Consider the following 72,089-nt stretch of genomic DNA (forward strand, 5'->3'; position numbering starts at 1 on the left):
ACTTCTCCCTCATTTCCTCCCTTGACCTACTGATACTTCTCCACCCATCACCTGCTAATCCTTAGATCATCTGTCAGGATTTACACATTCCTGTTCCAAGCTGCCCACCTACCAGCGCAGCACTGCTTCCTCTCCCGGTCAGACGCACGAGTATATTAATGTAACACTCACACTCTTGACCTTCACAAATAGCTGAAGAAACGGTCTGTAATTACAGATTATAACACAGCTGCTGACCTGCTTTATTTCATTATTGACTGTGACCTGCCTTCTAGTACTACGGGAGAGTGGTCAGCTAGACACTTCCTCTGCGGGCGTTCTCCAGGCCCCAGGGCTCAGCCCTTGGATGGCTTCTCTCCTGTATTCCAACTCTCATGTCAAACTCATTTAGTGGCAAGACTTTAAAACCATCCATAGGTTGATAACTCTCAAATTTCTGTCTCCAACCCAGACCTTTTCCCTAAACTGCAGACTCTTACATGCAACACCTCTACTTGGGTGGCAGGTAGACATTGCAGACCCCCACAACGTCCACAACTGAACTCTGATCTTCCCCTCCCAGACCCTGCTCCTCCCACAGCCTTCCACACCACAGGACACGGCTCCTGGGCAGCTTTGTCCTTCCAGCTGCTCCAGACTTGAAGTCACCCTAAATGCCTCTCTTTTCCTCACACCTGCCAGCCAGTCCACCACTAAATCCTGCTGGTTCTACCCTCCAATACACCCTTCTCAGCGCATTTCACCCCTTCCACGGCTCCTGCCCTGGTGGGACCCAGCATCCTCTCCTGACCAAAACATGCAATAGCCTCACTACAGATGTCTGTGTGTCTGCACTGCCTCCCCCCAGTCTAATCCAGGAGCATGCCGGGGGCACCTCCTCTTCACACCTTCCAGTGCCCCTCATTTCACAAGTGTGTACCTTAGCCCACATTCGCTGCAGGATTCCCCCCCCCCCAACCCTTACCTCTGGCACTTTGTCTGCTAGCCCTCCCACGCCCTCCCACACCCTCCACGCCTCACTGAGGTAAGCAGTCCTCTCCCTGTTCTTTGAACAACCTGAGCACACCCATCTCAGACTTCTGCACTACAGCTCTTCTCTCTGCCTGGAGCACTGCTCTTTCCCCAGATCCACTTGGCAATTGCCTCCTCATGCCTCTGCTGAGATCTCACTTTGTCCCTGAGGCTCACTTTGACCACGCTATTTAATCCTGCAACCCCTCCTTACCTGCAGCCCTCTTCTCTTGCAATCCACTTACCCCACTCCACTTTTCTCCTCTTCTCTGTAGCATCTATCTGCTTCTAGTATGACGCACAATGCGTTTATTTGCTACGTGTGTTGTTTATTGTCAGTCTCTGATGTTTGAATGTAAGTTCTAAGAAGACAAAGATCTCTGTTTTGTTTACCAATTGATCTCAGCTCTTAACAACGTGCTCGGCATAGAGCAAATGCTTAGTCACTATTGCCAAAAGAGTGAATTCATTCATTCATTCATTAATATCTCCTACTCTGTCTTCTTATTTGTTTACCTATACTTACATATTAGTGGTATCACTCCCAAATTGTGGGCACCAAAAGGGTAAAAAATGTTTCTGTCGCCCTTTTCCCTGCATGGATTATTGGTGTGGACAGACAGCTAGAGATGCCCAGCGAATTGGCAGATTGCTGTATATGAGGTGAAATTTAAAACCACGAACTCTGTTGTAGAGATTTTCCCTGCTGGGCCATGCTGGCCTGCAGGCCCCTCCCTCACGGAGGACAGCAGCATGCAATTCCTGGCAAGACCCAATTGACGAAAATTTATTCCTGAGCCGAGTTTGGCGACCCGAAAGGGGTCCCGCTCAAGGGGCTAAGCATCCTGGTGGAAAATTGAAGGGAAGGGATTCCACCTGGGAAACAGACATTTTGAATTGTCCGAAATGGCAGACACCTTTCCCCATAACAACAGGAGTGATTAAATAGACCAGATCATTCCTGGCAGGGAATATTGGTGTGGGCTGGCAGTTCAGGCTGTGCAGTGAACTGGCGGGTGGCTGGACTCAAAAGTCCAGATTCAAAAGTGAGACTCTGAGCCACAAAATCTGAGGAAAAGGTCTCCATGAGCTGCAGCCGGGGGAGCCAGCAGCAGCTAGAGCAGGCACAGCCAGCCCCTCCCCCACAGTGGATTGCAGTTGCCAGTTTGTGGGAGAACACTAGAGCAGAGTGGGAAGATTTGTGAAGTGGGGACTCCTGCACTGAGTTGGGAGGTCAGATAGGAGTGCTGTCTGGAACAGAGCAGCCGAGGTTGGACAACAATTAGGTAATACACTTTTACAGAAACTCCAAAATGGCATTCGGCCAGGTAGGGTGGTTACCGTGGTAACAGTGTAAACTGTGAATCAGGTATAAGCCTGGGAACCACTCACAGCGCCACCTGGTGTCCAGAAAGTATATTGCATTATAAATGTATTCCTACGGAAGTTGATCCCTCCGTCATACATATAGATTTATATTTCTACATAATACAAGAATAATATTTTTGTGGTTGGTTCTTTTTTTTCTCATCATTTTCTTGAAGGAGCTATTGTTAATTTTTTATTTTTTTATTTTTATTTTTTCTATTTTTAATTTTTTCTTTCATCTTTTTCAACTTTTTTATGAACACCACTTTTTTCCCCTTCTCTCTTCCTCTTCTTCCATTCTTATGGTTTCTGAGAGTGCTTACATCAGATTTTTAGAGTTTTTTTGTTTGTTTTCTTTGTTTTTTACCTTTTTTCAATTATTTTATGATTATCATTATTTTTACTGTAGTTTTTTTTGTAGTCTGTATATCTATGTGTTTCTGATTGTTCATGCATCTGTGGGCTTGTGTCTGGCAGCCTTTTTATCTGTTTGTTTGCTCATTTGGTCTCAATGTGTTTGGTGTTTTGCTAAATCCTCGGGTTGGCTATTTTCCCTAACTCCAATTTTCACATTCAACAAGAACAAGGGGGAACAGGGTATGACAGCTGATTGGAGCCAGCTCTCAATAGAAGCTCCAGTCTGAAGGGAGAGATAACTACCACAAAGAACCCAACAAAGCTGAAGGAGGGGAGCCAAGCTGAGAGATGAGATAGATAATTGCTCGTCTTCCCTGCTGGGGCAAGCTTTGACTCCAAAGAAACTATTTTCAGGTACAGATTTCATCCCAAAGAGGTTGTGGGCCATCCCCTCCCCTAAAAGAGTTGCTTGCTTACTGTGGGATCTCTACTGGTGAGTGATAAACTGAGGCTCTCCTTCCTCACCCCACCAAAGGGAATTGCTAGAAGTTGGGACTCCTTCTCAAGAGAGCCCCTGCGGTACGTCTAGGAATTCCCTTGTCTGGCAGGAAATTTGAACAAATATTTTCCTTGCCACCTTTATCCTTCAGTCTAACCACCACCACCACCACCCCCCACCACCACCCCCAGCCTGCCAGTCTAGAAGTCTAACTCCTCCAGAATCCAGAATGTCTGCATTTCTTGGCTAGGATCTGGCATTGCATAGACAGTGTCAGTACAGCTGTGCTGTACCTGTGAATCCAGTAACTGCACAGAAAGACATAGAGGGAAAGGTGACTGACTTGGCCCCAAAAAAGAGTATCTCAGCAGCAGACAGAGGCTTGGGTTCCTGCACTGCAGGTGGAGGCTCGGAAACTGCTGAGGTGCATGAATCCAAGAGGAGGCACCTCCCACCCAACTTCAGCATTAGTAGAGTGTTCCTGCTGGGGTATAACTGTGGAGAGTCATCTCTCCAACTCTGTGGCCTGCCAGAGGGAACCAGACCATGCCATATAGGGATTCCAGAGCTCCAGAACAGCAGCAACAAAGGTTCAGTGGCTGAGGGAGAAATTCTTTTGCTGTCTGGACATCCTAAGGTTTGGACTGAGCTCAGGTGGAACTTCCTTCATCTGCCACTGAGCTCCTGAGGCAGGCAGACCTTAGCTTCCCCTGCTGGATGGTGGTAGACTGTGGTAACCACGAGGAGGAGGCAACGACCTCACTTTGACTCTGTCAGGCACATAGCCCTGGAACATTTGCTTATTGGACAGAACAGGGCTGCAGAGACAGGGTTAACAGAGACTGCCGGTGGGAATACTAGAGGCTGGGGTGACCAAAGTCCGGTGGTGAAGGAAGACCAAGGTGGGGTAAGAGGCATCAACCCCATGGCTTTAAACCTCCCACTGGACGGGCCTCTCTAACCCATCAGAGCACCAGAGGTGCTCAAATCACACTAGACCTGCCAATAGATCCCTAACGTCTAGTTGCTGGAGTCCTCTTGAACTCTCCAGCTAGAGAATGGGGGCTGTCTGGGACAATTGGTCTGGAACTCTTGAACTGGAAAAATGAACCGAGGACCCTCCAAGGTGGACCCTGGTTTTACTGTAGTGGGAAGGTTTGATTGTCCACTTCCAGATATTACCAGTGGGGAAGGGATGTCTTAGTTGCTTGTATTACACCAAAGTTGAGACCACAACCTAGAGTTGCTGATTCACTAGGATTGGTCAGAGATCAGCTGAACAAAAGGCAGAGCCACCTATCCCCACTACACCAAGCAGGTCTCTAGAGTCACAGACTGTAGTACTGTACTGGTCCTTTGCAAAATTGTGCAGGAAAAGATGCTGTCACCAATCCCAGTTCCTAGGTGAAGGGCTGGTCAACCACAACCGTAGAACTTTCCAGTCCAATTTCACCTTACCTGCTCATCTAGCTAAACACTGAAAAACAATCATGGGGTGGAATCAGCGGAAAAATGCTGGCAACATGAATAAACAGAACAGTCCTACTCCACCAAGGAATGACAAACCAGCCAATCCCGAGGATCCCATTTACAAACAGATAGCTGAGATGTCTGAAATTGAATTTAGAATTTGGATTGCAAACAAGAGCAACAGAATGGAAGTAAAGATGGAAGTAGAAATTGTCTCAAGAATTCAATGAATTCAAGACAAAATCACCAAATATTTAGACACATTGAGAAAAGAAGTTGCAGCCTTACATGATATGAGAAATACAGTAGAATCCCTCAGTAACAGAATGGAACAAGCAGAAGAAAGGATTTCTGACATTGAAAACAAAGCTTTTGAACGATGCCAAACGTTCAAAGAGGAAGAGAAATGGAGAGCAAAAACAGATCATTCTCTCAGAGAGCTCTGGAATAACTCAAAGAAAATCAATATTCGCCTTATAGGGATTCCTGAAGGTGATGAAGTAGCTTCACAAGGCACAGAGTCTCTTCTTCATGAGATTATGAAAGAGAACTTCCCAGACATGCCAGAGATCCTGAAATCCAGATAGCAGATAGTTTCAGAACCCCAGCACGACTCAACCCTAATAAGACATCCCCCAGGCACATCATAATTAACTTTACTAAAGTTAATATGAAGGAGAAAATCCTGAAAGCAGTCTAACATAAAAAAACCATAACCTATAAGGGGAAGAATATTAGAATGACTGCTGATCTCTCTGCTGAAACCTTTCAAGCCAGAAGAGGGTGGTCATTGACTTTTAATCTCCTAAAACAAAATAACTTTCAACCCAGGATCCTTCACCCAGCTAAAGTGAGTTTCATTTATGATGGAGAAATTAAATACTTTAATGACATCAATATGTTCAAGAAATTTGCCATAACTAAACCAGCTCTCCAGCATATCCTCAGACCTATTCTCCATAATGGACAGTGCAACACTCCACCACAAAAGTAAACTCACTCTGAAACTTTTAATCAAATTCCAAATTCCACAGTGGTGAAAGGATTAAAAATGTCCACTGGTCTTTCGAAAAACTTGATACCCAAAATTATACCAGGCCTCTCAATATTCTCAATTAATGTGAATGGATTAACAAAAACTCAGACCAGATATCTGCTGCATACAAGAATCTCATCTTACCTTAAAAGATAAATATAGACTCAGGGTGAAGGGATGGTCATCTATATTCCAGGCAAATGGAAAACAGAAAAAGGCAGGTGTTGCCATTTTATTTGCAGATACAATAGACGTTAAACCAACAAAAGTAAGGAAAGATAAGGAGGGTCACTACATATTTGTGAAGGGCAAGACTCAATATGATGCGATTTCAATTATTAATATTTATGCACGCAAACAAAATGCACCTCAATTTATAGGAGACACTCTAATGGACATGAGCAACTTGATTTCCTCCAGGTCCATAGTAGTTGGAGGTTTCATACCGCTTTAGTGATGTCGGATAGATCCTCCAAAAAGAAGCTAAGCAAAGAAATTTTAGATTTAAACATAACCATCCAACAATTGGATTTAACAGATATTTACAGAACATTTTATCCTAACAAAACTGAATACACATTCTTCTCATCAGCTCATGGAACACACTCCAAAACTGATCACATCTTAGGCCGCAAATCTAACCTCAGCAATTTTAAAAGAATAGAATTATTCCTTGCATCTTCTGAGACCATCATGGAATAAAAGTGGAACTCAGTAACAACAAGAACCTGCGTACTCATACAAAAACATGGAAACTGAATAACCTGATGCTGAACGATAAGTGGGTCATAGATGAGATTAAGAAAGAAATAAACAAATTTTTGGAACAAAATGACAATGAAGACACGAATTGTCAGAACCTCTGGGATACCGCAAAGGCAGTCCTAAGAGGGAAATTTATAGCACGGTATGCCTTCCTCAAGAGAACAGAAAGAGACTAAGTTAACAACTTAATGGGACATCTCAAGCAATTGGAAAAGGAAGAACATTCCAATCCAAAACCCAGCAGAAGAAAAGAAATAACCAAAATTAGAGCAGAATTAAATAAAATTGAAAACAAAAGAATTATACAACAGATCAATAAATCAAAATGTTGGTTTTTTTTTTTTAAAAGGTCAATAAAATAGATAAACCTTTAGCTAACCTAACCAGGAAAAAAAGAGTAAAATCTCTAATTTCATCAATGAAATGGTAAAGACAAAATAACAACAGACTCCCCAGAAATTAAAAAAATCCTTAATGAATACTACAAGAACCTTTATTCTCAGAAATACATAAACCTGAAGGAAATCAACGAATACTTGGAAGCACACCACCTCCCAAGACTTAGCCAGAATGAGGTGGAAATGTTGAACTGGCCTATATCAAGTTCTGAAATAGCATCAACTATACAAAATCTCCCTAAAAAGAAGAGCCCAGGTACAGATGGTTTCACATCAGAATTCTACCAAACTTTTGAAGAGGAACTAGTACCTATATTACTCAAACTTTTCCAAAATACAGAAAAAGAAGGAATACTACCTAACACATTCTTTGAAGCAAAGATCACCTTGATCCCCAAACCAGGAAAAGACCCAACAAGAAAAGAAAACTGTAGACCAATATCACTAATGAATATTGACGCAAAAATATTCAACAAGATCCTAGCAAACAGAATCCATCAAAACGTCAAACAAATTATACACCACGACCAAGTGGGTTTTATCCCAGGGTCTCAAGGCTAGTTCAATATACATAAATCTATAAATATAATTCAGCACATAAATACATTAAAAAACAAAGACTAGATGATTCTCTCAATTGATGCAGAAAAAACTTTTGATAATATCCAGCATACCTTCATGATCAGAACACTTAAGAAAATGGATATAGAAGGGACATTTCTTAAACTAATAGAGACCATCTACAACAAACCTGCAGCCAATATCGTATTGAATGGGGTTAAATCAAAACGATTTCCACTCAGATCAGGAACCAGGCAAGGTTGCCCATTGTCTCCATTGCTCTTTAACCCTGTAATGGAAGTTTTAGCCATCACAATTAGGGAAGAAAAGGCGATCAAGGGCATCTCATAGAGGGTCAGAAGAGATCCAACTTTCACTCTTTGAAGATGATATGATTGTATATTTGGAAAACACCAGGGATTCTACTACAAAACTCTTAGAAGTGATCGAGGAATACAGCAATGTTTCAGGATACAAAATCAACACCCATAAATCTGTAGCCTTTATATATACCAACAATAGCCAAAATGAAAAAACAATCAAGGATGCTATTCCATTTACAGTAGCACCAAAGAAGATGAAATATTTGGGAGTTTATCTGACAAAGAACATGAAAGATCTCTATAAAGAGAACTATGAAACTCTAAGAAAAGAAATAGCTGAAGATGTTAACAAATGGAAAAACATACCATGCTCATGGCTGGGAAAAATCAATATTGTCAAAATGTCTATACTACCCAAAGTAATATACGATTTTAATGCAATCCCTATTAAAGCTCCATTGTCATACTTTAAAGATCTTGAAAAAATAATACTTTGTTTTATATGGAATCAGAAAAAACCTTGAATAGCCAAGACATTATTCACAAATAAAAACAACGCAGGAGGAATCATGCTACCAGACCTCAGACTATACTATAAATCGATAGTGATCAAAACAGCATAGTACTGGCACAAAAACAGATAGGTAGATTTATGGAACAGAATAGAGAACCAAGAAATGAACCCAGCTACTTACCGTTATTTGATATTTGACAAGCCAATTAAGAACATTCAGTGGGGAAAAGATTCCCTATTTAACAAATGGTGCTGGGTGAACTGGCTGGCAACCTGTAGAAGACTGAAACTAGACCCACACCTTTCACCTTTAACTAAGATAGACTCTCACTGGATTAAATATGTAAACTTAAGACATGAAACTATAATAATACTAGAGGAAAGCGCAGGGGAAACTCTTGAAGGAATTGGCCTGGGCGAATATTTTTTGAGGAAGACCCCCCAGGCAATTGAAGCTGCATCAAAAATACACTACTGGGACCTGATCAAACTAAAAAGCTTCTGCACAGCCAAGAACACAGTAAGTAGAGCAAGCAGACAGCCCTCAGAATGGAAGAAGATATTTGCAGGATATGTCTCCGGCAAAGGTTTAATAACCAGAATCCACAGTGAACTCAAACGTATTAGCAAGAAAAGAACAAGTGATCCCTATCTGGCTGGGCAAGGGACTTGAAGAGAAACTTCTCTGAAGAAGACAGGCGCACGGCCTACAGACACATGAAAAATGCTCATCATCCTTAACCATCAGAGAAATGCATATCAAAACTATTTTGAGATATCATCTAACTCCAGTAAGATTAGCCCACATCACAAAATCCCCAAACCAGAGATGTTGGCACAGATGTCGAGAAAAGGGAACACTTCTGCACTGCTGGTGGGGATGCAAACTAATACGGTCCTTTTGGAAAGATGTTTGGAGAATACTTAGAGATCTAAAAATAGATCTGCCATTCAATCCTATAATTCCTCTACTAGGTACATATCTAGAAGACCAAAAATCGCACTATAACAAAGATATTTGTACCAGAATGTTTATTGCAGCCCAATTCATAATTGCTAAGTCATGGAAAAAACCTAAGTGCCCATTGACTCATGAATGGATTAATAAATTGTGGTATTTGTACACCATGGAATATTATACAGCCATAAGGAAAGATAAAGACTATACCTCCTTCATGTTTACATGGATGGAGCTGGAAAATATTCTTCTTAGCAAGGTATCCAAAGAATGGAAGAAAAAGTACCCAAAGTACTCAGCACTAATATGAAACTAATTTATAGCTTTCATACGAAGGCTACAACCCAATCTCACTACAAGAATACGGAGAAGGGGGCAAGGGAGGGGAGGGGCGGGGGAGGTAGGGTGGAGGGAAGGTGATTGGTGGGTCCACACCTAGGATGCATCTTGGAAGGGTGCAGGTGAAGTTTACTTAGTGAAGAGTATAAGGATTTAAACACAATAATTAAGAAAATGCCATGAAGGCTATGTTAACCAGTTCAGTGAAAATATTTCAGACTGTATATGAAACCAGCACATTGTACCTCATGATTGCATTATTGTACACAGCTATGATTTAATGAAAAAAATATATGGAAAAAAATGTTTCTGTCGTTTCTTAGCACAGCAGGATATTGGCCTAAATTTCTGCAAACCATATTCTCATGACTATGATTCTTCTCATAAGTCGATCACTCATTCACAAGGATGTAATTTGAATTTAATTAGTCACAAGACTGATGTGGGCTGACAACATCAAGAAAAGGACTGTTTCATCTATCTCAGAGGGAAAGGGAAACACTTTATGGCTTTGTAAAAAAAAAAAAAAAAGAAATTCAGAAGAAGTTCACATACAGAAAAATTTTAGTATATTAAAATGTAACAAAGAACTTGTCAATGTAAGAATGGGTTCAATATTCTGTAGCAGATATACACAATATTTTCATGTCTTTAAAACTCCATTTGTGGTCTCACATGTCACGTGTTATTCCAGGAGCCAGGAGGCCTTACACAATGCTCTTTTGTGAGTCACCATGCTTATCCCTGTAATATCAGATTTTTCAGTGATTTCTTAATAGATTTCTCCCAATGAAGAAATTATCAGCTGTTCTTTGATTATAAAATGGTACTTTATTTATGAATGGGCACTTAGGTGCACATAAATATTTTATTTCCAGACAAAAATTCCTTAAATAAATGGGAAAATAATATAAATGGCACTTAAAGGATCTTATAAAAATTGTGAACTTTAACTTTGGAACATCTGTGTCACGTAGCTACTCCTAAGTCACCCGGATTTATCTCTTTGACTCAACCTGTTGCAAAGAGCCAAACTTATTCTCTTTTCCAACTCTTCCCCTATTACCTCTGTCAGTATTTTCTTCTTTGCTCTCTTTCTGTTTTGCTGCTAATCACATCCATAGGTCAATTCATGCCAATCTGAAAATCAGGGAGGCAGCAGAGTGGACGGAACATAAGCTTGATGGCAGATAAGATCGATTAGCGATCTGGCTCTACCATTTACTGTCTGCGTGATGTTGAGGACAGTGCACAACCTCTCTATCAATACCTATGTTTGTAAAATGGGTTTAATAATATTTAACTCACAGGTGAGAATTAAAACAGATAATATATGTAAAGTATTTGTTTCCGTCCTGTGTTAAAATAGGACTCATAATATATGTCAGCCTCTCAGTTGGATTTGTTAATGTCTAGGGGGCTTATTTTTTGTGTGCCTATTAATACTTAGAGTTTTACTTGTATATTAATTAATATTCAATTTATTAAACAGTTCAAGCTTAAGTTTTCTTTTTGTTGTTGCTGAAAAACAGTCTCACTCTGTCACCCCAGGGAGAGTACAATGGTGTCATCCTAGCTCACTGCAACCTCAAACACCTGGGCTGGATGGGATCCTCCTGCCTCACCCTCCCAAGTAGCTGGGACTACAGGTGCCACAACACACAACTAATTTTTTTCTACTTTTAGTAGAGATGGGATCTTGCTCTGGTTCAGTCTGGTCTCCTGAGCTCAAGCCTCTCAGAGTGCTAGAATTAAAGGCATGAGCCACTGTACCTGGCTGAATCTTAAGTTTTCTTAAGACTTCAAAGTCAACTTTCTAGTTGTGTATTAATCTAGTATATTTGTATGAAAATAAGTATAACCATTTTCAATAGCTCTTTGATTAACATTTTATTGATTCATATAGTTAAAATAGTGAATTATCCTTAATAATAGTATTTGCATTCATAAATAATACTTTCACCAATACTTCAACTTATAATTATGATTTTAATGTAGATAATTCTTTCAAATAATGAAGATCTCTTGTGCAGGCTTAAAATCAAACAGGGTATTTCTAAGCACTTAAGCCTATTAATCTAACAAATCAAAGAACTGGAGGCCTTAAATCAAATTCTCACACACTTTTCAAATGTCTTAAAAACAGAGAAAATGTTCAAAACAGCAGAGTGACTACAAAGGCAACATAATAATTGTACTTAAACAACTAAGTCTGAATATTACATTCATTAATATCATTAACCTTCCCACTCCCTCTCTGTATAAACTTATTCCTTCCAGAAGTGGCTAATTTTCTCCCTAACCAAAGGGGAGATACTACTATTTCAGGTCCACTGTAGTCACTAAAGTGATACATGTGGATCTGTGATTGTAAATCAAAACAAAGAACATTTGTGCTATTTCAGGGATGGTTCTACCCAAATCCCAGTTTGGCAAGCTGGACACTTTCTCATAATCAGTCCCTGCCAACTGCTCTAATTTTACAGAAAGCTATGCACTTTCACAGATTCTTCAGGCCAGACTTGGGCAGATTCAGTCTGCTCTTCCAACCATGTTCCTTCCCGAGAGGATTGTAACTAATGTCTGTGTTGCTTGATTGTCAATGCCTGGTTTCTCATATGCTTCCAGGATTATATGACCTGTATGTTCACTGACTGATGATTCTGTACTTTCCTTATCTTTTATTTTCTCATCTGTGTCAAATCTATCATTCTGCTGGTTTATTGCCAAGTCTCAACCTAATTCCCAGCTTTTGCTTTCCTTCCCTTCCCCCCCCAATCTGGTGTCACAGGATCACTTCCTGTAAATGCAAACGTACTCCACATTTCCAGGGCCAAACTTGCCCAAAGCAAGAGGAATTGAGCCAGTTATTGAGTGTCATCCTGGGATTCAGCACCACGTCACCGTTAGGTCTGGTCTCGTCCTGACATGGGCCGCAAGTCTGTTCTCTGGTGCTTTGCCTTTGGGTGGTGTCAACCCTGGGTGAATGGCTGGTACACAAACATGCACCAGGCCTTCTGGAACAAGATTGCTTGGGAAAGTTACGAACAGTAACAGTAACACATGTGAGGGTCCCTTTTGTCCATTATAATTTGAGCTAGCACATGGCTAGCAAGGCAAAATGTCAGACACAGGCAGGAGAACTCTAGCCCTTGGGCTGTGGGGATTTTAAACTGTAAGACCGAGGAAGAACCAGCCCCATTGTGGTTAACAGCAGAACCTCTAGTTCAGAACAAAGTCAAAACTACCTAAGATAAAGTCACCCAGGCTGATTTATTGTCTGTTATCCTAGACAAAATAAGAACATCATCTTTGAAACCAGGATGATGGGAAATTAGATCTGGGCAATGGTATTTTCTAAGTGACCTTGGTGAAGCTACTGAATCAGTCTAAACTTAATTTGATATTTCAGCATGAGTGAGACAAACTACCCATTTAACTGTTATTATAAGGACTAAATGAACAGTGTACATCAGGTCCCTTGTCCAGTGCCTGGCAAAAAACAGGTGCTTGGGTGTGGCACCTATGGCTCAAAGGAGTAGGGCGCTGGCCCCATATGCCAAAGGTGGCGGGTTCAAACCCAGCCCCGGCCAAAAACTGCAAAAAACAAAAACAAAAAAACAGGTGCTCGGTAAGTAAAAAGTTGTTTAGTTCCCAACCAAACAAAACATGCATAAGAACTAAAAATCAGGTCTGACAGTACAAAGAAAATAATAATCTCGCCCCATTCCTTCTTGGCCCAACATCTCCTAAAAATGATCTGTACCTATTATTTCCATGTTCTCATCTCCCAGTTTCTCTTTGTGGTGAGTGAACAGAAATCGTTGCCTCAGAATATTTCCTCCACCTCACAGTGTAACACCAACATGGCTGGGGTGAAACTGACCCATCCTCGTTGTGGGGGGGAGATCTAAGACCCCCACAACTTAGCAGTGGTCCAAGCAGCGGGGAGGCTCAGAACTGTCCTTTGGATTCAGGGTGGTGCTTTATGTAAGTGCCATGCCTGGATGCTATATGTTCCCACCACCAGCAAAGCCAGCTTGAAGGTTGCCGCGGACCGCCCTGCCGGTGGGTTTCAGTCCGAGGGAAAGCAGGGAGAAGGAACGAGGAAAGTTGAAAGGTCGACGCAGGAATGACAGTCTGGCATACAGCACTTAGTGAAGCATGCAGCTGCAAATTTTATTGAGTTTAGAGGTTGGTATTTATACATTTTCTTTCCAAGGTTTAAACAATGTAATCTTTACTTTTCTTATGCTTGTTAATTATCTTTGTGTCCACATATGCGGTTTATCATGCATTACATGTTTTCAAGGTTTTTGCTTTGGGGGATGGTTTATCAGTAACACCTGGTTACTCTTTTCATCTTAGGAATGTCAAGGCTTATAACTCCTCTCAGTTCTGTAACTCTTTTTAGTTTCTTATAATCTTGTTTAAAATAATTGGACATATTCTTTTATGTATAATGCTTGACTACTTCTATATATATATATATTTTTTTACTCCTATTAGTAACTATACTTTAATTCATAATTAATTGTTTGTTAAACATTAAACTACTCTATTGATTTGTATTACTTATGAAAATTAGTGAAGTAAGATGTTTTTCTAAGTAAAGTTTTATTGCAGGTGGTGATAGTGCATGTTGTGATGGAACATCTTGTTTGCTGTGCCTGCATTGTCTCATTTCACTGACATTTATGGTGGGAAAGTTCTGTTGTGCAGGCTTTCTTGGAGCCATTGAGTCTGGCACAGTCATACTTTTTGTGCTATATCTGGATCAGTAAACCATTGTGTTCATTCTTTAAAACCTTATTGATCACTTTATCAGGACAAACAGACATTCAACATAACAAGTAAGTATTCTTTCACAAAAAGCCATACCCTTTGAGTTTTTGCGACAAAAACAGCATGCTAGGCAACATTTCTGTTGCTGTGCACACTGGGGGTGCTGGGGGCTTCGCTCCGGGGAGCACAGACCTCCTTTCCGTCGTTTTACAACGCGGACAGCGCCACCTCGCTGCGGCATGGTGCCGAGGGTGCGGCAGAAGGTAAAACTGACTCCAGGGCAGAATCAACAATAGAGTGATGGAGCCAGAGCCCTGATCATGCTGAAACTGAAACCTGATTAGTGCTGTACTGTTCATAAATGTGAACCAGTAAACGCCTTTATTTTTAAACCAGCCGAAATTTTCTGCTACCTATAACCAAACGCATCCCGACTTACCAACTGGTCTATCAACCTCAATCAGAACGCAATTCCATCACTTCACCAACACGACTATAGCAGCGAGCATCCAGCGGCCCTTGTGCCTGCGAATTCCACGGTCGGTTTTCCCAGTTCTCCATCTCTGCTCAACCCTTGAAAAATAGACTTCATCAGACACGCAGGCGTGCTCAGGAACAGTCATTGTGGTGTTGGCTGTTGTAGCAAAATATTGACACACTGAAGTCTGTAAATAATCTATTGAGCCATATAGTTTGATTTGATTTGTGTTTTTTTATTTTTATTTTAACTATAGTATATACTATATTAAAATATAGAACATGTATAAGATATAAAGTTATGTTCTTAATATAGTCTTTACCGCAAATCTATTTATTTATTTTTATTTGATTATGCCTTTTGTGTTATTTTAACGTTTTATTTGACTTATGCATTTATTTACTCTATCACCATGGGGAACGTTATAAATAAGCGAGGTATTTGTTCCATTGGACACTGCACGCGGCCAGGGGCTGCAGGGCCTCGCTGTGGCCGGTGGCCGCCTAGGGGCGCCGGACTCTGGGAGGGGCGGGGCGAGAGTGGGACGGGGCGGGGCGAGGGCGGGGTGAGGGCGGGGCCTCCCCGTCCTCCGCCTACTCCCGTGTTGCCCGCGCTCAAGGGCATCTTTTCTCTCAGGAGGCGCGGTCAGTGCTGGGCGAGTGGCCGTGGCCACGTCTGGGAGGCGACCCTTCAGATTCAAGATCACCAACCTAAAGAACCTATTCCCAAAAGGATTCGACTAAGCAAAAGAGATTTCAAAATTATGGCAAGACATGGGTTAATTTCAAAATGGAAGCAATAGGAAGCTCAGCTCAAGCTCTGGCTGCAAATTTTAACGCTGGAAAGGAAACCACAGCAACCGCAGAGGGTCGCAGGGTTGCTGACTCCGCTCCGTGACCATCATTCCCAACTTAGCCTCCACTCCTCTCCAAACCTCCTTCAGTCCATGCCCTCCTAGTTCTGAAACCTCCCAGTTCAGGTCAGGTCCTCCTGTGATTCTGGAAAAGAAGTCTCTTTTTTCCTTTGTAACTCCTGCCAGATTTACTTTTGTGTTCATATTTGTGGTCTGCATATATATTATTTTTGGCCGTATTATGATCTCCATGAGGGAAGGAATTGTGTCCTTTCTTAAAAAAAAAAAAAAAAAAGATTTCTATACCTATAAGCTAGCATAATGCCTGGCACATGGAATCTGATTAATAAATCATTCTCAAGTGAGTGGATAAATTAAAGAGGGAATAAACTCACACTGTGTACCAGGCACCGTGTGGAGATGTTACTCAAGGATGATAAACCTGTTTAGGAATTGTCATCTGCCAGTGGGCGTTTACCTGGGGACACAGACAGCTACAAAATGAATAGAAGAGAATCTTTGTGTGTGTGGATAAGGTAGATTGGAGGACTTCTGCTTGTGAGGCTAGGGGAAGGGGCTCCACGGAGGGAATATGTAAGTAAAAAGAGAAGCTGAAGAACCAAGTTGATTTCCCCTCATGTAAAATAGTTGTGTGATTACAGGATTCACTTCACAGTTTTCCTAGAGCCTTCCGGACAATGTGACCGGGATTTTCTCCTTAGGTACACCAGAACCCAGGCCTGCAATGTCTAGGTGGTAAAATAAGCACCCTGTTGGTAGGGCTCGTGAAGAGGGCAAGGGGTAGATTCTCTTCAGTCCTAAATGAGCCTGCTGTGAAGCCCTGGCCAAGGTGACCCTTGTGTACTGGCCACGTATCTCAGTCTGTCCACTGCTCAGTGCACAATGCCTGCAAGATTGTGAGAATGACTTGCTCTTGAAACAAACAAAACAATAAAATAAAATAACTGACAAATCTTTATTAAATAACAAGCAAATAATCTACATAGATATAGTCATTTGTCACACGAGTGAAAAATCACTCTGTGTGACCAGGTGTGCGCTAGGCAGCGGCCCATTTGAATGCCCTGTAGTGACGCGAAGATGACTGGCAGGGAGCACAATGCACACTTGAGTTCTCTGTCACAGCACGTGCAGAAGAAAACAAACTCTTCATGCACAAAGACTTGGGCGAACAGTTATTAGCTTCATTTAAAATGCTCATAGTGTGTGTTCTACACGCCTCTCCTAACAATTAAACCAGCTGTTACTCTTCAAAACATGTGTCACTTTCTTTGCATTTGGGTCAAACTCCAACTGTGTAGATCCACTGAAGAAGTAGAAAAACCCTGAAAATACAGGCAAGGGAAACAGTAAGAGTTTTTCAAATAAAGTCATTTGGCAACGTTCAAAGCTCATAATCATACAGAACTAAAAAGAGGAAGTGTTTGTGGAGTTTTACTTTGTGCCAGGGCCTGTGTTAAGCAGGTTGCATGATTTATTTTCATTTATTTCTGCAATGGCCCTATCTAACTCCATTTTATAGATAAGCAAGTTGAAGTTTAGACAGATTGAGAGGCTTGCCCAAGGTTACTGCACTTCACGTGAGCTCTGTCTGACAGCAAAGCTGTGTTTTGGGTTTTGAGGTTATTCTGCTTCCAATCAGGTAAAATTCTCTGCTTGTCTGGAAACTATGATCACTTATTTCTTTCTTCCCAACACTCCTCTTCCCCTGTCCCCACATTGTAACCTGAGAAGTGCACTTTCAAGACACCAGGGTGCTCTGCAAACATGCCCCGTTACTTTTCAGTAAAGCTCATGAGCCTCCATTCACCTATCCTTGAGTAGGAGAAAACATAATTTTTTTTTTGAAACTTTAGGTACACAACAAAGTAAGTTTTTGCAACTGACCACCAATATGGGTAATGACTGTCACTCAGGAAAGACAGAGAAAATCTCCCTGGGAATTCATAGTAGCAATAAGAGGGCATGGGAGAAGAGACCAGCAAGCCAGTATCACCCCTGCCCAGGCCACGGGATGGGATTTTTATGCTGATAGTGTCATCTGTAAGGTAACAGCTCAAGAAGTGAGGAAGTGACACTTGGACAATTTGGTTTTATGTGCACATATAAAATAAAGTGGAAAGATTTGTGTTAATTATCTTTATGATTCAAAATGACTTACTGTGTGAAGTAGTTACATAATTGATACAAAAAAGTAGGTGAATAAAAATTGGGGGGAAGGAAATGGTTTGAAAAATTAAAAAAACAAACCTGTTATTAAAACTTATTTTAATTCTCCTTTCCCCTCTGATGCCATAGAATGTTTTAAGTGTTTCACGGCCAACAAAGTAAGTATCCTCTTACCAAATTCTTCAAAAACAGCATCAACCTGTGAGTCGACCCCTGGGAAGTCTTCAGCTATTTGCTTGGGAAACCCTGGCTCCATAGACCGTCTCTGCTCGTCGTATCTATTCGAGTAAAAGAGACACAGCTCAGTAACGCACAGAGGCTGTGTAACCAGATTCATAATCACGTTGGGCTTAACGTGGAATTCTGCAAATGAGTGTCTAGCACATTTAGGACTATAAAAGTATGTGACTTTAATGGTCTTGAAGCTTAGCTCCACATCTCCACTGGGAACAGGGCCGGCATCCTGCCACATGAGTGTGAGTGGCACGAGGTGCTTGTCAGCGTATTTCTTAAGCCTGGACAAAAAGAACCTTAATCATCTTTCTGTCACAGGGATGTATGTAAATGTATATATGTGGTTGTGTATGTGTATATGTGTGTGCATATTTATGTGTGTATATGTGTGTGTATATTTGTATGTGTATATGTGTGTATACGTGTATATGTGTGTGTATATTTTTGTGTGTATATGTATAAAGTGAATAAGTGAATCGAATCATTCAACTGAAAAACAAATACAATTTCAAGTTCTCTACCACATCCGGCCCATATATACCTTCTCTCTCTGCCCTGCACAACTAAGTCTTCTCTAGTATTGGAATGAGAAGCAAAGCACAGTAAATGTGTTTTGGATCTATTGGCTGGAGGTCAGATGGTCAGCCTGGAGGTCTCACCGTTTGGACAGCTGGCCCAGCCTGCCTGCAAGTCCTGGGTTGGATCCCTAACCTGTATTGCTGTTGCTGTCATCTCTCACACAGATTGAGTAGTGAATGGGAGAGGTTAGAGGAAGCCCCTGAAAATCATGTGGTCATGTTAGGAAGACAAGGCAAACACGGGAGACCGGGAGCAGGGCTGTAAGGGGGCTAGCTTGTGGCCTGGATTCTCACGGCGTCGTCCTGGCTGGGGGTAGAGTCCAGGAGGGAAGGCTGCATGGAGGCCCTGGACCCCAAGGCAGGACTTGAGAAACAGGCAGGATTTGAGTAGGTGGAGAAGGAAGGGTGGGGCTCCAGGAAGGTGGGGAGACAGCAAGAGGGAAGCACCAGACGACTGCACGTGGGCCTCAAAGTAGGCGAGCTTAAGAAATGCTTATTACAACCCCCTGCTACATTTCAAGGTCCTGTCCAGAAGTTGTCCAAAACCCATTCTTCCTACCGAGAGGTAAGCCGGCCTAAGGGATGGTGATGGTGGTAGTGGTGGATTTTTTCAGAAAAAGAAAATAATTTTCCTAGTTAGTCTCCTACAAAGTCACTCCCATTGCATCTCACCTCCAATATTTGTCCTCTACAAAGAAGTATGTTTTCTTCTTGTCCTTATCAGACATGGCTGCATCGATTTTCTTTACAGTTGGAGGAAAACCCAGGGTATGGATGCCTCTTGGGTAGCCTGCTTGTAGCTCATTTCCTCGGATGGCCCAGAACTGATTTCCTGTTAAAATCATATCAAATAATGGTTAAGCCTTTTAGCTTTAAAAATACATTTGGGCACGTTTGATTTTCATAGTAAAGTAGCAGCCTGAATTTTAGATTTAGTCACCAGCTCATAGTCGGCTTTTAGCAAAAAATTTACAGATTGAATGAATTAACAAACATCAAATGAGAGAATTTACAACTGTGGGCAATTTGCCTTCCTGTCTTTATTTTTATCATCTGTAAAATATGAATTAAATAATACCAGCTCTGGTTATTTCTTCATTACCTTTGGCTGTTTGAGCAGCCACATTTTGACATAGTAGAGAAAATGAAAATCCTGTTCAAATGTCTTGCCAAAGGGTTTATTTCAGTGAGTTAAAGAAATGATTATGTAATAGCTACCTTTAAAAAGGAAAACAGAATCCTTGCTGGTAACTTCATACGCAGCATCCAGGCCCGAAGGCAGAGACGGCCAGAATGAAGAGATCAGGTGAAATTCTGGCTCTAGTGTCCTGAAGGATTTGCGCCAAAAGTGCCTAAAATATATGTAGAAAGATGTATAAATTGAAAAACAGTCTTTCACTTTTGTTTTCCGCACTGTCCAGCCTCACCCAACTTCTCCCATTCCCTCCTCTTCTAAGCTGAGTAAAAGACAGAAATGAAGTATATTCCCATTAGGAAAATCCTTTTCTTTTTCTTCAGAAGACTGCAGTGGACCTTGTGTTGTAGGTTTTCAGAGCAAAGGCAACTATTATAGAAAAGTTCTCCTCCCATGCAAACTAGCCCAGGGTGAGCTTTAACGACCGGCAATATGTGCACGACAGTGTATGTGCTCTACCATCCTTTGTCCTTTTCAAAAAGCTGGGCAGTGCCTGTGAGTGTACGCATGTTCTGTGTCTGAATATATACGTGCACAGAACCCTTCTGAAAGGACATGCAGGAGGTCCTGACTGTGAATGAATACAGGGAGAACTAGGAAACCAAAATGTTTTCACTTTCCTCCCATTTGTGCAGTTTGAATGTTTTGCACACCTATACAGCAGGAAGTAAGTTAATTGATTAAATGTGATGCTGATCCTGGTGTCATTGTTAAAGGAGGTAAAGATAAAATTCTTGTCCTGAAAATACTCCTGGACCCTTTGAAAAGTCACCGTCTTTGGACGTTTGGAAACAATAGTTAGAGGTTAAGAATCAACTCAGTCTTCAAAATTGAACCTAAGGATTTTAGGAAAATGTGGAAAGGGCAGCCCCAGGTGTGATAAGTAAACTTAGAGGAAATGTTTTTGTTTTAAATGTTTAAACATCTCTATCAAGTTTCCGCGTGTTTTCCTTTTATGAATTGTAAAGCCCAATGGTACATAGGAAAGTGAATTTTCTGTTCTGACCTGTCTTTAAAGAACAAGACTTCTCCCCGCAGGGTGCTGACTGCATCGAAGGACAAAGCGGGATCACACATGGCTGGTGTCTCAGGTGGTGGAGGTGGTGGAGGGACAGATTCCGTGGGCAGGGGGGTGTCATCAGAGGAGGCCGGGGGAGGTCCTAAAGGAAACAGATTCGGGGATGCAAATGTGAGGGAGGGGAGTGTCTGGGAATTTCTGAACGCTCTCAAGGTCCTTTGTGTTAAATTATGAATGTTCTACGTAGCATGGTAAGGCTTTCCTGCAGACTGTCCTTGCAAAGGCTACACAACGCCTAATTTTTCCAGTGTCACTCACCATAGAGGGACTGAATGCCGTCCACATCATCTTGAGCAAGGCGGAACCGGGCCAGGTCTGTGAGTGGGTTGTAGACTGGGTACATCAGAGCTTCAGTGTTGGCCGAGTGAAAGAGACCCAGGGAGTGGCCAAGTTCATGAGCAGCAACCAGGAATAAATTTGTTCCTATTTACGAAATCACAAATCATAGAGGCTTATTTCTAAAATGCAAGTGCATCACACAGGTCAGCTGCACCTTCTGTTTACTTCCTGGAACCACATAGGGCTTTTTTTGCCCTGTTTGGTGGTTAATTAAGCAATTGACTGATTAATTCCACATTTAATGGAAAGCTAAGTGTATTTCAATACATACTTGAAATCAGTCTTTGAGATAAAGTACTGAGTCACATCCACCTGCCCGCCCACCCCGGCCTCTGGGGCCTCTTAACTACAGGAGAGAGAAGTGGGCCCCTTTTCTTGTCCTCAGAAATGGAAGAAGCTGTTTATTTAGCATATCAATAAAAACTTACCTTCATTTATCAATACAAAACTAAACGCTGTTTCAATATATTAACATTTGTCATCTGCAGTCTCAGTAGAATGAAACCGTATTCATCCTGATTCTGAAATCCTTAAACAACCCCATTCCCATTATTTTTATTGGAATATTGCCTTCATAATCGTTCAGCTTCACCAAGTATTTTGAGTCTTAAAAAATAAATTATTATTCATAGGATTTTAAAAACTGGTTTAAAACATCACATGGCAAATCATGTCTAGCATTTGTCACAGAAGATTTTAGCACACAAACACTAGCTATTTTAGATGTTTTTCTCTTCATATATTATTTTTTGTAAAACCTATAATACTAACAGGGGAAGCCAATGGGTAATTAATTACAAGCAACTTAAGTAAATCTACTTTACTTTTGCAAATGTCACCTGCATAACTTGTGATTCTAGGAGGGCGCCTTTGTGAAAAGAAGTTGTTAATTCAACCAAATTGAGCATTTTATCTAGCACTAGACTTACATTTGTACTTTCTACAGATACTTACATTTTTGTTATAAATCCCAATTAAATCTCAGAAGTAGTATTATTTGTTTCAGCTATTTTTTTGAAAACTCTGGAAGTCATTCCCCAAAATACAAGGTTATGAACACAGAAATATTCTTCTACCTGAACAATTTGGACATTATATTTGGGGGTCAATCCTTTCCTTTAAAACAAGTCCATAAAAATTCCTTTTAGCCTAGAGGTACTAAGATCCTGCATTAGGAAAAAAACCCAAAAACTTCAGTTTTTGAAATTTAATTCTGATTTCTGTTTTGAAAAGTTTGGAAGTCAACGGAGAAAATTACGTAAGAAATATCCAAGACGCTTTTCAGTGTAGATTCAATGTAATACACTATTTTTTGGATATCTGCATTTTGTATAATGAGAAATTGTTCTTAATAATGGTGGTCCTTAGATCACGGCAAATCCACGGTCATTAAGACACACTTGATGGTATTTTCTATATTGCGCTTACCAAGACAGGAAATAAAATTTTAATGCACCTGAAAATGTCTTCGATAATGATTGAAACAAAAATATATCCTGCTTACCCCCGATCCACTTGGAAATCCACACTATTCCATTTTCTTGAGCATTTTTGGTTATTGAGAGTTTTCTAAATATAAAAGAAGTTAATACCAAAGCCATTCTGAGAGTTGTCACCAACCTCGGGTGTCCTTGGTCCATTGTTCGTCATCATCAAAGTGAGCATCTCCATAAATCCCTGGCCCCGGTGGATAGGCATGAGCCAAAGCTTTTCCAGGTCCATCAAAAGGGGAAAAGTCTCCATGTTCTAAGAGGAAAAAATATTTTTTATTGGAAAGATAGGCAATTAGGATTTCTCCTTGCTTTTTCCAATAAAACAATACCAGATAAGTGGATGTATTCCATGTTCTTTTTTTTTTTTTTACCTCCAACTGCAAAAGAAATCATTATGTCCGCCTCTCCTTCATACACCCTGGAGAATGTGAGTGGAGTCACCTCCTCCCAGACTTTCAGAGCTCTTTCAATGGCAGAATCAACTGCCTCTCTTGGCAAATCTGATGTATAATTCACAATCCTTAAGAGAAAAATTAAAGAAGATATTATTTCCACCTATGACACAGCTTATACAATTTCAATCTCAGGTGGAAACTCTCTGGACTCATTACCTGTAAGTAAGTTGGGTTTTCCTCCACTTCGGCATTCCGGGAAAGGTACGGAAGTGACCAACATCAGGGACGCCACACCTGGGCTTGAGCATCACCTCCAGAGTGCTGGAGTCCAGCTTCCCCGTCACCTCCAACCCCAGGAACTTCTGCATTTCTTGGATTTTTTTAACCACAGGGCCACTGTCCCTTCTTCTGACAAATTGCTTCACATCTTTTGGGAGGTTGTAGTAGTTTTCTAGGTATTTCTAATAGCATAAGTAGTTTTTAGGTCAATCTTATGATTTTTAGCCATAATTACTTAAGTAAACTTGAGCAATTATTCTCTTTTCTTAATCTATGCAAAGCATTTCTCTAGTTTCCTGAAATAATAAATGTCGAATATCATTTAATTCTTTCAGTAGAGCCTTCCCCTCACCACCGCTTTCATTTTGTAACTATCTCTGCAGCTTAGTTGGGTACCAAAGGAATAAAAGGCGAATGAAAAATTCAGATACAGAAAGAAGTAAAAGAAGATGAACAAATAAGCCTCTCTGGGCATATGTGCCTATTTCAGGTAAATTTATTCAATGTCATCAATTTTTTACTTTATATTTCTCACGAGGGCCCAGCTTAAGAAAAAAGTTGGACAAATTCCTTTGTCTAAATATGTCACCAGCAATATAAATCCTTAGGTAAAATTACGTTGGATAAAATACCTAAAGAAATGCTAACGCATGACGTGGTTCCTACACACTTTCCACTTGATATTCATGTGCCTCAAGCCCCAGAGCTGCTACCTGCTGTGTAGGCTGTAGTCTTCAGAAAACATTTCGTATTTCTGGCCTTTGTTTCTTCCTCCATAAAAAAGAGGGGCTCACTTGGTGTGGTGCTGAGACCTTTTCCACGTCCAACACTACATCCCTGAACTGTTCCTGACGAGTAAGCTCAGCTCATTTCCATGTGGGTTTTGAGACACATGGAAGGGTTTGAGTTTCCTGTGAAGGCAGAGATGGTCTCTCCGTGGGCCCTGTCGCTGACTGTGAAGGTTACTGCCATTAATTACCTGAACATGGTCCATGCTGGTATCCGCGCCTCGTGCAGCTTCATCTAGTGGGTAGGCTGAGCACACTGCTGCACACAGAGACAGCAGGACTGGAAGGCTCTCCATCTCAGCGGGTGTCTTTACAGAACTCTGTGTCCTTGTGCCTTGGTCTTTGCCTACCGCCTTGCAGGAACACCCTCTGAGCACAACTTTTATAGGGCGATAATGTTTGTTTAGATCACCGCAGCTTGACTCATCACTGCTTTCATCCAAATGGCAGCAGGACCACTTCCAAAAATTCCAAATTCGAAGTAGGATTATACAACCTGCTTTACTAACTTCACTGAACCTTCCCAATTTTGCAAGTCCAAATGGGTGATTAATCACCAGGAAATGCTTCCTGTCTTGGTAGAAGAAAAAACTGGGGCATGGTTTTTTCACTCTGGAAAAGTTGACCAGAATTCACTAGACAATTTATGTTTGTGTGTGTGGGAGAAGTGGGCTGACTTGGTAAAAATCGGAATTGTGCAGAACTTTTCAAAGAGGTCTTATTTTCATAAAAAACATATTTTATAATCAAATATAAGAATTATATAAATGAAAAGCATACATATACAGCTATAATCTATAGTAGGACACATAGAAAACATATCTAAAAGAAAATTGGGAGGAAGAATTTATTTTTTGAGTCTATGATGTAAAATACCTGCTATTGATTTCTGGCTGGATTTGCTGGTCCTTGACTAGAAAGAGCAGTGGGCCTGGGAAAAAGAAGAAAGTGTATCCTCTTTGTGTTGGTTTTAATTCTTTGCCCAATTAATAATTAGTGATAAACCGGTGGTATATCCAGTATTTATGTTCCATAAATACTTATAGAATTGAAATGAATTACACTGCTTACTGAATTGAAGTTCTGTCTTTATCTTCTATACTTTCCTTATTCTCTTTCAATCTCATTTCAAATTAGCAAGTGCTTTGCAGTTGAAAAAAGAAAGCCAGCCTAAATCCTCTCCTCCCCGTGTTCTCTTCTTTCCTCTCTCCTTTCTTTTCTTTTCTTTGTCAGATAGAGGGTTGCTCACATCATTCGTGTATAATAAACGCTTGTAAGGAAGACCTTAAACATTTTCAGAAGAAGAAATTCAGTAAATGTTTATCTAATCCCCTCATCACCTGCCGCCACCCACCTTGGGACACCCTTCCCTAATTACCACATTTTGTTTATTCTTTTTTCTTTGATTGTTTACTTGGTTATTTGTTTGATAAAGGGCAGAACACTTGGAAATGAGAACTAGGTGCCGTGATGAATAAAAGTGCTGTGTACTTAGTAGACGTTTAATAAGTGCATGTTTTCTCCCTCCCATTTTTGTTCCATTTGCATTTTCTTCTTTGTTTTTTTTTGTGTGTGTGTCTGTCTGTGTGTGTTTCTTAATAAACACTGGAGAGATTTTACCCAGTGTGTATGAAGGCTATACTAGGACGCCTCTTAGTAGGATCCCTGTTACTGGGGTGCCCCTATATGTATCAAATGTAAGCTTCTATTTTTAGACTAAACTACATGTTAAAACTAGAGTCCTATGATTCTCCATTTCTTTGAGGAGAAAAGAAAAATCTGCATCTTGTCCTGATTGAAACAAGGGGAAAATATTTGGCCACATGGAGTGAGGGTAAAGAGGCTGGAGGCCAGAGTGGCGACAGGGTTACGGATTCTGGGAAGGAGCCGTGGAGCCCGACGGATAAAACAATGAGAGATGATTAAGAGCAGAACAGCGGTGGCAGCCACAGTCATCATGTCCTTCTAGATTAAGGTTTCCCTTTGTAAGTTTTCTTGAGAATTATAACTTATAAAACATGCTTAACGTTTAGAGGGAAGCCCGACAGAGACCATGTTTCTTAACTGTTGAGATGGGACTGGCAAAAAATTTCAGCTATGTTATTCCCGAAATAAATACAAAATTCTGTTTACGTAGAACTTTGTCATCTTTTGTAACAGCATCAGTGGCTTCCCTGAGCTCCAGGGAGAGTCGTTCCTTGTTCCTTGGTGGTGCCTCACACCTGTCTCCGTTCCCACATTTCCACACCGACCTGCAGTGGAGTGTGTGTTTATGTCCCCCGGGTCTGCCAGGCTTGTTCGGGGCATGTGCCATGGCTCATTGAAATCTACATTTCTAGGATGTAGCAGGGTACTTGGCATATAGAAAGTACCCTAAAATTGCTTAGAGAGCTAATTAATATGTCAATAATGAGTATAAAGCTTCCAGAAAACATCAAACAGGGGAAAGAAAAGTCAAAGAATTCACCAGTCATGTGGATGTTTCTAAATTTCCAGATACTACATGTAATGTTTACTAAATTCTCTAACAGCTGGATTTTTTACATTTTTTTTTCCACAAAGAAAGGTTCAGTCTATTACTTTACATCTCTCTAAAAAAGCCTTGGAATACTCAAACTGACATTGTAGGGCCAGGAGTTTTCTGACCGTGCATTCATCTAATTGCATTTTGCAGCTTACATTTTAAAAAGCATTAATGAGAAGAAACAGAGAAACTGAGGAGCAACTGAGTGAAAGATGAAGGAAGGGGAAGAGGAAGAAAGAGTATAAATACATCACAGGTAAAGAGGGGCTCTGAGCAACAGGAAAAACACGCATGCTCAGTCCAGAAATGGAAATAACTGAGCCACAGAGCAATGATTTGTTACCTGATCAAATATACATGAGGGTCAGATACTAGCTGGTTTTATATTTTAACCTCCCAGGGATCAGAGGCCTGGATTTAAATTTATAGTCCATCTAATTCATTTCGGACTCAAAAGCTGGCAGTTAATGCCACATAACATTCGATTTGATCATTTTTACATTTGTCTTCTCTTTACCACGCTTCTCCATCACTAAGCGGATGTGATAACATAAGACCCTTGCTGCCTCCAGCTGATATAATCATTCTTTGAGCTATACATTCATTTATTAAGTGTCTAAGCTGTAAGCACTTTAGACAAACCAAACTAAAAGTGTAGATATGGAGATAAAATTTAAAAGATAAATTCAGAAAAACAAGGTAGCCAAATTAGTTATTTAAAAACAAGAAAGAATAGCCGGACATTGTGGCGGGCGCCTGTAGTCCCAGCTACTCGGGAGGCTGAGACAAGAGAATCACCTATGCCCAGGAGTTGGACGTTGTGATGCCACGGCACTCTACCGAAGGCAACAACGTAAGACTGTCTCTAAAAAAAAAAAAAAAAAAAAACAAGAAAGAAGAAGGAAGGAGCAAAGGAACAAAGGAATGATTAAAGGAATGATCCCTCTATAATTAATTCTCTAAGAAATAAAGTAAAAAGCTGTACAGGAGCTAAGCAGATGGGCCTTACTGGAGGGGTTCCCTTCAGGGAAAACCCACAGATAAATTATCAGCTAATGTGAGCCTGGAACTATTTGGACACGGAGGGAAATTTATGAACAGAATAAACAACTAGGCAGAGTGTAGAAAGTTAGGGTCTATGTGGAAGATGTCAAAGAGTTCATTTTTATTGAAGTGAAAGGTGTATGAAAAGCAGTAATAAAAAAAAGAAAAAGAAAATTGTGCAAAGATTGGTGGGAGCCTAATCATAGAAACCGTTAGCCTGCAGCTAAGGTCATTAGAGTTTATTCCATTGTTGGTGGGAAGCCACATGCCCACTAAACATTTTAAATAAAGCTCCGTGTATTTAAATAAAGCCTTATATATTTATCATAGAATATTTAAAGTATAAAAAAAGAAGAAAATAAATTATTTACAGGCTTGTCACAGTACAAAAACAATATTAATGCTGTTAACTATACACTTCCCTCTAATTTTTTAAATCCTGTGTATTTTTTTATGTCATGCCGATCATAGGAATTTATAAAATTTCATATATTTTTTTCCCACAATTTTGAATCTCACCAGCCAGACAGAAATGGTACGAGGCAATGTGTTCTATTTAAACTTACAGGATAAAACTTTTTGCTTATAGGCTTTTTCAAGTATGCTTTCCATAACTAAAATCAGACCACATATTCTGATTTTTATGCCTATTTGCCAAAGAAAATTTCATACATTATAGTCAGAAGGGGAACTAGACTAGAAAAGGGGATTAGGTACAGGTAATTTCTGCACGTGGATGGCTCACTCTTTCTTCATTCATAAAGCGTAATGACTTAGATCAATGTGAGTAGTAAAAATGTCGAAATCCATCATTCAAATTCCTTGGCAATGACAGAGGCTTTCATGTGGCTCCAGGCAACTCTGATTTTATGGAGGGAATGAGCATTTTGCAATATTCTTGGCATAAATATTCTATCTGTGCAAAACAGAATTAATATGAATTAACATTTTCAATGGTACTCCAACAGGCAGTATATTCCATCTGCTTTTGAGTTAAAAAATGTTGTTTGAGAAACACTTTTTCACATATGAGGATTCGGATGGAAGCAGGAGAACAGATGTGAGAAACACCCTGGACTAAGTTTAACTCTAGGCTACAAAATCCACCTGACAAGTCATCTTTCAAGCAGAAAACTGTCTTTGTCAAACACCTTGAGTAAAAGCAGCTCAAGTAAAGCTTTTATAACCTTAACTATGCATTCCAGAGTTGTCTATTTTTAGTGAGCTGGCAATTGCATGCCCCCTTGGTCCCCCAAAGGTGATTCAGGAATGAAATGTATTAATTCCAGCATGTCTGCATATTATCTTTTGTTAACATCTCCTATGGGAGGATCTGATATGGATATGAAAGTCTCAGGTCATTGTTTGTTTTTTTTTTCCTCTCTTTAAAATCAACACCTAGGCCAGATACAGTGGCTCATGCCTGTAATCCCAACACTTTGGAGGCTGAGGCAGAAGGATTACTTAAGGCCAGGAGTTGGAGACCAGCTTAAGCAGCATAGCGAGACTATCTCTGAAAAGAAAAGTTAGTTGGGTGTAGTGGCATATGCCTATGGTCCCTACTTGACAGTCTAAGGCAAGAAGAGCGCTCGAGTCCCAAATTCTGAGGTTGCATGAGCTATGATGATGCCTCTGCACTCTAGTCCACCCAGCACAGCAAGACCTTGTCTCAAAAAGCACAAAAAACAAAATCAACACCTGTCGAGTAGAGATATAGCTTCAATGTTTTCTAGTTGATGGAAAAATGTTATATGTATTAGCCTCTGCGAGGAGCAAAATGCCTTTCTAATTCTTTCAGATGACAATAGGTTCCTGAGATTTCACAAGGCAAACACAGACAGGCCTCTGATTTTTTTTTCCAATACAACTTCATTGTTGCTATAAAGAGTGAGAAAAAATCATTCTAAAACAAGCTTTCCTTTTCATTTTATGTGATCTAGGGCAAGTGTGGGAACGGCCGCCTCAGTGGCTACAAGGCAATTCTCTTTTTACACTGAAATTTTTCCCGTTTAGTTCTCTTGACCAGATAAGTGACATCAGAACTGTGCGTCTGTGGGATCCATCTGGTAGCAGTGACTGGGATGGATTTTGAATGTGAAGAAAGTGACTTAGGTCGGCAGCCATTGGAATCACCCAGGTACGATACGAAGACAACCCCAAATATCGCAGATATCAGTAAAAAGCATTGAGAAAGGGGAGCAATGAGACCCCAGACAGAAAGAAACGGGGGTGAGAAGGTGCGGCAGGCACCGGGCGTGTAAATTGGGAAGTCCACAGTTGAGGCCAGGTTCCTTTCCCTGTGACTTGGCTGGTCTTTGCCTGATATGGAAATAAACGAAGACCAACCACATGAGAAAAAGCAAAGGATGTTTGTTCAGAGCTTACTATAGCAAGGGAGTCAGCCACTGTCACTTGTATTTTCTCAGAGACTCAAATGCAGGCAGAGCTTTATCGTGGGTGGAAAAAAGGGGGGGAAGTGAGGTTGCTGGTGCAGGCCATCTGTAGGCAAGCTAACGAGTGGTAGACATCCTCCATGAGTGGCTGGGGCTGCGTGTCATTCTCTGATTGGTCCTAAGTTGGAAATAGGGGGAAAAAATTGGAGGTGATGTCAGTTATTAAGAACTCTGGGCCAGCTGGGGCCACTTGTGATAGGAGTTATTTTTTAGCTTCCTGGCTCATCTGGCACTAGCAGATCTGACTTACAGCACGCTGGCCTCTTAAGCTTTTATAATGGATAATAGGATGGGCTTCCTGGGCAGAAGATTTCAGGTTACGGGTCCAAGTTCTATTTACATATATGACTGTCCACGTGTCTACTCAGTCTCTCACTGGAAAAAGTGGGCTCTGAACTCCATGGCTTACGCCTCTGTAATGGACAGAAAGTCCTGGGTATTTCCTTGGATGATGAATGACCTCTTTTTTTGCTACCCACATAGTTTTTGCTTAAACTCTAGAATTCATAAATACTTAATTCTGAAGGTTACGTTTCTTCAAATACTTGTAACCAGTAATGCTCTTTGCCCTGACAAATACGTGGTAATGGTCCTGGGCACTCCTTTGCCACAGCTCCGAGACACTTCATCTCCTTCTGACTCACGACTTCACTCATGTTGACACATCCTTTGGACGGCTCACATTATGTCAGAATGACAGCATGAACGTTTGTGTTGTAGTAACAGCTACAATTAGGTTGGATGTGTACACAGCCCCTCGGAGCCGGTGCATGTCTGCTGGCTTATTAAAACCATGCTGTGGGAGGAAGGAAATCAGAATTCTGCACTGTCATTATTTTATTGAGTTTTAGGTAATTAATGATTTTTGCCTCTTCTCAGAGTGCATAGTGTGGTGAAACAGCAATAAATACACAACTGTCCTCTCAGGGTAAAACACCATGGAGGGTCTCACAGTTACACAGGGTATGTCTCATCTTTATACCCACATTGCCACTAAGGTATAGATTAGTATCTCCATTTCACAGATGAAGAAATTGAAGCTCTGGAAAAAATGTCTGTTCAAATCCCCATAAGGAGGACACTGTCTGTTTTCACTTTGGGGGGACCTCTCGTGACTTTTCTCCCCCCTTGGTAAGCCGGGTCTTTCCTGCCCATCTTCCACTTGTGTTGCCAAGATGTGACACAGTTAGGACGCACATCTATGAGCAGTCACCGTGTGTCACTCAGATTCAAAAATACACGAGGCCTCATCACTTACATAGCTGGGTGAATGTTCAAAATCCTGCTGGCCGTGAATTCCTAAACGCTTGTCAATAAAATCCAGCTCTGAGCTCCTGAGCACACACACACAGTCCAGTACCTTTCTGTGGTTTCAGACAAATTTCACAATCCTTATTTTTCTTTTGAAAGTCATATTTCGTTCAATTACTAGACGGGAACATGCTGTTCAAAGTCATGAATTTAGAGCTTAAGTGGAAAAACTCCTCTTCAGACCTCACTTACGTACCTAAGATATTTGTATGGCAACTTGACTACTCCAAGAAGTACAGAAGAGAAGGGGGATTTTTGATGTTGATAATTTGTGTCCCTAGTAACTGGGCCAAATAATAACAAATATTACTCCTTGTTAGTTAAAAAAATTGTCAGCCAAAAGAATCAAAGTGGTATCATTGAAAGTGCGAATTTTGGAGATAAACAGTCTCCAGTCAGAATCCTAGTTTTTGTACTTACTAAACTAGGACTAGTTAGTCATTTGTTACTGAACACATTGCTTGTCTTCTCTATGCCCCCTTTTCTTCAGACTGAAAAAGGTAATAACCATGTCTTACATATAAACTTCTGGAAATATAACAAACACTATTTATTTATTTATTTATTTGAGACAGAGTATCACTATCTCACCCTGGATAGACTGCCGTGGTGTCACAGCTCACAGCAACCTCCAACTCTTGGGCTTAAGTGATTCCCTTGTCTCAGTCTCACAAGCAGCTGAGACTACAGGCACCCACCACAATGCCCGGCTATTTTTTGTTGCAGTTGTCATTGTTCTTAGCTGGCTCAGGCTGGGTTTCAACCTGCCAGTCTCGGTGTATGTGGTATGGCCGGCACCATAACCACTGTGCTACGGGCACTGAAGCCTATAACAAACATTATTATTCCTAACACTTAGACATCTAGACTGACAGCAAAAAAATGAGGTGACAGTATTTCTAATGTTGGATAGTCTTTAATATCTGGGAATGAAGGAACTGAGGGGACAGTGACCACATGGGTTCTCTACCTTGTCTGCAATTCAGAATGGTGATTAGGCTAGGAATTTACCTGTGCAGGAAGACAGCAGCAAAACTGGGAATTCTGGGTCCAGGGGAAGTTGAGGTGAGAAGCAGCCGCGTCAGGTGAGTGTCTACTAAGCGTCAGAGACCTCACTGATGGTAATTCTCAGAACACCCTAAGAGGCAGGTGTTATTTTCCCTGAGATTCAAAAAGGTCAACTACCTTACATGAGATCACACTGAGTTTCAGAGAAGGTTCTCTAACTTGTTGGTGTCATAGACTTTGTATGACCACCCACTGCCCAGAACTCTGCCCATCAAGATATCTGGAGCAGGTAAAGAGACAAGCCAGCGCTTCACTTCCCGCAACGTCCAGGTGATGATATATTCTGAAGCCTTTCAACATAAAACAACTTCAGTCTTAATAAAACCTACTTTTCAATGCATTTCTGGGTTTGTAGGAGTTAATGGAAATCTCTGGGGGCTACACTTGTGCACACACCCGCACACAGAGTAAACTGAAACCAGATTAAGAATGAGAGAGCAGCTAGCCAAGAATAAATACCCCCCCAAGGGCAGACTCTTTTATCAGAAAGACCTTGGCAATGCCAATTCTTGAGCAATCAGCTGAGCAGGGATATTGCATCTAAGTGTTCTGCCGAAAACCCTAAAAAGAGATGAAAGTATCCTACTGTGCTCCATTTCCCAGAGAAAAAATAGTATTCCCGAAATTGGCACAACCACAGGGCTTTTTTTTTTTTAACATCCGAGTAGTATGAGGGTACAAACTATTTGGGTGCGGTGATTGCGTTTTTTGGTAACGTTCCTGTTGTAGAGTGCCCCTCACCCAGGTGTGCCATTAGGTGAGAACACACCAATCCCTCACCCCAGCTTTTCCCTCCCAGCTTGAATTAAATTGAGTTTTTCTCTTGCACACAAAGAACTCCTAAGATATTTTAAAGATTATAATTGAAAAGTCAAGTAAAATGCAAAGCTTTGTAGAATGGAATGTCAGCCATTTTGACTTTAGTTGATTTTTTTCTACTTTATAAATCTGAAATGCAGAAGTTCATGATAGTTAATAACATAGATGCTAGGTTCAGACTGCCTGCCTTTGAACCACAACTCCAAGGCAAGTTGACCTTGATCAAGTTAAACTCTTGATGGTTCAGTTTCTTCACCTGAAAAGTGAGAATGAGGGTATTTACCTCATGTTTATCATGAGGAGCAAATAAGCTGTTTTTATTTTACTCTTTGTGTGTATGCAGCACTTAGAACAGTGCCTGGCACATGCTTAACATTTAGGGATTTGTATAACAAAATTCAAACATATAACACAGATGGAGCTAACAGGAGGAAAAGGTCATATGTTGAGTCTGGAGCGTTCATGATAGTGACAGGGGTGCACTCAGGGGTTTATTCTATTCTGTCATCAGGTAGGTGAAACTGGTTTCTTCTGCATTACCTAAAGCCAAAGACAATTCAACTCAGCGACCATTCAGTTTTCCTTGGACGCTGACCCTGTAGGAAAGTTTCTTCTTTTGAAGGAAATGTAGCATCTGGTTATCTGTAGAGAATAGCATTTCTCCTGGTGGCAACTGGATCCTACTGTTTGCAAAGTCAGCTTCAGGATTATGACTTGAAGGAGCACGTATTTCAGCTGAGAATAATCTAAGGTGTGAAAAACCAAGAATCTCATCCTCGTCTCCTGTCTCCGCCTCACATTTCCTTTGATCTCAGCTCATTCCACTGGTCAAAAATGATCATTTGGCCAAAAATGAACTTGATCGTTTCTTAGAACGTAGATCAATCAGCAGTGGTCTGCCAATTGGTTGAAAACTAGAAGGCTTCCACAGACCCATGGGCTGTTAACGAGAACTCTGCAGGGTATGCGGCCCAGAGGATGAAGGACTGTGCGTCAGGGAAGTGGCAAAATTTCACGTTGTGTTCATCATGCTTTGTGTAGCTTTTCACAATAAACGTATGAGGTGGGTGCCATGACAGTTCCTCCTAAAATTTAGGAAGCTCAGATTTAGTCGCTTGTCAACATTGCACAACAATTTCATGGGCCACATCATGAGACTTGGCTGTGAATTTTATGTAATACTATTTCGTCCCTTCTCCTCTCTAGTCTTGTAGTCCCGCACCGTACAGACTCCCTGGGGTCACATGCAGCCCAGGGAATGCTTTTTTGTCTTGAGACCAAGGATACACAGGCAGCCTTATGTAAGCGACCAAAAGAGACCTATGCTCTTTTTCCCTAGCTGCCCCACTTCTATTCACAAACAGATGTGTTGGTACACACAAACAGATGTGTTTTATTTAAGAGTAGATCCAGAGTTATTTTCAAAGCACATATTCTGTTTTTCAAGAAAAAAAATAGCAACCAAATACTTTCTTTCAAAGTTTTTATTTGAGAAAAAATTAATTTATCATATTTAATATATAAAGCTAGAGAAATAATTAATTTAATATATTTAATATATTAAGCTTAATTTAATTGAATATATTAAGCTAGAGAAATAATTATAATCTCTCCATCCAAGGATGTTAGGAACCAATTTATAGAGCATTCTCCACAAAGTACTCTCTTGGCCTTTAAAGGTGTCTATTTTCAAACTTAATGGTAGAGTCAAGCAAAATTGACAATGAGGACTTTCAAAATAGAAAAAATATTTACAGAAGCATTTACTCTGGCCTGTAGACTTTATCTTGTTTCATGACACATTATCGCTATCTAGTGGTACACAAAACACACAGCAAGTGTGCAATAAATATTCAGTATGCTGAAGGGAACTGGCAAACACCATTAGTTATTCTGGTCCTGACAACCAAACCAGCTATTGCTTTTCATCATCTTGGTGACACGTTGGTACAGGGAATCATATTCAAACTGGTTAGATCCTTGGAAGAAATAGTAGTATCCTGAAAATGAAAACAAATTAAATCATTTAATTCTCCTCTGAGAATTACACAGAAACATAGATATGTTTTTATAAATTATCTAGATTAGGTAAGATGTGACTTGAGAATACAAATGTTGGGAACCTTCAGCTGTGTATCTTGTCCCCAAATATCTACTCACGGCACGTCACAGTCCAAGTGGAGAACTCAAAGAAGAGAATATTGGGTTCAGATTAGGGCACACAGGGGCCTTGATTGAAAATAAATTTATATCAGGGGAAAAATAAAAACAAAAAATCTGGGCCCGGTGACCCATGGCTTAGGCTAACCTTGCTCGAAAGCATACAACACAAACTCAAGTCTTTGTCACCCCACTTTCCATCCCACTCCACCAGAGCCTGTGAGGGCAGAGGGGCTGAAAAAGAGGTCAATGACATAAGGTACAGGAAAGAGTGGGCATCTAGGCTCACCTGAGTCTGGCCTGCCATGTACACACTTGCACACATTGTACCCTCAATGTGCAGAGGAAATTTCAGAGACTCAGGAACATGGGAATTAGCAACAATCACATTCCGCCACTCGCAGACCAGTCTGCGCCCAGCCCAGCCCTGCTCAGTCTAGCCAGCATGTGTGGAGCCAAGCACAGTGTGAGTTTGACCTCTGTGGTCCCATGGAGAAGTCAGAGTCCAGTCCCTTTCTGATGTGGAGACCCATTCTCTGATCTTGTTTAAAAATGGTAGTCCTAGCCAGGCAAGGTGGCTCACACCTGTAATTCTATTGTTCTGGGAGCCCGAGGCAAGTGGATTGTTTGAGTACAGGAGTTCCAGACCAGCGAGACCCCATCTCTACTAAAGATAGAAAAACTAGCCAGGCATAGTGGTGGGTGCCTGTAGTCCCAGCCACTCAGGAGGCTGACGCAGGAGGATCGCTTGAGCCCAGGAGTTTGAGGTTGCTGTGAGCTATAATGACGCTACAGCACTCTACCCAGAATGACAGAGTGAGACTCTGTCTCACAAATTAAAAATAAAATGTAAATATAAATGAGATTTCCAGTATCTTCATGGTTTCCTAATCTACTTACTATTTTCAGAATAGAAGACTGCATCAATTTTAGGCCCAATTCCTGGGAAGTACTTGGTAATCAATTTGGGATAACCAGGATCCATGAACTGTCTCCTCTCATCATACCTGAGCAAAGAAAAACCAGCAGGAACTCCATTAGAAAATAGATTTCATGGCATGAACCGCAAACCTGCCTTCTCTCCTAAAGGGTGGTGAAGAAAATGATGAAGAAAACTGAGGCCCTGAACGGTTCACTGACTTCTGATTTCCTATGGGACACCCGTGCTCCCCACTCTGTTGAGTCCTTTTCGCCAGGAGCCCACAATGTCTCCAGCGGTGAGCAGTCCTGCTTCCCAGAGGCTGGCGTGGAAGGTGACTTGGTACATGTTACTTAGCTGCCTGTCATCGCCTTCTTTTGGAAGCTTTCCATGGAGACAAAAATCACTATTTCCCCAGAAGATAATAGATGGGCTAACAGTTGTAAGAGCCAGCGACCCAAAGGGTTCTAAACACACACATCAGAGACAAATTGAAAAGAAACTCTTTTACTTTCAGGCTGTATAGTCAAGACACAGTTTCTCTCCTAAATTCTCATTCACTAGTGAGTAAAAAGAGCAGCTATGTTTCTCTCTAGGCTCTAATGGCAATGAAATCTACTTATCATGCTCATTTCATTCAGTTCTCCAGGTATTATTAGTTGCTCAGCACTGCCCCATGGGGCTTTACGGGAAAGAAAACTCTTGGGCCACATGGAAGCAGAAAACAAAATTGAGCCGCTGGTCAGAGTTGAAATATTAATGTTAATAATGACAAGCTACGACCAACTGTGTTCATTGGTGAGCTCTTCAGAAAGTCTCATTTGTGATCATCAAAAAATTTGTTTCTCAAACAGGGCTAAGGGTTGGCGAACGAATTCAAGGCCTGAGTATGTGGTATTCAATTGGAAATAGATGTTGAATTTTAAATGTTTAAGGAAAAACATAGTGGTTACAATAGAACTTTCCTAACACGTTCTGTGTGCCCCATCTCAGCCATACCAGCGATCTGGGATTTGACCGGTTTACTCAGAAGAGGGTATAGGATCCTGTCTACCTTCAAAATTTAGACAGTTGAGACAAAAGGGGACAGACTGTCAGATGAGCTCCGGTCCTCACTGGATTATCTGATTTCCTCTTAAGGAAGACTTTGCAGGATCTCCTGTCACTCAGAAGGTGGTTTCCTCATTTTGTCTTTTGGTCTAGTGGTCATGATCATGGAAAGGAACCTGGTTATCCATACACTCTCCAAACTGTCTTTGGACTAAATACCAGGTCTCAGACATCTGCAACACTACTTTTCAATGTGCTTCTGCTATGATTAATACCATGACATTTCATTTAAAGAGTTCATATACATATATATAGAAAACATACTGTGTCATGTTTCAGAAACCAACAGTACAGAGAAAAATACTAGGTTGACAATAATTATTTCACTCCTGTATTCTCTTGATCCCTCTTCCAGGCAGGTCACAGATTTTTGGGAACTGGCCTAGAAAAACTACCTTCTGGAAAACCCCACCCCTTGCCTGTTTCACAAACCATTAAAGCTCACCTCCAATATTGGTGATCTACAAAGAAGTAGGTCTTATGATGAAGAGGGTTAAAAACAGCTGCATCAATTTTTTTCACAGAGGCAGGGAAACCCAAAGAATGTATGCTCTTGGGATAATTTGGTTGTGGTCTTAAATAGCTAATTAGCCAGTACTTGTCATCTGTGAAGACAAAGAAAAAAGGGTACATTGGAATTGTACAGGAAAAAAAAATATATTGACTTAATACCAATAATACCATTCCCCTCCCACAGTCCTAAAAGGTATTGTGTGTCATTCTACACATAGTCCATCTCCTATGGTTCCATGTTTTCTTACAAGTATTACCATCTTACATTTTCCAAACTTTTCCCAAAAGTAACATGCCTTACCAATGTATTTAGGCTATTTTATCTTACAGTTTAGAGCCATTAATAGAATTCAGAGAATGTTTTTTTGGTCGAGGTTTATAAAAAATAATAATATTTATCAGCAGTAGACTCAATGGCAAAATTGAGAATTTGAATTACCTTTAAAAAGAAAAACTTGATTTCTGGCTGGAATTTCATAAGCAGCTTGAATGCCAGATGGCAAGGTTGGCCATAAGGAAGAAAGCAAACTAATACTTGTCTCTGGTCTCTCAGCAACCTTCCACCAGAAGAACCTGATATGAAAGACATTTAACACGTGTTAAATATCACAGTAGACTAAAAAATCCTGGAACATGACTGGGAAGGAAGGGGGAAAAGACTCAGCATTTCTTTCCATTATCTTCACCATTCTGTTCCAAGGATGTCTGTGTAGGAGCCCACAGGGAAAAGATCTTAATCAATTTTCTAGGTCATTAACAAAGACCTTTAAGCTGAGCGTGGTGGCTCACACCTGTAATCCTAGCACTCCGGGAGGCCGAGGCAGGTGATTGCCTGAGGTCAGCCTGAATAAGAGTGAGACCTCATCTCTAAAAATAGCTTGATGTTGTGGCGGGCACCTTTAGTCCCAGCTACTTAGGTGGCTGAGGCCAGAGGATCACTTGAGCCCATGAGTGTGAGGTTGCTGTGAACTATGATGCCATGGACTCTACCAAGGGTAACAAAGTGAGACTGTCTCAAAAAAAAAACCAAAACAACTTTTAACAGGCCACCTGGAAATATCCTAGAGCAGGCGTCCTCAAACTTTTTAAACAGGAGGTCAATTCACCGTCCCTCAGATTGTTGGAGGGCCGGACTATAGTTTTTATTTTTTTTTTAAACTAGGAACAAATTCCTATGCACACTGCACATATCTTATTTTGAAGTAAAAAAACAAAACGGGAACAAATACAATCACACCGCTTCATGTGGCCCGCGGCCACAGTTTGAGGACCCCTGCCCTAGAGTTTGGAACTGAGGGATCTAAATTCCTAACCTGGCCCTACAATCCATTCACCAGGTGTATAACCCAAACGAGGTCACCTAATCGCCAATGTCTGAGTTTCATAATCTCAAAAGTGGAGAATATTTATCCTATTTAGCAAATATTTTTCTTCCCACTACCCCTTCCCTTTGTTGTTATTTGTTTCAATCTGTGTTCCACAACAGAAATCATAGGTCATCCTGGAATTCTCCATAACCAAGAAATCAAGTCTTTTATGTAAGTACTTCCTTGCACTCTTAGTTTCAGATTTCATCGTTTTTATCTATGATTAAAGTAAACTGCCTTCTCTGCTTTCTGTCCTCTAATCCACTGCAAATCCATCTTTACACGCTAGTTTTCTAGTAAAAACACAAATTTAATCGTAACATTCACCTGCTTCAAAACCTTTGGGATCTTTCCATTGCCTACAGAATTAAGTCCAAGGCCTTGCTCACAAATTTTATCTACTTCATTTTCCATTCTTGGAAATCCATTCTCTGACCAAAAAATCCAAGGATGGAGTCTTTAATATTGATTAGATATGAAAGTGATCCTACCTGTCTTTAAAGAAAAAGATTTTGTCTCCCACTGTAGTGACAGCATCAAAACTCAAATTGGGGTCACACATAACTGATTTTGGACTGTCGGGATTTGGCATAGGTTGGCGTTCTGGGCCTCCTGAAAATACATTTAAAGAAGCATTAGGAAAAGAAATCTTCATTTTAGTTCATAAGAGAAAAGCTAATATTTTTAAACATTCAACTTTCTTAACGAAAATTGCATTGAAATCAATTTAAGTCTTCTGCAACATTCATAGGAAGTGTATAGTAAGTTGTTTTTTTTTCATATGGTTGCAATATCATGGAAGAGAAAAATCTGATCACTTTTCCTGTTCTTTTCCAGCTAAATTATTTTTTCTGTTGGCCTTATTCAACAGAACAATGGTATTTGGGGTAGCAAGAACACCGGAATTGAGGCCTCAGGTTCTGCCTCTGGCTCTGACATTAACATACGAGGTCTCTTGCCCTCATCTGTAAGATGAAGATGATATCTGTGCTACCTACATCACAGGGCTCCTATGAAACTCCAAAGGAAAGACACATGTTACGGTGTTAACCAAATGTAGATATTATCAGACTATTCATAACAGTATCTTCTTATGGCAAAATGACAAAGCAATTCAACTCACCGTAGAGGGACTGAATGCCACGTATGTCATCACCAGACAGACGAAATGTGTTAGGGTCAACATAACTATAGGTGGGGAACATTATGGCCTTCTTATCATTGGAATGGCCGAGACCCAAGGAATGGCCAAACTCATGAACAGCAACAAGGAACAAGTTTGTGCCTAAGAGGAAACAAACCAAAAGGGGTAAAGCAGCGAACCCATTGTCATCTTGTGACAATAACTCAACATCTGACACAATGAAAAAGGAACACTGGGACACCCTTTACTTATTCCCCACCCTCTTGAACAGGGTTTCTCAACCTCAGCACTACTGACATTATGGGCCAGATGATTGCTGCTAAGGCTGTCCTGTGCATTACGCGAGGTTGGACAATGAAGTTCGGGAACTTATCCTAGAAAAAGTGCTACCCTCCTCATTACTGGATATCACTGTGGTCACCAGGTGGCAAACAGTACTTCAAAGGTAATAATAGAGATATTAAACAGATATTTAATAGAAATATCTGTTAAATGACAGATGTAACACACTTTCCAGGAGGAGTTTGCAAACTTGATTGACCTCGCAGATGTTTAGAAATCTCTAGTTTTCCCACCAATCGCATTAACGTACACAGCTATGATTTAACAATAATTGTTTAAAAAAGGAATCTCTAGTTTTACCACAAAACGCAAGTAGCAAATCCCCCTTTAGTTTTGACAACCAAAATGTGTCTCCAGACTTGTCTAATGTCCCCTTGGGGGCAGAATTGCCTCCAGTTAAGGACCATTATTCTCATAGACAAATGAAGTTAGTTCCATTGTGAAAATTCCTAGAATAATTCACAGCTGTGTTCTACAGTTTTCATTGCTTTTAAATCCTTCTCAACTCCCTTGACTCCATTCCGTTTTTAGTCTTGAGCAGGCTGGAGTAGACACCAAAAAGTCTTTAGTAACCATCCTTTTCTAAACCCAAATACAAGGCTATCATTAAATTTCACGTCCAGCGAGTCACTGAGAAATTTATCACATTATGCCTAATTCTTACACCACAGAAAGGGCGCCACCAGGATCTTCATTTACAGATGAGGAAATCCTAGTCAGGAAGGTTAATTGACCAAACCGAGTTTGAGCCAAGATTCAAATCCAAATTTCTTGTCTCTAAAGCTTATGCTTTTACTACACGTGATTCTAAATAACATTAGCAACAACACTTGTAATTTAGACATATTTAAACTCTCAACTCACAGTCATGCCTGTTCATTTTTTCTGTATGTCTAGGGAATGTACCTTTGTTTTTTTTGTAAGAGACAGGAGGGGAGTATATCCCTTCTCCCAAATTTCTCAATTTGCAGATTTACAAACTCCTGACATTTTTTGGTGTTCTAATTCAATGCCTTCATTTTTTTCCTCTTTCTTTTTCTAAGACAAACTTCAGCTCAGAAGAACTGACTTGCCCGGCATCACACACCACTTTGCTGCAGAGCTTGGCCTTAAAATACTCTCCCGAACCCCAGTGCAGTCCTGCAACTAACTCAGAGCCACTTTCATTTCTTCTCTTACTAGAAAAAAGAAGCAAGGGCTCAGTCGTCCTTCTCTCCACTCTGCATAAGACTGGGAAGAGTAAACAAAGCTTTTACAATTTCACCTTAACCTAAATTTATCTTATTCCAAGTTCCCTTAACACTCCTACAAGCTGCCACCGTTGGTCTTCTTAAAATAATGGATTTCTATATACGTGTCCTTTTCACGTTGCATTCAAACACCCCCATCACCTGACATCCTAACAGAAACTCAGCCAACATTGACCTAATCGTTCATTTAGTTTTACTCCGTCAAAAAAATCAGACTGAAAATGAAGATTTTCAGTTAGAATTTAATAAATAACTTATTGAAAACATCAAATCAGGCCAATTAAAAAATAAGGCAACTCAGACAGTTGGAAAGCACGCATTAGGCTAGGAAATAGATGTTCCCGGCTAGCTTTTCTACAAACTAGGTACCAACATGCTGTTGGTCTTAGTTACTTTTCTAAGGTCATCATAATTTCAAGAACATTCTTTGAGGCCAACCAGCATAAGTCTCTCATTTCAGGTGAAGAGAATGCAATCTCCAAATAACCTTAGATGAAATTTAGACACACGTAACATGTCTGGCTGAGGAATGGCAGTTCAGCGAGAACCTAATCCTACATAATCTGTCTTTTGACAATAAAAAAGTCCTCTTCTCGTCAAAAATTGGTTAAGCCTTAGGCCATGTTAGACTAAAACAAATAACCGTTCTGGTGAACATAGTGCCTATAAAAATATTGCCAGCCAATGCACGCAATATCGGCCAGAGAGCGGGGGAATGCTGAGTAGAGCACATCCTCATGACTTTCTTCCCACTTACTTTCCACATGAGGGAGTCGTATGATACAGAATTTCCAATAGAAAGCTTAGGAAAGCTCTGACATGATGGTTTGAATTTCCTTCATGCTATTCCCCCAAATAACAGGAGAGCTTAGTTAACCTCATCCCAATTGTCTGAGAGAGATGGTGAGTTACAGCCTCTTTGAAAATGCCCCCAAGGTGATAAATGATTGGTTGTTCAGTCTGAAAGACTGCATGACCATACATATAATCTTTTCTTTTTACATTTTATTTATTTATTTATTGTATTGTTGGGCATTCACTGACGGTACAAAGAACCAGGTTGCACTGATTGCATTTGTTAGGTGAAGTCCATTTTATAATTACGTCCTGCTTCCAAGAGGTGTGTCACACACTGTGACCCCCATATATAAAATCTGTGTTTCTCTATTCTGACCTTTAGATTCTCTATAACCTTACCACTCAGTAAGTAAGCAAGGAGATGGTTATGTTAATCAATCAGATGTAAGCATTCCACATTGTATATCAAATCAGCATATTGTACCCCTTAAATGCATTAATGTACACGGTTATGATTTAATAAAGAATTAAAAAATAATCTAAGAAATTGTCAGCATAATATGATCTTATCCTACAACTTTTAGCATTTTACTCACGAATTAGTAACTGTGGTTACTTTTGAGTTTATGGATTTAACTGTCAAAAATATCACCTAAATAACAGCTTTTACCTTTTCATACTATGGTTCTTCAGGTTCTTTTAAATTTATGCCAGTGAACTAGTTCATAGCTCATAGAACCCTCAAAGATCCTTAGAGTTGATCTTTAAGATAAACTAGTCCAATACCCTCAATTTGTAGCAAGTGAAATTGACACCCATACAAAGTATTAAATTTGATTGACAGGCAAAATGATGATCAGGCAAGTTTTTTCCATCATATAATCATTTGTCAAAATGTATTCTTTCAAAATCAGGATATCATTTAGAATTTGTTTTGTTTGTTTGTTTGTTTGCTTGGATTTTTTGCTTACCTCTGTAATTTTTAGCCCAAATTTCGTCCTCATCAAAATGTGCATCTCCTCCAAGACCAGCTGCAGGTCCAAAAGCATGGGCTATGACTCCACCACTGCCATCAAAAGCATTATAGTCTCCATGAGCTGTTTAAAAAGGAAAGATAATTAGTTCTTTTATACGTCCTATAGAGCTTGCCTAAAAAATAGATGAAGCCCGAGTTTCCTACCTCCACGTGCAAAACGTATCATGATGTCAGCCTCGCCCGTGTTAATCCTTCTGAATCTCAGGGGGGTCACATTACTCCATACCTGGAAAGCTTTCTCAATGGCATAGTCAACATCCTCACGCCTCATGTCAGGAGTGTAATTATTGATTCTTTATGAGCAAAGAGAGAGAAAAACATGGAGGCTATAGGTTCATTTTTGTCTCTTCCCAGTCTGTATTTTTGTTAGCATTGGAAGATGAACCATTTCATAAATCAAGTTCAGGTAAGAAAAACTTGCTTCATTAAATACAAAAGCAATTTTCCTTTAACAGCTTCCCACTTAACGCAGATCTAACTTAATTTCCTCTCATTTGTGACTTACAAGTCATCACTACAAGGGCCTTACTCTCCTCGAGGATTATGCCTTTTGCCTCTGCCCCCAGACTTCCGCATGTATCTCTTGTGACTACTCTATAAACATTCTACTTTTCCTTATTTGTAGTAGATTCAGCCTCGTTCTCCTTTTATTCACACCTTTTCTACTCTGCTCTGGACTGGCAAGTCAAACATCTCTTCCTGGAGTGAACAATTCTAGACATAGTGAATTTTAACATGGAGATATTGCTAACAATTGAGGGAGGCTACTTAATCTATTTCCAGATGTAGGGCTATATCTAAATGGTTTCGGTTAGAAGTCAGGCCTATGGGAAAGTGGAAAACCACATGGCGACAGAGGCCTGTATTACCTGTAGGTGATGGAATGTTTATTCCACACTGGCCTCCCTGGCATCGTGCGGAAGTGATGAACGTCGGGCACTCCACACCGAGGCGTGTGCATTGTCTCCAGAGTAGATGCATCCAGTTGCCCAGTCACTTGTAGCCCAAAGAACTGCTGCATTTCCCGGATTTTTCCCTCTATAAAGTTTGCATCGACTTTCATCTTTGTCATTTTCTCTATCTTAAGGTCATAAAAGTTTTCTAAGTACCTCTGGGGGGAAAAAAATACATTCAGTAATGCATATGCGTACGTGGAAAAGTGTCTGCTGGGAGCTCCCATGTGTGACTCAACTGCACGCTGATACGTTCGACCCAGTAATTTGGGATATCTTAATCACAGGTTAGATTATTGTTGTTTGGACAGTTAATCATCATGAGGAAAAAAAATCTTAATTGGCACTATTAAACACATGTCATAAATTATTAGCAAAATTTTTCCTGGAAGCTCAGTGTAAATACCTTTGTGTTTGTACTACAAACATGTTTCTACTCTCTAAACGCTATTTTAGGCCTGACATGGTGGCTCACACCATGAGGTGGTAGGACCACCTACGCCCAAGAGTTTGAGGCTCTAGTGAGCTATGATCCCTGCACTCCAGCCTGGGAAATAGAGCAAGACCCTGTCTATAAAAATAAATAAATAAATACAATTTTTGTAAAACATTGGGATAAAAATTTCTTGCTTAAAAACTCAAAACTAAACACAGTGGGTAACTATGATAAATTCAATGTTAAAATAATCTTGGAAAAGAAAGAGATCAAAGTCTTTGTATTAGCTAAAATAAATTCTGGATTGAAAAAATTCTGTCTTTTAAAACATTGCTACAAAGAAATATGTGGGATGAGTGAGGGTAAAGGGAATAGGCTTACATTACCATGGCAGGCAGAAGCGGTTAAATTTATCAAGCCACTGTTTGAATCTCAGATTACTAATGGAAATTAAGTGTTTGATATAAAATACCATACCAGAAGTGAACTCCAATTATACTGAACTGAAATTCCTTGGCCAAAGCTTAGTAGAAGAAACAAATTCACTTGCCATTTTATAACACTCCTTCAAAACCGATACCTTTTTTTAATATTCCTCTTCGGCAAAGAAAAATGGACTGCTGAAAGCAAACAGCCTTTTAGACTTCCTACTACTTTTCAAAAGAAAAACCAAACTGGTCAATGCAATGAATCTGAAAGACAAAACTCAGGCTGGATTGACACTATAGTGTCATATACTTACTTGGGAAAATAGCACATCAGTTTCTGCCGGGCCTGTGTTGTTATTCAGGGGGAGAGCTCCAGAAGCAGAGACCTGCAAGGTCAGGATCAATAGCAGAAACTTCATTATAGACTTCTGAATGGTTTAACTCAATCTCTGTTCCTTTTCCATACAAGTTCCTTAAATGTCCCTCTTTATATAGCTTTTAGGCCAGGCTCTGTGAATGTGAAATCCTAGGAGTGACTCACAGTTGATATCATCCTTTACTTATCTCGAAACCACACAAACAAAAGCAAGAGCTTATTCAAACCAAGAATGGGTCAATTAGCATCTAACCCATCACTCATTAAGGCAATTCCAAGGGTATTTCTTCAAAATGGTAAATAAGGCCCAACTTCCACTCACCCCACAAAATAAGCCCTTGTAAAAGAAATACCACCCACCTAATATAGAAAGAGATCTTTAAATATATTTTTAGGAAGTTTAGTATTCTCAGATTTCATTACAATACTTCCCTTGTATTATAGATGAAATCAGATTTTTTTAAGTAAATGAAAAAGATTAGATAAATAAAATTCTTTTCCTAAAATGGATGAATGGTCTCTAATCTGAATCTAATTCCTCAGAGAATTGTGATGTGGAGATTTAATATTCAGCAAGGCAACGTTCATGACATTATGATGCTTTCCTGTTTATTCTATGTGTTGTACAGGCTTACATCCTGATTCCATAACCTGACATCTACACCCCGGACAGAGAGATTCCAGAAGCAAACTTTCCCTACCTCCCAAAGTGTCTGGAGTCTGCAGTGTGAGGACTAACGCTTCTCAACTGAGAGGGATAAAGAAAAGTTTCCTTCTGGAATCGCCTCCCTGTCAACTCAGCTGCCTTCCTCCTTCATCTAATTGTCCTGTTTCCACAGAATCTGCCTCTCAGTCAATGGAAAATGTTTAAAGACTGAAAACATTTAAGAGTCAAGGGATAGGGCGGCACCTGTGGCTCAGTGAGTAGGGCGCTGACCCCATATACTGAGGGTGGTGGGTTCAAACCCGGCCCCAGCCAAACTGCAACAACAACAAACAAAAATTGCCAAACATGGTGGCAGGGACCTGTAGTCCCAGCTACTCAGGAGGTTGAGGCAAGAGAATCGCCTAAGCCCAAGAGCTGGAGGTTGCTGTGAGCTGTGATGCCACAGCACTCTACCAAGGGCAACAAAGTAAGACTCTGTCTCTAAAAAAAAAAAGAGTCAAGGGATATAATTCCAGTGGTAGAATTATCAGCAATGGTGCTGTGGTGTGCGAATAGGTTCTAGTCCACACCCCTAATCCCACCATGAGTTAGTTCATAGAAATATGAACAAGCAAGGAATGGGCCGGGGGTCACATAGCCACTTGTTTTCCCTGTGTCTTTCTAACATACAAATACAGTTGGTCATTTTTTTGTGAGAATGTTGCTTTTTAAAGACAAAATTCAACAGACTTGCCTTCTGTGATCTAAATAGTGCCTCTAGAATCCAGATCTCTTGGCTTTATGGATGTCCTCCAGAAACCTTTTATCAATCCCCTGCTGAGATGCCACGTGGGATGGGGTGGAACTCGTCACAGATCACCCACTGAGGACTATGTAGGACACAGGCTGCTCCCCAACATGCCTTCTCAGTGGGGCTCACGTCAGCCCCAAGGGGATGAATTGGCCATCAGGGCAAACATCCTTATTTATTTAGTTATACAGAATCTCACAATGTCATTCTCAATAGAGTGCTGAGGCGTTGCAGCTCACAGCAACCTCAAACTCTTGGGCTTAAGTGATTCTCTTGGCTCAGCCTCCCAAGTAGCTGTGACTACAGGCACCCGCCACAACACCCGGCTATTTTTGTTGTTGTTGTTGTTGTCATTGTTTTTAGCAGGCTGGGGCCAGTTTCAAACTCACCAGCCCTTGTTTATGTGGGCGGCAAGCTAACCACTGAGCTATGGGGGCCGAGCCCATAAAACCTTTCTTGAATAGAAAAGACAAATAGTCATACACCACATAAATAGAGTATGATATGTCTCTGGTGTTTTACTGGGAAATATCTCAAATGCCCCCTCATGAAGGCGGTGATAAGAGAAATATTGAGAGCTCCTGTGCCAAGTATTACAAAGGAAATGGAGCCAGCATTTATGGACAGGCTTGGGCAGCCGCCAGCAGTTTCATGCATCTCTTATTTAATCCTCACTGTAGTCACTTCTGGATGAGGAAACTGAACTTAAATACTTTGCCCAAAGCCACACAGGTAGCAGGGAGGGTAGCTGAGGTGTGAGGCCCAGTCTTCTCTAAAGCCTTCCTCTTTCCATCAAGCCAGCTTGTAAAGCCACGGTGTGTTCAGAGACACCTGAGTCGTCATCTCTACCCTCGGGTATTTACCATGTTGTGGGAGAGCAGGACCAGGAAAAGAAACTCTCCACTAACAGCACACGTGTGTAAACCACGTTGTTGCTGCTTCATGATGTACACGGCCATGGGCCATCACTGCTCCCTGCCATATTTTATGTCTTAGTCATTTGAAAGGAAACCATCTGCCAGGGGAGAGAAGAAACCAGGCTATCTTTACCTTCCCTCTTTCCTTCCTCAGCCTCCCTTCTCTGGGCCGCAGCCGGGGTGGTGGTCCTTACTCACCAACCCTACACATTCCAGGTTTTTCACCAGCTTCCTCCTGCTACTTCCTCCTTGGGAAGAATTGGCATTAAGGAGCTCTCTGATACAATTTTGGTATAAGCACTAGTTTGAAAGGCAGTAGATTTCTAACCAATTACTCTGACATTCTCTGCCTTAGAAAGGTGAGCTATCATGTCCCTACAGGGTCAAGTGCCAGCTCTTTCCAGAAGAAGGAGAGAGGTCAGACTCTGTGAGCCATCTCTGCCATCAGCATCAGCTGGTCCCGGGCTGTTTGTGTTTTCTTGTTGAGTGTAGATGCACTTGTTGAAAGCAGTGTAAGCACAAAGAGGAATACTGTGTTATTTAGGTTAACCTTTTTCTGTGTGGAAAAGTTAGCTGGTCTAACCCAACTAGGGCATGACCAGCACATGTGCCTATGGAGGTAAAGGGAGAAGGGAAGAAATGAAACATTTATTGGGGACCTATCCCATGAAGGCACATGGCTAGGTGCTTTCAAAGGATTCTCTCATCCATTCTCTATAAACTCTTGATATTATTATGACTTGATAATTATTACTATTCTACATATGAAGAAAATTAGGCACGAAAAAGTTAACTTGTCTAAGTCCACACAACTGGCTAAGATAGTTCCAAACATGATGCTCCCCGGTAGTGCTCCAGGCCACTTCCTCGGGAGTCAGAGTGCAAAGCAGAAGGGACCTTGGCAGCAGGGCACTGCCCAGACCAAGGCAGGAGACGAGGTGCGCAAAAGTTCATTCTGCAGAGAGGACACTAGTGCTGCTTCTTCCTGGGGAATCCAGACCCCCCACAATATTCCCAAGGAAGTCTGGTTACTCCTGGCACCCACAAGAGCAGAAGGGATAGCATGACTTTAACCAAAAACCTTGAGGCATCATGGTATCATTTTTGTGGAGTGTTAACAGTAAGAAGATATTTATAGGGCCAGGCACAGTGGCACACGCCTATAGTCCCAGTGACTTGGGAGCCTAAGGCACTTGAGCCTAGCAGTGGGAGTCCAGCTTGGACAACACAGTGAGACCCCCAAAACACTCATGGGGGACATAAATGTGAAGAAAAATCAAAATGAATTGTACTGTAGCAACAAGTCAGGATAGAGTCAGGACCACTCCAGATGACTCCTTGAGCAATTCACTTCCCTTTTCCAGACTTCCATCTCTTCATCCATAAAAGGAGAACGTTGACTAGCTGGAGTTTTCTTCTTCCATGAAATGGTTTGTGAGAGGGATTTCTTTGTATGTCTTGGAATCATTCCTTCCTCTTAGTTCTTGCTGATAACCATGCTTTGCCTCTGGAGATGACAACACAAATGAATTGCAGATTATTATATCAAAAATATACCCTGGAATGTGCTGGTGTCTGGAAAAGATACAATAGAGCCTCGGATGTTTTTGGAAGCTTGGTGCTAGCAAATCTACCTTCTAATAAGGAAATTCTTATGTGTATTGGCACAAGTCTTCCCTCTTACAAGGTACCCTGGTGTCAGCTACTTTCTGCACTTTTATAAACGTGCTCTTCCTCACATGCAGCTTTGCAGAGCCTTGAGTCTTGCTTTCCTCAGTGCATGTCCCAGAAGCCAGCTCTCTCCTTGGGCCCTCGGCTTCCAGTCTGGGTCTGGGTCAGAATCTTATTGTAGCTCCTTCCACCATAGGAGAGAATCCACCATAGGATAGAGGTCTGGGCATTTAGTAGGTGGCCCATCTCCACCCCTTTATTGAGCTCTTTCAGAGGAAGGGCTTGCCTTTCTTCCTTCATTACAGAAAGGAAGACAGCCATCGTTGGACCCTTAAGGTGTGTCAGGTAGGAGACTATACTTTTCCTTATTATTTAATGTGCTTCTTATACCAACTCCTTTGAAGTGGCTACCAGTATTATTCCAATTTTACAAATGAACAGATTAGGTCTTAACGAGATTAAAGTGATTGCCCATGGTCACAAAATGATGCAGCTGAGATTCTAAAGCCAGTCGACTGGACCTCAGGACCTCCACTTACCACCACCGCAAGGCCCTGTCTGCCAAAGTGGCCTCCATCACATTATACTTGACCCCCCTGGAGCATTTGGTGAATCAAATCTCAGAATAAAAATGTGGATGTAGTGTTCTATCTTTATCCTTAGTGAAGACGTTCTTTCACTTCTTTTTATCTTTGGCAGCTTTTCTCTTATATCCTATGCTCTCAGGATACTTGCGGCCAATCTTCCAAGAACCAGATTCCTTCCTGCTGTGGATGAGACCAGTTCCCATTTTCAGCAAGGCTGAGGGACACACCCTCCAGGGGGTCATTGTTCCCCCAAGGGAGGTTCATTCCTGATGCACTTCAGGTCCCATCACCCAGTTACAGTCATTTGCACATGTTTACTGAGCCCCTGCTGACTTCCAGGTAGTTTTAGGCACCAGGAATACAGTGGCCCAGAGCCAGAACCACATCTGATTGCAGATTGAAACATGTGATGCTCTCCTTTTAGGCTGAGAGGGAGGTAATGACTATTAGGAAGCAGTTGTGGGATTGGTATTTATAATACATTGTCTCATTTAATCATCACAAAAGCATTAGGAGGCAAAGATCACAGATTTTTTTTTTTATTGTTTAGAGATGGGCTGTTGCTGTGTTACCCAGTTTCCTGAGTAGCTGGGGCTACAGATGGGCACCACCACAGGCAAAGGTTATTATCCTCATTTTCAAAGGAAACACCAGAGGGTCCTAGAGGTCAGATCAGAGAAGTTGAAAAAGGAAGAGTTTGGAGGTGGACACCAGAAACAAGGCAGACGGCCTCTTTTTCTTCCTACTTGAGAGGAGAATCATTCTCCTGGAGGACCAGCTTCCGAGAGTTGCTTGGGATCAGTCATTCCTTGGCTCAGCATCTGTGGCCCTGAGCACATTATTCACTTAAGAACCCAAATCCAGCCTTTCAGCTGGAGACGCCATCTTCCAGTAATTCACCAAAATGACAAACACAAAGGGAGAGAGGACAGGCGCCCGGTACATGTTCTCTAGGCTTTTTAGAAAACATGGAGTTGTTCCTTTGACCACACATCTGCGAATCTACAAGAAAGTTGACATTGTAGACATCAAGGGAATGGGTACTATTCAAAAAGGCATGCCACACAGATGCTACCACGGCAAAACTGGAAGAGTCTACAATGTTACCCAGCATACCGTTGGCATTGTTGTAAACAAACAAGTTAAGGGAAAGAGGATTAATGTTCATATTGAGCATTTTAAGCACTCTAAGGGCCGAGATAGCTTCCTGAAATGTGTGAAGGAAAATGATCAGAAAAAAAAGGAAGCCAAAGAGAAAGGTACCTGGGTTCAACTGAAGTGCCAGCCTGCGCCACCCAGAGAAGCCCCCTTTGTGAGAACTAACGGAAAGGAGCCCATTCCCTATGAATGGGCCGGAACCCATTCCCTATGAATTCGTGGCATAATAAGCATATAAAAGCACACAGGAGAACCAATGGACCCATGATTTTAGGTGCTGGAACCTATTTGTTCCCCATGAACTCATGGCATAATAGGTGTACAGCATAGCACACAGGATAACCCATAGCCCCCATGTACAGTGATATAAGATGTTGGAACCTTTTCCCCAAGAATTCAAGTCTTGCAATGCTTTGTCACATTCAATGGCAAATTGAGCTACTGAAACCTTTCCCCTATCAATTCATAGCATAATAGATATTAAAAATAATAGCCTACTACTACTGTAAAAACGTTTCCCTTCATTCACTAAAAGTGTGATTTTTTTCCCCAAAGAAGTATTGAAGCAAATTTTAAAAGTGTCCTAAAAACAACAAGAACCCAAATACACCAAGGCGGGTACAATTGAAGAAGAGAATGATCCTCCGAAGCAGAGCCAAGGCTAGCAGTGGTGGGACAGTCCCCGTTTTCTAGGCGCGTGAAGAACTGGGCCCCCGACCGCAGTGGCACTGCGAGGATGTGGTAGGAACCACAGAAGGAATAATCACAGGCTGCGGCAGAGAAGTGAGACACGGGGCCGGCGCTTCTAACTTCCTAAAGTGAGCATGCCACGGAAGCAGCAGCCATCAGCAGTGAGAGCGGACGCAGGTCTGGTGGACGGATGAGGAGGACAGGGAACGCCAGGTGGTTGAGGTTGCAGTTGCTACCAGTCCAAAGGGGGGGCCGCTCAGCATTGAAGTTAAATTTTAGGGATGAAATGGACACAGCTGGACTGAGATTCATACACTGTACACATACAGGAGAGAGGCATAACATGGTCCTCCCAACATAAGAGAGATGCTGGGTGATCATTAATATCATTATTATGGGGAGGAATAATGTAAGTATAGTTTTCTAAATATTTTATCTCATTTTTTTGAAGAAAGCATATAAGCTTAAAAATCATGGATCCTTTTTTAGCCTTCAAAGACCACAGAGGAATAGTATTACCAGACAGTCCATAAATCGGTGCTTGACTTTGAGGCAATTGAAATAAAGACCTAAGGTGACATCCCTGGACCTACCACAGGTGTGCGCTCACATCTCTGTGGCATGTAGTCCCCTCCCCATGTACATATCCAACTGGAGGTGACCTAAGGCAAATTATGAGACTTTAAAGTATTCCCCACCCAATTCCTGAGCCATTCCCCATCAAATCAATCAAGGCTCTCAGAAGCCTCTCTTGCGCTCAGCTGCCTTTCAACAAATCCTCCTGTTCGAGGGCCCCTTGAAGTCCTACTTATATCATGGACATTTTCATTGCCTCGGAGAACTCTGAAAGGTATAAAGAATTTCAAAATATTGAAATAAGACCCTCTGCTAAAAAGAGTGGAGACAGCCATGGACGCTGTACTGGAAGTTTCAAGGACATCATGGCTGGTTTGTGATGGAGACAGATTTGGAGTGAAGGTCCCTGCCCTGGGAGGCCTTCTGGTATCCAGGTTGACTGCCTTTGCAAGTGTATTGGCCAAAAATCAACCATGCAGGTTTGGCTGGAGAATCACAGAGGCTCGTATCGAGGAAGAGAAGGAAGATGATCCAGGGAAAGGAAGGAGGAAAGAAAAAGGAAATACACCCAGATACACACAGTAGCAGAAGGAAGCTGCTTGAGCATTATTTTACCTGCTCAAAGTGGAATTCCCTCTGCCCAGAATGATTATCTAACTTATCTTGGACAAATACGGATAAAAAAGAGTGGCCCCCTCTTTGTATCAAAGCATTGCATGAGCTCAAGTTCCACATCTTAGTTTCATTATGAACAACAAATCTTCTGGGATTTTCCAACCCAAGTCAGCTCACAGAAGATCCACTCTGAGGAGAGGGCAAGAAAACTTCCTCCTTTCCAAGACCGTGTCCACCAGATGATTAATAAGCCCTGCAAAGGAGAGTGAATCATGCTTAGAATTCATTTTACAAATGCAAACTATCTCACAGTGAGTGGCAAATATGTCTAAAGAACTATGTGTGGGGCATAATTCAAGGAAGCTCAGGGAGTCTGTGTGTCTTTAGTCACGTTCTTGTCTGCTTCTGGAAAGACTCTGATTCTGTTTTCCGATAATCCAAGTGCAGCCCGTCCTGCAAAGCCCAGTTCTGGGAAGGTAACGCCCATGAAGTATTACCTCAGGGCGACCCTTTCATTTCAAGCCTGTTCAAGCAACTGGCAGGACCTATCTCTCATGCCTCAATGTTTGCAAACCTGAACAGAATATCTGCATTCTGACTTCTTTCCCAGCATTGAGCTGCATTCAGTGGGTCTCTTTCCTCTCAACTCCTAGGCTGTTTCACTGGTGCTACTCACATGGACACCTGCTCACATCCCACATCCTTGCTGAATCTGCCCAAACATGGTGCATAATGCAGAAACGACGATTTCCATGTTTTCTACGTCTCATTTGTGAGGATAATTAACTTAGTAGCCACTAAAATTATGTACAGAGAATGAGAAATGCCAACCAAAATAAAAATAATTCATTTCTTTCTTTTTAGCACCATGAAATTTTAAACATTTTCTCTGGTTACATAAAAATAATACATGCCAACCATAAAATATTTCAACTACGGGGGGGAAAAAAAAAACAATAAAGAATCGACTTTAGAAAATATGAGAAATAGGCTGGATGTGGTGGTTCACTCTGTAATCCCAGCACTCTGGGAGGCTGAGGTGGGTGGATTGCCTAAACTCAAGAGTTTGAGACCAGCCTGAATAAGGGTAAGACCCGATCTCTAAAAATAGCTCCATGTTGTGGTGGGTGCCTGTAGTCCCAGCTACTTGGGAGGTGAGGCGAGATCACTTGAGCCCAGACGTTTGAGGTTGCTGTGAACTATGAGATCCCAGTACTCTACCCGGGGTGACAAAACAAGACTTTGTCTCAAAAAAAAAAATATATATATATATATATATATGTATATATATATGAGAAATAGAATAAAATATCAATTGATCTTTCAGTCGTGAGATAGGCACCATTATAGTTACCATTCTTCCATGCCTCTTTTTAAGTATATTTGCAAAGTCATATCTAATTTTATATGAACGAGTTCATAGTTCATATGATGCATGCAGTTCTTACTATGGACACTTCTTTTTTCCAATAGAGTGGATACTTTACGTTGCTCTTTGCTCAATATCCCCTTCTCCTTCTCTCCCTTCACTGAGTAACTCCCCCCTTCCTGCTCTCTTCATTAACAATCTTAGATAGAGTCTTCTAGGTTTTTCCTAGTGGCTCATATTGTATGAACACACAGACACCCGTGTTTACATATGTGTAGGGGGAAGGAGGTTTGGCATGATCTGTTCCCCGGAAATGGAATTACATTGCATAAATTTCTCTGATTCTTACTTTTCTCACTTCATGATCACATGGTGAAGAACCCTTCAAATCAACTGGCACAGACCTACGTTGATCATCCTCTTAAGATATCTTTAGCATATTTCCTACTTTGAATGGGTCGTGGTTCTTAAGGCTTTCTTGATGGATGGACATGCACGCTGTCTTCAGTTTTTACTCTCCACAGTGGAAGGGGAATCCTGCGTCTACATTACTGGGACGCTTCCTCCTTCACCTTTGTAGATTTGTTGAAGTAATTTTGTTTCTTCTTTGTACAACTATCAAGTGAATTGAGTGGAGTCATGGTTTAGAATCTTTTGGAGGTTATGAGTCCCTTTGAAAATTTCATGAAAGTGATAAAAATCTCTCCCCCAAAACATGCACTGACATTTTTAAGAACTGCACATAATTTTAGCAGCCTTGAACCTAGATGACAAATTCCTGCATTTGAGGAAAATTTTGCACGGAAAAGAAGATTCTGGCACGGCTGCAATCATCGCCCAAATCTCCCTATCTCTCTCTCCTGATGATGACCTGTAACAGACTGTGGACGCATAGCATGGTAAAGGCAGGCCACTGGGAAGGTCCACCCAGACCATGACATATTGTCACTCCCTTCTCTGTAGAAGAGTACAAGGCACTTTGCACACCACTGGGCCTGGTGCTTCTTTAACTCCTGATTTGTGTGAGTTTGGGGACTACTATGGAGATGCTCTCTGCCCTCTGTGTCATGTAATTATTGAGTGCTTGTCATTCACGTATCACTAGATTCTCAGAGGCTTGCCATTTGCCCTTGTAATGATGTCTTGGTTCTCATTCTTATAAAGATAATGGAGTAATGATTCCTGGATGAGGTACAAAATCTGAATTCTCTATGCCTCTTTTTTTGTTACATTAAGTATTATTATTATTTTTTATTGTTGGGGATTCATTGAGGATACAAAGAACTAGGTTACACAGATTGCATTTCTTAGGTAAAATCCCTTTTATAATTATGTCCTGCCCCCAAAAGGTGTGCCACACACTGTGACCCCCCACCCCCTCTCTCCTTCCCTCTCTCTGCTCTCCCTTTCCCAAACCCCACCATGTACTAGGTCATTAATTGTCCTCATATCAGAACTGAGTACATTGGATTCTTGCTTCTCCATTCTTCTGATGCTTTACTAAGAAGAATGTGTTCCACCTCCATCCAGGTTAATACAAAAGATGTGAAGTTTCTTTTGTATTTTAATAGTTGAATAGTATCCCGTGGTATACATATACTTAATTATGTTTTCTTTAAAAAATTTGTTTTTGTTTTTTTTGAGACAAGGTCTCACTCTATTTCCTGGGCTGGAGTGCAATGACATCACCATAGCTCACTGCAGCCTCAAATGCCTGGGCTCAAGCCTCCTCCTGCCTCAGCCTCCTGAGTAGCTGGGACTATAGGCTTATGTCACCCTGCCCAGATAATTTTTTTTTTAATTTCAGAGTGTTACAGGCTACACACATTTTGGTTACATAATTTGCATTTGTACACTTTTAGTCAAAGTTATAAGTGTGCCCTTCACCCAGAATATGTGCCTTGCACCAGTTGGGTGTGAATTTACCTCATCCCTCCTCTCCGCTCCCACCTATTGATTTCTGTTGAGTTTTTCTTCCATATTTACACAGAAGTATTTATCACCTAGTTCCCATTTTGTGTGAATTGCTGATATCAAATGTTCCAAAGCAACAGATGCTGGCATGGATGTGAAAAGAAGGGACACTCATTCACTATCAGTGGGGCTGCAAACTGGTGCAACCTCTGTGGAAGGTGGTATGGGGATACCTCAAAGAACTAAAAGCAGCCTTATCTTTTGATCCAGCAATCCCACTACTAAGCATTTACCCAAAAGAAAGAAAGATGTTTTGTCAAAAAGACACTTGCCCTCGAATTCTTATAGCAGCACAACTCCCCACTGCAAAGATGTGGAATCAACCCAAGTGCCTGACCATCAGTATGTGAAGGGATTGATAAAATGTGGTATATGTATACTATGGAATACTATTCAGCATACAAAATGGTGACCTAATATCTCTTGTAACAACCTGGATGGAATTAGAGACCATTCTTCTAAGTCAGTGGTTCTCAACCTTCCTAATGCCGTGGCCCTTTAATACAGTTCCTGTGGGCCGCAACCCACAGGTTGAGAACTGCTGTTCTAAGTGAAGTATCCCAGCTAATTTTTTTGTGGAAAAGGAGTCTTGCTATATTGCCCAGGTTGGTTTTGAATTCCTGGGTTCAAGCAATCCTCCTGCTGAGATTACAAGCCACGCATGCCTCTTATGCTTGTTTTTTTGGCCAGTGTTTTAATGGCAGAAGTCAGTCCCAAGCTCTATCCAAGAGCACCCTTTGCTGTCTTAGCCTCAACTCTGTAGGGTGGGAAGAGTATCTACAGCACATGCTCAGACTGACAGGCAGGAGACCAAAGCCCTTTTAAGTGCCAGCGCCTTTTCTGCAGTTGCTTTAAAGAAATGGGCTAAAGAGATTGACTTTAGGGAATCAGACTCCATCGGCCACCTCCTTGGCATCTGTTCCCCTTTTTTGCTGTTCTCTAAATGTCAGAGGCCAATCCAAGTATATCAGGCATCAGGGACAGGCAAGGTCAGATGTTCTAGTGAACCAAGGCTGGAACCCTACCCCTAACCACACACACAGTATCACTTTTGGAGCAAGTAGCTTTGGAGTTTAAGTGATACATACTTTTAAATAGTAAATACCGTCTCATTTAAGTGACAGAGGATGAGATTGTTCCTTTGCGTTTAAGAAATCTACAAGGATGAAAATACAACCCCTATGGGTCTAAAATGGCACAGTATTAGTGGAAACCATAACCTTCCCACCACAAAGAGATATTGATGGGGGTACAGGGAATCAGTGATGTGTGATGAGGAGGGTATCCCAAACCAAGTGAGCGCCACACAGCGCAGCCTCAGGCCAGGGATGTGTGTGAGTGAAGAAGGCAGCTGAGAGCAGCAATGGCCAAGGACAAGGTCATTTCCTGAGACATGAAGACACGGAGGCAGTAACTGAAGGCGAAGCTGTAGAGCTGTCGACCAAGCAGATTCTCTCACTAGGTGGACACTGACCAGATTACCTTAGGCCCCAAACTGGGGGAATGGAAAACCCGAGGAAAACCATTTTAAGAAAAGCAAACTAAAGCCACCACATGCTGCTGACAACAGGCCATGTCAATTTCCCAAAACCCTGTGTCAAGACGGCACACATGAAAAGGGTGACTGATTGGATTTTAATGAGTCAACCGAATATTCCTGTAAAACTGGTACCAAAAAGAAAGCCCAAATTCCTTGCTGCGATCGTCCATGGAAAACCCCCGGTTTTGATATTTCATATTGCTGTTTGACTTATTCCTCTATTTCTCTGTGGGGAAAATCTGCACAGTGAGCAAACACTGTCATTTCAGGGCAAAGTCTCTTATTATAGTTGGCACCTGGCAGCACTGTTTGGCCGCATTTCAATTATGACAGGGATCCCTTCACATTTTCCCTGTTACCCAAGAGTGCCAAGGGCCTGCGTGGCTCCGGCTCCTCCTGGAAGCACAGACGATCTCGGTCTTACCTGCTCTTTGACCTTCGGCATGTCCGGCCCAGGAGCATCTTCCTTTGACTGAGCTGGGAACTCAGACTGAGAAAAGCTCATAAAGGTATCAGGCAGGGTAGTTGGAAAAGACGAGCTTCTCATTGGAATGAGAGGATTCTGGATGGCAAGCACAAGGCCAGATGCTGCGCACATGGTGTTGTATTTCTTTAAGCTATGGTGTTGGTATTAGGGAACGTGAAGCGCAGAAAGTCTTAGCGACTTGCTGTGGTCAACCAGCTAGTTAAGGAATCAGATTATTTTTAGGTAAAATTTTTATTGGTATTTAATATACATACAGAGAAGTGTAAAAACTCAGTGAATTTTTCACAAAGTGAAACCATGTATCCATAATCAGGTCGTTTTAGTTCTTCGGTGTCTTTCTTTGGTAATTTTCTTAAATTTTCTGTGGTTTTTCTAATTATTAATGGAATTTTTCTATTAGGACATGTCTCATCAGAAAGACACAAATTCCCAGTTTTCATCACGAAGGAATTCTGCCCATGTCCACATCTGGCACCAACCTAACAGCAGCCGTTGCATAATCAGGGGTTTTTACACCTCTCTCTAAGACAACCATCTGCCTTCTTCCCTGGACAAAAAGACCCCGGCTCACTACACCGTGGGCCTGAATATGCTTCACCTCTTAAGGTTGCACACACGTGTCCAGAGAATTAAAGGTAGACACGTGCTCTTTAACAATTCTTCAAACAACTTGGTGACTCTCCTTGATTAATCTCTGAGTCAAAATCTGCCCGTTTCTCTCCGTGTACCACAACTGCCACCACCAGAGCCCAAGCTCCCAGAGGGACAGGAATTTTGCTATTTTCTTTACTAATGCACTTCAGTTCCTAGACCAGAGTCTGGCACAAGAGTGGGTGCCTAATAAATACTTGAAAAGAGAAATAAATGAGTAAAGAATATTTCCCCTCATCCAATCTCAAAATTTCCCACTTCCCTGAGAAACCTATTAACTTTCACTGTCCTGAGACCCTCCCTTCCCCTCTCCTGGTGCCTTTACTCAATTTCCCAGCTCTGTCACTTTATACGATCCTTGTCATGTTCATCTGAGTTCTTTTTCTCGTCTCAGCCTAGTCCAGAAGTTTAACATCTCATTCTTAGTCTCAGACTTCCTAGTTTGGTCTTTTAATTCCCTTCCCTCTGCGAGACACGCTATTGGCAGAGATTTTATGCCTATGTTCCACTTTTTACATACTATTCCCTCTCTCAAAAATGTATTTGTAGACAGGGTTACCTCAGAATAGAACAATTACAAGTGATTTTTTATTTCTTTCTTTGTCTTTTTCGGTATTCGTACAGATTTTTTTTTTAACTTTTTAAATTCAGAATTCCAATGCATATTTTTCAAAAGATACTATCGGCTGCCAATCTCCCTCTCTTTCTTCAGGACGCGACACCATTCTCTCCCTCCCCTTCCCTCCCCCCACCTTCCCTTCTCTTACTCCCTGCTCTTGGATCTGTCTCTCTCTTTCTATCCCTTCCCACCTCTCTCTTCTCTTTCTCCAGTATAAAATAAACTTATATTTTTATATTCTAAAAATAAAAGACACTTCCTCAAAGACTATTTCCACAAATATTTACCAACCTTGTGCCAAGCATATTTTAGGTCTAGGAACAGAGTCCTTGTTCCAAGGAACTCACAATGTAATGGGGAGGCAGAGAAGTAAACCTGATTGCCATAACCGATAAAGATGTGTCCCAGAGGCTTTCCCAGAATCAAGCAATGACCACAGAGGGTCTTGAACCCTAGAAAGCAGACAGGTGGGGCACATACCTGCCTCTCAATCAGGAAAGGCTGCCCAGGCTAAGTGTAAGAAGAATCTCAGAGTAGATGGGGGTGTGGAGGGGAAGCGGAGGCTGAGGAAGCCGGAGCCAGCGGAGATAAGAGAACATGCAAAGCTCCAGAGAAGCAGAGCACACTCCGAGGGCCGGTCAGGGTGGCTGAAGCAGAGGGGCATGTGTGTGTGTTGGGTGGGATGTGATGGAGCGCGGGACTGCAGAGCAAGGCAGGAGCCAGGTCATGCTGCAGAGTTCCAATCTGGGCCACACAACACTGGGAGCCATTGAAGAATTTAAGACAGGACAAGTTGTGGTCAAACGGCATTCAGAGATGTCATCCTGGTCAGCATGTGAAGACTATCGGAGAGAAAGACCTGGTCACAGCCCAGTTTGTCAAGGCCAAACTTCTCTTGTCAAAGTGCCCGCACTCTGGCGCCTCCCTCCTTTTCCAGCCTCTTCTCCAGCAGGTGCCTCCAGCCAGCACTGCCTCCTCCTTTCCTGCCCCTTGGACTCTGCTGCTGCAGTTCTTCCCAAAAAGAACTTCCTCTTCCTCATCTCTCCTGGATCTCTCCAAATCTTTTTTCTTAAATGTTTAAATTAGAGATGAGGTCTTACTATGCTGCCCAGGCTGGAGGGCAGTGGCTATTCACAAGCGTGATCACAGCTCACTGCAAACTTGAACTCCTGGGTTCAAGCTATCCTCCCACCTCAGCCTCCCGTGCAGTTGGGACCGGAAGCATGTACCACCATGCCCAGTTAATCTCTCCAGACCTTCACCTTCCTCCACCTGTTGGCTCCTCCAGTGCACCGTCCGACCTCCCAGCCTCTCTGTGTGGACACTGGGCTGCGAGGAAGCCCAACTTTGTTTTCTACCTTCTTGCGGCCACCACAAAGCCACACAAAGCAGAACATAAGATGGCTTTGTTCCCACTGATGGTGATTTAAAATTATGACCCAGGCAGGACTTTAATACCTTAATACCTGCCGTGAGATGGATGTACCACAAGTAAAGGCTGTAGCCAGGATTGTGTAATTTCCTGTGTGAAAGCTTCTTCTTGCCGAAGTAAACTCTGAAATTCTTCCCGGAGCTTCGTTCTATTCGCTTACACAAGTGTACTGCCGCTTAAAGTCTCATTTCTTAATGTGAAACAAAGCTTTTACCACTTATTGTAGCTTCAATATAAAACCATCTCAGCTCCTTTCTTGGCGGTTTGATAGCAACCTAGCCAGAGGATATGAGGCTGGAAGGAGAAATCTGAGATCTGGTGTTGGAGAGGGAAGGTTGCTGGTAGCAATGGATCCACCCAGTCACAAGACAAGCTTCCCAAACGTCTTAGTGGGGTAGGGGAATCATAGAGGTAAGTTTCCAGATTGTTTCCCAAACTGTCATCCCCGACCAGCAGCATCAGCTTCCCCTGGGAATCCACTAGAAATGCAAAATGTTGGCTTCCTGTGCAGACCTCCTGAATCAGAAACTCTGGGGTTGGGCATCCAACAAGGGTGGTTTGGGGACCACTGCTCTAGCGGTTAAAGGGGAGAACTGGAAGGAATATGCACTAAACTCTGGCTTTGGTTTCTTCTCTTTCTCCCCTCCTTCCCTGTTCCCAGGCAACAAAGATCAAAAACAGATAAAAAGTAGGCATGTTTCAGACCCCTGAGTGGCTGAGTTTGAGGAGGTTCTATTTAAAAGCCCCATCCAAAAAAACAGGTCAAGGCCCAGCCTGCAGAAGGGCACAAGCAATCCCCTTGTCGGCATGTGAATGCCTGAAAGGGTAGAGAGCTATATGGGAAACTACTGGGTAGCAGTTTGCTTCTCACTCCCTGGCTTCACTTTGATTTCACATCTTGGATGAAAACAGAACATCTACTTCCTAGTTTCTCTCCATCTTAAAGTCTTCATCGCATGCAACTGCCTTTCAAGGATTTCCCTGAGGCTGCTGTTCCTGACTGTTCTTCCTGGATCTCCCACTGACTTGAAGGACTCATCTTACACCACCCAAGGCTTGAGAAGGCCAAGGTCATCATGGACAGAACAGACCCCATCATCCTAGTGGCTTGCTTCCTGCCAAATAATGAACTTGGTCTTTGGAGGGTTCCACGAGATGCCTTCCCTCAGAAAACTTAAGGACACAAGACCTTGACATAGAAAATAACAATATAGATAGCAAATGATTGGATCAAAGAATTATATGACCTTAAACACTACGGGAGGACAGAGGTTGACCAGCCAGAGGCCACAGGCCAAATCTGGCCGCCACACGTGTTTGCAATGCCTGCAAGCTAAGAACAGTTTTCTCATTTTTGAATGGCTGAAAAATTAAAAGAAAAAAATACATCAAGACATAGGTAAACTCTATCATTCAGATATCGGTGTTTATAAATAAAGTTTTATTGGGACATGCCCCATTCATTCGATTACACTGTATGTTGTTCGTGGCTGTTTTCTTTCTACAATGACAGAGTCAAGTACTAGCAACAACGTTCACAAAGTCTAAGATGTTTATTACCTAACCCTTTACAGATAGTTTTCTGACCTATGGCGTAGAACGGGAGCTGCAGAAATAGAGATCCCACTTACTCAACCATCACCACCTCTTTTGTATCACTTTTTGTTTTGCTTCCTTCCCCAGCTTCCTGGGCTCTTTCAGGGAATCAGGATGCCAGCTGGAAAAACATTACTACAGGGAACCAGGCAGGCTCAGTGGGTCAGTCCCAGCTACTTAAGGAGGCTGACATGGGAGGGTCGCTTAATCCTGAGAGTTCAAGACCAGCCTGGACAGCATCACAAGACCTGTCTCCAAAAAGAGAAGAAAAAAGGAAAGAAAAGAAAACTATTATCAGAGTTCAGAGCAGGAAGAGATCGTTTGGAACAGGTAAACAAGTTTTCTTCAGAAAAATGACAATTGTATTGGGCTTTTCAGATGGGGTAAAATTAAGAAAAGAGAGCATCAAAGTAGAGTTTTCAAAAAGTTAAAAACATGACCTATATGAGGATTTAATCAATTCATTAATGAGAGCATTAACGTGATAGTAAAACTGACCCAAAGAATATCTGAGAAACTGGGTCTTAGGGGAAACTGAAAAAGAAAATGTTAGAATAACTTTTAGACACAAAACTACTTAGTATTGTAGGACAATGCAATAAAACTATAGCCACTAGAATTGTCTTTTTTACTGGAGAGAAATCATTCATATTGCTGTTAGGCAAAAATTTATAAATTAACAGGTACCTTCCCAAAGTTTAGACCTTTAAATAATAGTGAATAGTGGCTAAGAGTTGTGGCTCATGTCTGTAATCTTAGTACCATGGGAGGGCGAGGTGAGAGAGTCGTTTGAAGCCAGGAGTTTGAGACCAGCCTGAGCAAGAGTGAGAGCCCATCACCACTAAAAATAGAAGTCATTATCTGGGCAGGGTGGCCATGCCTGTAGTCCCAGCCACCTGGGAGGCTGAGGGAGAAGGCCTGCTTGAGCCCAGGAGTTGAAGGTTGCTGTGACCCTTGATGACACCATTGTACCCCACTATTGCCTATGACACCAATAGAGTGAGAACCTGTCTTGAAAAAGAAAAAAATAGTACATAGCAAGTATTTATTTTAAAATAATAATATATGATTAAGTAGACAAGTCACATAATGCTCTGGCAGGACGCTGAAGGATATACCGTCCTGTCTTTGCGTTACTACAAGTTTTAACTACTTTTTCTTTCTTTCTTTCTCCCTCCTTCCTTCTCCCTTTTTCCTTTCCTTTTTTCTTTTTTTCTCTCCTCTTTCTTCCTTTCTTTCTTTCTGAGATGTGCTAGGGTTTAGTGGCTTCATCATAGTTTTCCGCAGCCTCAAGCTCCTGGGCTCAATTGATTTTTTGCCTGAGCCTCCCAAGCAGCTAGGACTTTGAGTACACATCAGCATGCCCAGCTTTTTAAATATTTTTAAGAGAGTCTTACTTTGTTGCCCAGGCTGGTCTTAAACTTCAGGGAAAGGGAAGAAAATAACAAAGAAGAGGGAAGAGAGAAAGAAAAAAGGGGAGAGGAGGATGCGGGGTGGGAGGAGGGAGAAGAAGAGAAAGAGAAAAGGAAGGAAGATCCTCCCTGCTCAGCTTCCCAGAGTGCTGGGATTACGGACACAAGGCACCATGCCTAGGCTAACACCTTTAATACTTTCTTTCTTATAGTTGGATATTTAACTCATCCCGAGTTTGATTTTATAGAAGGTACGAATAAGGAATTAATGTTTTTCTTTTCCCTGAGATAGCCAATTATCTCAGGACTATTTTTCAAATTAATCCTCAAGGCCCCCACAGAATTCAAATGCCACCTTTGTCTCATTCAAGTTCTCATAGCTATTGTTCTTCCTCTTTATTCTCATTCTATTTATGGATTAATTTCTACACTCTTTTGGGTATAGGCCAAGTGTTCCTCAGGTTCCTGTAACTGCAGGTGATTCAGCTCCTCAGGGCCGTCCAGACACGCTCCCTGCAGTGCACTGCGGTGTCCCCTGACCCTGGAGCCACCCAGAGCTTCTTCTCAGAATTAGGCCTGTGTGGTTCTCCGTCCCGTAAACTTTCGAGTGGGCTCCTACAGGCGAATCCTGTGTAAACATGCGTTAATTAGCCACTACAATGTTTGGAGGAAAGTGGGTAAAACATCGAAGTCTGGCGTGTGCCTAACAGAGAGTGCTGTTTCAATATGGGGATTCAGCAGGAACACCTTCCTTAATAAGTTAACCCAGTCGATACTGAGCGCTACTAGCTGAGAGGTACTAGTCTAGACATTGGCCACATAATATAGACGAAAATCCTTGCCCTCATGAGACAAGTGGGAGGAGATGGGTGATAAATGGTTGTTTGAAAAAAATGTCCCCAAGGGGCGGTGCCTGTGGCTCAGTGAGTAGGGCGCTGGTCCCATACACCGAGGGTGGCAGGTTCAAACCTGGCCCAAGAGAAAACTGCAACAACAACCAAAAAATAGCCGGATATTGTAGCAGGCACCTGTAATCCCAGCTACTCAGGAGGCTGAGGCAAGAGAATCGCCTAAGCCCAAGAGCTGGAGGTTGCTGTGAGCTGTGATGCCATAGCACTCTACCGAGGGTGACAAAGTGAGACTCTGTCTCAGAAAAAAAAAAAAAAAGAAAAAATGTCCCCCAAACCTTTCTTTTTAGTTGAGCTATACCATGTATAGTAAAATGTACAAAACTTAAGCACAAAGTTCAATTAACTTTTACAAATTTATATACTTGTGCAACCACAACCCATATAGATCAAGATGGAAATAGAATATTTTCAGCCCCCGAGAAGGCTTCCTTGCTTCACTTCCAAAAGTAGTGACCCCCCAAAGGTAGTTGTTATTCTGATTTCTACCTATAGTCTTTGTCATAGATATATATGTAGGAATTATTTGTCATTATATGTATATAGTTATCTATTTTATTATTATAAAATAGTTGTCTATTTTAAATTACACACGAACTTTATGGCCATCATGTATATATTCTTTATTATTATTATTTTGAGATGCAGTCTCACTATGTTGCTCTCAGTAGAGTGCTGTGGTGTCACAGCTCACAGCAACCTCAAACTCTTGGGCTTAAGCGATTCTCTTGCCTCAGCCTCCCATATAGATTTTTTACATTATACAGTATTCCATATTATGAATATGCCACAATTATTTTATCCATTGTCCTGGACATTGTATTGTTTCCAGTTTGAGGATATTTGGAATAAAGTTGCTATGAACATTCACATACATGTGAATGAGTAATCACATTACTGATGTGTGTGACCTCAGGAGTGGGTTTTCCGGGTCAATTTTATTTACATGCACACACACACATGCACATATATATAATGACAAAAATCACTCATAAATATAAATGACAAAGAATTCACGTTCAATATGTAAAGCGCTCTTACAGATCAATAAGAAGGTGCTGCTACAAGGGGAGAACCTGGTCTCAATGACAGTAGAGGGACCGCCTCCTAAAGATACTGGTATTGCCCAAGTGCCACTTGCTGGAGCTGCTGGGGGTCCAGGGATTGGCAAGGCCGCTGACCGAGGAATCCCAGCTGAGGTTCCCATGCCCCAGGCTCCTGCAGGACTTGCTGGGCCAGTCCATGGGGTTGGTGGGCCATCCCAACAGGTGATGACCCCACAAGGAAGAGGTACTGTGGCTACTGCAGCAGCTGCTGCCACAGCTAGTATTGCAGGGGACCCAACCCAGTACCCACCTGGCCGTGGAGGTCCTTCCCACCTATGGGCTGAGGGGCACTCCCTCCAGGCATGATGGGCCCGCCTCCTGGTATGAGGCCTCCCATGGGTCCCCCAATGGGGATTCCCCCTGGACGAGGGACTCCGATGGGCATGCCTCCTCCAGAGATGCGGCCTCCTCCCCTAGGGATGCGAGGCCTTCTCTGACCCTTGGCCACAGAGTTATGGAAGTAGCCCCACAGAGGCGTGGTCTCGATTCCTCAGGGCCACGTTACCACAGACCTGTTTGTTTGTTATGCTGTTGTTCGAGGAGTCTCACCAGATTGTCTGGTTTCCCTTACAGGGCCCCCTCCCCCGGGAATGCGCCCACCAAGGCCCTAGATTCATCTTGGCCCTCCTCAGCTCCCTGCCTGTTTCCCGTAAGGCCGTACATAGTCCTTTTATTTCCTGGTGGCCTATGAAACCGGTTTATAATAAACTCGTAAGAGAATATATAAATGCACCTATGTATTTATTTTTATAGAAAACTTTTGATATATTGGGTGCTTAATTGAGTCAAGGGTTGCCTTGGAAAAATTATCCCTAATCTTAGCCGCTTCCCTATAAAACATTTTACTTCATGTTTGCATCTGATGTAGAATTTCATGCTAAGAATTACAAAATTGAACTACAGTCAGACTTTTTCACCTGTCAAATTCAAATACTTTGTTGAAATAAACACTCCTATACTGTTGGTGAGGGTACGAATTGATATAGTCTCTTGGGAAGGTGCTCATCTAGATAGTTCCATAAGCAATACTTTATATATTTTTTATATCCAATAAAGTATGAAGCAAATGCTAAAAACAAAAAAAAGAAAGAAAGTGGCAGACAACTCAATTTTTAAACAATAAGCAAAAGACTTGAAACGACACTTTCTAATAATAGAGGTTATTTGAATGATTAATAAACATATGAAAAAGTGCTAATTAGGAAGTGCACGTTTAAACCACAGCAAAACACCAGCACCTCAGGCCACCAGAATGACTAAAATTAAAATAACTTGTCAGTGTCAAGGGCTGGCAATGATTTGGAGCACGCTGTAATCTCAGACATTGCTGCTAGGAATATAAATTGGTACACCCATTTTGGAAAATTGTTTCTGTCTATTAATGCTAACTAAAAGCTTATCTTACAGACAATGAGGAAAACTTTTAAAATTTAAAACATACAGTGTATTAGTGATCTAAGTACTATTAAAAAAAAAAAAAAAAAAAAAGCAGTTGCCGGGTATGGTGGCTCACGCCTATAATCCCCATTCTAGGAGGCCAAGGCAGGTGGATTGCTTGAGCTCACTGGTTGGAGAGCAAGACCCTGTCTCTAGAAATAGCTGGGCATTGTGGCCTTTGCCTGTAGTCCAAGCTCCTAGGGAGGCTGAGAGGATCGCTTGAGCCCAAGAGTTTGAGGTTGCTGTGAGCTGTGATGCCACAGTGCTCTACCGAGGATGACAAAGTGAGACTCTGCCTCAAAAATAATAATAATAATAATAAAATAAAAATAAAGCAGTGAAGAGTATGGGGAAAAGTCTGTGGTATATTTGCAGTTAATTGGCATTTACTACGGGCCAGGTTTAAGTAAGTGAGTGGGGATATAAAAGAGGAGTAAGATGAGGCTTCTCCCGAGAAGATGGCCAGTTACTCCTTGTATCAGAACATGAGTGACCTTCTCTGCTAAGTATGTGCTGTGAAAAGGCTCATTAGGAAGGACAGGAGAATACTGACTGGGTCAGTCCATCTCAGCTCTGAAACTGAGTGGTGGAGCACATGAGAAAGAGAGCAGAGCCTTGGAGGGGAAACTGAAGGCCTGAAACCAGAGAAAACGTGGCTGTGCCTGTGGCACCCCGAGAGGTAGAATACAGTGGTGATCAAGGGCTCAGGCTGAATCCGGACCTCTCGGGCTCAGATCCTTCAATACAACCTCTGCCTCTCTGTGCCTGACGCCTCCTCTATGAAGCGCAGTGTCCTCTGCACTGTGTTGTTGGGAGGAGCACCCAGTAAACACCTGTGAAGCACCCAGGATCCGCGCACAGGGAAGGTATTTTCACTCCCATGACGATGAATACTATCCTCAGTGACACGCTCCTTATAAAGTCAACTTGATAAAAATAGGTCCATAGTCACATGACATAATTTTTAATGGGGACAAAAATTTTGTATTGACAATGAGGACAGAAAAGCAGCGAGTAGGCAGTGAGGCCAGGAGGCTGTCACCAGGGCCTCTTCACATCGGGGCTCAGGTGTCTCTGTTGCAGTCTGAAGCTGGAACAGGCAGCTCAAGGGATTTCAGTTTGACTTGTGCTTTTTCCTTCTTCATTACCATCTGTTAGTATCGGGAAGGTGACCCAAGCACAGGTCAGCGATAAAGGAGAGCTGAGGCTCAGATGACTCACACAGGATGCCAAGAGTTTTGTTTTTTGAGCAGAGGTTTGTGTAAATCCTTATGACAGTGATGTGTGGGAGCTTACAGGGGTTCCGTGCATTACCCAAGAGAACGACTCTAGACCTGGAGTACAGAGAAGGAGGTAAAACAGTGCTCTCCTAGCATAGTCCCCAGACCAGCAACACCAGATCCCCAGACAATTTGTTAAAAGTGCCACGTCTGCAGTGGACCTAATGCTTTCAGAACTCTGGGGATGGTTTAAAAGTCCTTTTTCCCATCCAGTCACCTTTCTGGCGGAATGGGATCTGCTTTGCGAGGGAAGGCGTCAGACCTTTTGCCGCCCCCAGCTGCTCTTTCCTTCTCATCCTCCTCCTGTGCTATCTGCTCCGGCTCAGACCTGTCTCTACTGGAAGGGAAGTGTCAGGACTGTGTAGCCCCAGGTTCCTCTTAGATGGAGAGTCTAGAAGAGAAAGAAAACTTTGTCTTAAGGTCATCATTTTGACTTTATGTCAAGGAAACACTAATACAAAATTATGCTATAAAACAAACAAATAAAAATGTGCCTTCCCAAGAGGGAGAAGAATGTACAAGAAAAAAATAAGTCCTGTCAACGATTAAGGTTCAGTAAACCTTGATCATTTGCCAGCTTTTATAATATAATAGTGAGGGCCAGACTCCAGGTCTGGTTGGGGAGCCGCAGAGATGCATTCTGACGCTTTGTTGATTTATGAAAAATTGGGGTTGCCAAAGGCTTTCTAGAATCCAGTGAATGAGGAGGAATAGAATAAATGTAGGTCTTGAGTGGCTCTGACAGTGTGGTCCCTACCCCCCAAGTCACACTTCTGCTAGGCAGGCTTCAAAGGAAGAGAGAAGAGGAATGAAGACTTCTAGGCTGATCTCAAAACCATACTCTTCAGGTGCTACTTAAATTTTTCCAAGTGATTTTCAGGCACATGCGCATCACCCTAGAACAACGAACTTTCAGTTCCAAAAGAAAAAATTCAAGTTTGTGGGGAACGGGGACAAATCAAAATAAAAACCACATCAACCATTATCTGTAATATTTTCTTTCTATAATAAACACATTAAATATTTGTTGTAGATAAACATCAAATTATAACATTATTAAATATCACCAATTATAATACATTGTACATTTTTACTTAGCATATTTACACATTATCATATACACATCCATGTGTAATTAACACAATAAATTATTGTTAATAAAAAGAAAACAGCAGCTTGAAACAAATATGACAGACACACTCAATGTCTGGACCTGCAGGACATCAGTTGGTGCCTGCCTTTTGTGGCAGTGGATGGGGGGAGGGATCAAGGAGAGAGAGGTCCTAAGATTTGTGCAGAGATGGTGGCTGCACTGACGGAGCTAAAACAAGGAAGTCAGGAGAACAGAGGCAGAGGCAGGAGCTAGAACCTATATCTCAGAAACTAGAACTGGAGACGTTGAAAGGAAACTGGCCCATGAGCTGGCAAGGGTCAGCCTTGCAGACACGGAAACAGTGGAGCAGATATGAATAGATGAGATGGGATGGTTCCACCAAGGCTCCTGTCTACTGTGTTTCTTCTGCACCCAGTTGGCTAAGTATAGGCCCTTAAGAAAACAAAAAACAGTAGTTATAAATTAAAGAACATAACATTTATTGAAGGCCTTGTTTACATTAGGCACTGCTAGGCTCTATCAACCACTAAAAATGGAAACGAGTAATGTAATTAGATTTGTGAAAAAGTGTAAAGTTTTAAAGTAGCGTTTTTCAAACATTTTTATCTCACGGCACACTTGAACCTATAGTAGAACTTCCATGGCGCACTTAAATCATGTTGATCAAAAGAAAAGATTAAACAAAGAATATACTTCATGTGTTTTGAACTTCTTTTGAAAATAATTTAATTAATGATCTTCAAAAATGTGGTACACCTAAGAGCTTCTCACAGTACGCCAGTTGAAAATCGCTGTTTTAATGAAACAATCTAGTTGGCCCTTCAAGTCTCTTGGAAGCTAATTGCAAACTTAACACAAATTGTTAGTAATCACCAGTTAAGATAACTGAGTAGGAATGAATTGGTGAAAAATTATTATTGAATACTACACTTAAAGGATGGAAAGCTGCCATTTGTTATAATAAGCTCTCATTGTGCCAAACATTTTACACGTGATGTAAGCATTATTATTATCTCTTTTTGCAAATGGAAGTAATTCACACACCTTGCAAATGGCAAAGTCAAGATTCAAAATCGGGAGCTAACTCTGAAGACTAATTTTCTTAGCCACTTTGGAAATGAGTTATCAATGAACATTCTATTCATTTAAAAAAAATTA

The 72,089-nt window shown here is 41.5% G+C and overlaps 2 protein-coding genes and 1 pseudogene across 2 annotated transcripts; 1 reads left to right on the top strand and 2 right to left on the bottom strand.

Moving 5' to 3' along the window:
- Positions 1–16,699: 16,699 nt before the first annotated feature.
- LOC128565960 (stromelysin-1) lies at positions 16,700–24,634 on the bottom strand. Its single transcript, XM_053562827.1, has 10 exons — positions 24,476–24,634; positions 23,434–23,678; positions 23,194–23,342; positions 22,950–23,075; positions 21,249–21,413; positions 20,919–21,072; positions 19,936–20,069; positions 19,390–19,549; positions 18,080–18,183; positions 16,700–17,061 (listed from the first exon to the last, which is right to left on the bottom strand). The coding sequence occupies exons 1-10, from the start codon at positions 24,578–24,580 to the stop codon at positions 16,961–16,963; spliced, it is 1,443 nt and encodes a 480-aa protein (XP_053418802.1). The 5' UTR covers positions 24,581–24,634; the 3' UTR covers positions 16,700–16,960.
- A 10,349-nt stretch (positions 24,635–34,983) lies between these two features.
- On the bottom strand, positions 34,984–46,411 carry MMP12 (matrix metallopeptidase 12). The gene is made up of 10 exons (XM_053561434.1): positions 46,274–46,411; positions 45,012–45,253; positions 44,287–44,435; positions 44,078–44,203; positions 40,696–40,857; positions 40,064–40,184; positions 38,645–38,778; positions 38,138–38,297; positions 36,564–36,670; positions 34,984–35,503 (listed from the first exon to the last, which is right to left on the bottom strand). Exons 1-10 carry the CDS (start codon positions 46,376–46,378, stop codon positions 35,388–35,390), a joined length of 1,422 nt encoding a protein of 473 aa, XP_053417409.1. The 5' UTR covers positions 46,379–46,411; the 3' UTR covers positions 34,984–35,387.
- Positions 46,412–67,055: 20,644 nt separating this feature from the next.
- On the top strand, positions 67,056–67,711 carry LOC128565591 (small nuclear ribonucleoprotein-associated proteins B and B'-like; annotated as a pseudogene).
- The last annotated feature ends 4,378 nt before the right edge of the window (positions 67,712–72,089 follow it).

The sequence above is a fragment of the Nycticebus coucang genome, chromosome 14 (genome assembly GCF_027406575.1).
Source record: "Nycticebus coucang isolate mNycCou1 chromosome 14, mNycCou1.pri, whole genome shotgun sequence".
Lineage (NCBI taxonomy): Eukaryota > Metazoa > Chordata > Mammalia > Primates > Lorisidae > Nycticebus > Nycticebus coucang.

Bases quoted from the DNA above. Each gene is read 5' to 3' on its own strand.
- LOC128565960 (XM_053562827.1), bottom strand. From the start codon at position 24,580: ATGGAGAGCCTTCCAGTCCTGCTGTCTCTGTGTGCAGCAGTGTGCTCA. The intron at 23,076-23,193 runs GTAAAAAAAAAA...TTTTCCTCTTAG, and splicing joins GATTTCTTTTGCAGTTGGAG to AACATGGAGACTTTTCCCCT. The intron at 18,184-19,389 runs GTGAGATGCAAT...TTACTCGAATAG, and splicing joins GTAGAGGACAAATATTGGAG to ATACGACGAGCAGAGACGGT.
- MMP12 (XM_053561434.1), bottom strand. From the start codon at position 46,378: ATGAAGTTTCTGCTATTGATCCTGACCTTGCAGGTCTCTGCTTCTGGA. The intron at 38,779-40,063 runs GTAGGATCACTT...CTTTCATATCAG, and splicing joins ATCTTTTTCTTTAAAGACAG to GTTCTTCTGGTGGAAGGTTG. The intron at 35,504-36,563 runs GTAAGTAGATTA...TTTCATTTTCAG, and splicing joins AGTCTTCTATTCTGAAAATA to GATACTACTATTTCTTCCAA.